Here is a 72,089-nt window from a genome sequence, read left to right on the forward strand (position 1 = left end):
AAAAGTGTTTTAGGTTATGTAAATCAAAGGAAATCTCATTTAAAATGCATCAAGATTTCAGGTTATAACAACAACTGTGAAAACATCCAAGGGAGGTGAGTATTTCCTATAGGCAGTGTATGAGGAATAAAACAAAACAAATAAATGTGTTTTTCATTAACCCTTTATGCTCCTGTGTACCACATACCCATGTCTAATATAGAGATAACACTTTTTTTTGTTTCTTTTAACAATGAAAACCAAAACGGTGCTAATAATGCTAATAATAACAATCAACAGTAATTATCAAGTAAAAATCAAAACGTGTGCGAGATCACGATGGCTTTGCAGGGGTGACATCAGACCAAAAATGCAAACTTCAAACAATTAGGAATGGTGGTGAATCTGCATCCAGAGTTTTATTAAATAATAATAATAAATCACAAACAAAAGCTTTTAAACAAAACACTTAAAACACACCCGTTCTCCACTCGCCAAAACACACAACCCAGTGTGAGTGAAAACATGCAGCATTTATGCAGCTGTACCGAGACTCGATTGCTAACACTATGTAACACAATTTTTGTAAATTTACAGTATAATCGTAAATCTCGAAAAACTACTCACTTCTAAATCTTTTGTAGTATTTTTTGTATTACTTTAGTATAAATACATGTTAATTTGGATTCAGATGTTGTTTTTTTCTGACTTTATGTGAACAAAGAGACACAAAAGCTCCCGTTTTCTCATTGGAAATAGTGATATTTCAAAATATCACTGTCCTGGTCACAAAAGCAAAGTTTGTGGGGAATAATAGCCATTTTCTATACTTTTGAGGCATAAGCAATTAGGAAATAACACTTACTACCCAGGTACAAAAAAAAAAAAAAAGTGTTACACGGTGTAATCAATCATTCAATTAGAGTCTCAGTACAACTGCACGTGAATTAATAAAGTGCAATTCCCCGTGCTCCCATATTATTTTACCTGCATGTGAAGTGCTGTGCAATCCTCATGCCTAAATACAAATATATAGTTTAAACCTTTGTGCTCGCAACCCATATTTATATCCCTTGTATAAACACCAACATTAACACTCTACATACAACATAAAACACTGATAAACATAAAAAGGGGCGGGACACTCCGACACATATGTCCCCCCTTGTGCGCAGCACACCAGGCCTCAATGGCCACCTCCCTCCTCAGTCCCAAAGTCCCGGTTTATAATCCCAGCCCAGGAACAGGGGTAGCAATGGGCCCAAGGTGGCGGACACAGTGGGAGGTCCTCCTCCCACCTCAACAGCTGTATCGGCCAGGCCGACTGTACACAGGCTGGCTTCTCCGGCCAAGGCAATCCTGGCCGCCGCCCTGCTGTCTGTGGGGGTGGTCTCCTGACCTCTCCCCCCTTCTTCATAGCCAGCAGCTCCCCCTTCTGGGGCTCCGGCCACCAAATTAAACACCAACATTAACACACTACATACAACATAAAACACTGATAAACATAAAGGGGCGGGACACTCCGCCACAGTGTGCCATCATAGACATGCTCTGTGCCATTTATTGAAATGTTCAATACAACAGAACCTGGGGTTGCCTTCACAACCACTGCACATTTTTCTGTGTCTTTATGCTTTCATTTTCGCAGCAGACCCTGCACCTTTTTTACGGTCTCTGCTACCCTTGTGTTGAAGGGGGTCACAGAAGCGTGTACACAACTACTTTGTACAGGCATTGTGATGGATCTGGCTGCCGCAGATGCCTACTTTATTGCCTTGTACCCAGTGCTGTATTTTGATAATATTTTGTCACAGCACTACCATTTCAAACCAAACAGACAGCTTCCCGTTTGCAGCTGGCTTACCTGTAAAGTAGCTGCATGCTCTTTTGTATAGTCAAAGTGATTAGCGTTTTGGGAACAAAAGCCAAAAGAGCACTCCAATGGAGAATGCAAACTGTCAAGTTCCACAGGTGGGTGCACATTTGTGTAAACAATTGCATAATCAAATGCTGGAGTACTGGCATCATCGTAGGGATCAGTAATAAACATCCAGTCCCCTGCTGTTCTAGGCTACGCATCCTCTTCATCACCATCACTAAGTGATAAATCAGCATCACTGTCGCTGGTATCGAAATCCTCCGAACCAACTTTGAAATCTTCATCACTCCCTTTTGCTAAAAACTATATAAAACTACAACTATACAAGTAAAACTAATAAAAACTAATCATATATATATATATATATATATATATATATATATATATATATATATATATATATATATATATATATATATATATAGCTCTGGAAAAAATTAAGAGACCACTGCAAAATTATCAGTTTCTCTGGTTTTACTATTTATAGGTATGTGTTTGGGTAAAATGAACATTTTTGTTTTATTCTATAAACTACTGACAACATTTCTCCCAAATTCCAAATAAAAATAGAGCATTTATTTGCAGAAAATGACAACTGGTCAAAATGACAAAAAAGATGCAGTGTTGTCAGACCTCGAATAATGCAAAGAAAATGAGTTCAGATTCATTTTTAAACAACACAATACTAATGTTTTAACTTAGGAAGAGTTCAGAAATCAATATTTGGTGGAATAACCCTGGTTTTCAATCACAGCTTTCATGCGTCTTGGCATGTTCTCCACCAGTCTTTCACATTGATGTTGGGTGACTTTATGCCACTCCTGGCGCAAAAATTCAAGCAGCTGGGCTTTGTTTGATGGCTTGTGACCATCCATCTTCCTCTTGATCACATTCCAGAGGTTTTCAATGGGGTTCAGGTCTGGAGATTGGGCTGGCCATGACAGGGTCTTGATCTGGTGGTCCTCCATCCACACCTTGATTGACCTGGCTGTGTGGCATGGAGCATTGTCCTGCTGGAAAAACCAATCCTCAGAGTTGGGGAACATTGTCAGAGCAGAAGGAAGCAAGTTTTCTTCCAGGACAACCTTGTACTTGGCTTGACTCATGCCAAAGCTGCCAAATTCCAGCCTTGCTGAAGCACCCCCAGATCATCACCGATCCTCCACCACATTTCACAGTGGGTGAGAGACACTGTGGCTTGTAGGCCTCTCCAGGTCTCCGTCTAACCATTAGATGACCAGGTGTTGGGCAAAGCTGAAAATTGGACTCATCAGAGAAGATGACCTTACTCCAGTCCTCTACGGTCCAATCCTTATGGTCTTTTGCAAACCTCAACCTTGACTCTTCTTTGCTTCTCATTGATGAAGGGCTTTTTTCTAGCTTTGCATGACTTCAGCCCTGCCCCTAGGAGCCTGTTTCGAACCGTCCTCGCCGTGCACTTCACCCCAGTTTTTTTTTTAGGATAGAAGCAACCCGACGCTCACTGTATTCCTCTGCCAGTAAAGCCAGAATTTAACCCTTCTTTTCTCACTCCAAACTTTCCTTTTCAACTCTTTGGGCATGGTCAATAGTTATTTTTTTATTCAAATTACTTTTGAGGTACTACTAGCACTGTTTTGCCATCCAGCTGGTCCTATTGCAAGAGGACAGTGATGACCCCAGGAGTGTTTTTTTGTACTTTTCCTCATTACATAAGATTTGGTTCAGGTGATCCCCTAATCAGTACCTCATTCAGTAGAATGAGGTGTGCCTGTGTTGGAATTCAACAGACACTGGAATGGAATGGCTGCCATACATGTAGAGATGCTGATTTAAGAAATTTGCAGTGGTCTCAATTTTTTCCAGAGCTATATATATATATATATATATATATATATATATATATATATATATATATATATATATATATATAGAGACACACACACACACACACACACACACACACACACACTTGTAAAAGTTGAACGACTTCCTGCAATATATCGCAGTCTTCTAAACTCCCACAGGTAAATGTCACTTGACCCTCCCCCAACTTTCATTGCACATTCCACAGTACTAGCACTGAAACGATAGACTGAGAAACCGATCCTAGACTAGAATGGGAAACTTGACGTACACACGTACTGAATGGTACTCTAAGTGGGTGTTGAAGTGGTTAACAGGTTTAGAAAACTCGAAGCTATCATGCAAAGTTGTTTTTTTTTTTAAATTTTTTTTTTAAATCTGCTTTGTCTGCTCGGTGCTTTTTTTGTCGTCTTGTTTCCAGCAGAAGTTTGTTACATTTTTAAAGATTGTATCAATAGCAAAGAGAGTTCCAATGTACATTTTAAAGAGTCGACTCAGTAGCTGGGCTGAATGTAAAAATATTTCAGCCTTGGTTTTTGGGTGATGTTCTTGATGTACTATCAATGATAACACATTTTAGGCAACTTACATCAGTAGAATATAATGTAAACAGAATTTTATTATTATTTAATAAAATGTTTAGGTCTTTTTTTTTTTTTTATTTTATTTTTTTAATTTTTTTTAAATTGTCATTCTTGAATTTCTTTTAAAAATACTGTGAATTTTCCAGGCCCCTATATGACTGCTGCCATAATGCTCTTTCCTATCAGCTGCGCCCAAATAAAACCAGTATGAAATCAGACTTATTTCTGAACCCTTTTAGAGCCGGTGCTGCTGTTCTGCCACTTCATAAATCTCATTTTAATACTACAGACCCCACTTAAAATTTGCTCATGCATACAATTAAGACTAGATATGTCTTAACCCTTTGCGGATCAGCTCCGACATTACAATTTTCCCTTTCTAGTCCGATGTCGGACCCTGTCCAACATCATCAAAAAGACCTAAAGCACAGGTCTCATGTCGTTTTTTCTCTGGAAAAATATGAGAAAACCTTTCAATGGCTGAGTGACACAGATAGGAGCTGAATGAAACTGAAAAATTAAAACATAAAAAAGGGGCGAATCTCATCGCCCCATGCACTACAGAGATAACACGGATAAAGGAGATAGCTGCTTCTGCATCCAGAGCTCAAAGAATATCACAGACATTTACAGAGCTTTGTTATACTTTGTTCTAGTAATAAAATAATGACTTGGATCGCATTATTGAGGAGTTTGGTAATAAAATCAGGAGAGGATTTATCAGTATGCATGTCTATAAAGAGGTATGTGAAAAATACAGCGAACAAGGAGTGGTGCTTGGCTGGAGATACAGTACTGTGTCCTTTTGTGATTCAATGCATTTTAAACCTGTTTTACGCTGAAAAAAAATTTAAACACTACATGTAAAATAAACGCGTGTGAAAATAAACTGGAACCAACGCGCCTGACAAGCGCTGAATAAATGGAGTGTAAAGGGTAAAGTTCATGGCTAATGAGCGGTGGTGTGCATTGCATGGTGGAGCGCATTTTGGAAGTGCTAGCACAGCCTTAACTTGCCAAAACTGTCATGACACATATGGGACAATTTTAGTTGCCCCATATGTATCACTTATAATTTTACGGCGCTATAGCTTCAATGCTGTCGTTAACGCTTGACACATGACTTCCTATGTCCTTTGGACATTCTTTGTAGTATCGTCTCCTAGAATGTTTTGTAGTTGGTATGGTCAAATCCTCCTAGTGCGCAGGGCTCAGATTACTTTTTTTCAAAAGGTACTATATCCAGGTGCACACTGACAAATATTACGCGCATATAATAAAAATAAATCTTCAAAAAGTACAGACACACACAATCTTAGAACAATAAAGTATCTATTACAAATTGAGTTCAACACTTTTAGCCACATGCCTTGCTCTTGGAGATCATTATAATAAAATCTGCTTATTCAAGTAGAGACGGGGGCACTTTACACCACCAACAATCAAATCAACCACACTGCTATTTGAGTTAATTGCTGCCGTTAACATTGCAACAGTGTGTGATAGATGCATGTTTGTTGTTATTATTATTGTTATTATTATAACAATTATTATAATTATTATTATTACTATTACTACACATTTATTTATTTAGAATGCAGTTCTATGAGATCCCAGCCAAAGATCAGTAACTTGGCACAACTGGGATTTGAACAAGCAAGCTCCTATTGTATAACCCACCCTACACTTCATGGGACACTGCCTGTGCTATTGTTTTTAAAGCCTTACGAACTGTACCTTTGTCCACTATGACTTTATCACTGCTTTACCTAAACCCTTGGCTGTTTCTCACAGCAAGGCACAAATACTCACATCAAGCACATACTCCTGAACCACAGCATGAAGGATGATGGCAATGAAAAAGTAGAAGAGCACGGTGACACAATCCCTCCACCCACACTGATAGAGCGATACCTCTCCATCTAGAGACAAGGGGACAAAAAACGAGGACTAGGAGTCAAAAGATTTAGTATACAAACCCTTCCTAGCTCAACACTCATGACACTGCGCAAGCTGGAGGAAATGTAGTGAGAATTCCTGAGCTGGAATTCTAGCTCAGCACTACACACTGTGACTGTAGGGTTTAGTGGTAATGTGAGGGAAATTTATGTATTCTAATACAATTCTATATTTTTCTTGCAGAGTTCTTCCTACATTCTTTCATCTCCCCTCACCCAACTTAAAATGCAATGCAAGTAGCCTGCAGATCTGCTAGCCAGGGCCAGGAAGAAATTAACAAGATTGTGCTGATTAGATAAGGATACCAGGCCAAGTGGCTCAAGAAAGTGTGTCTGTTTTTCTAAATGGTCAGACTCTGATAAAATGTGTCTCTAACCCAGGTGTTAAAATGTCTATTGAAATTTATGAGTAACTCTAAGTGGGTTAGAGAATGTCTTTGAATTAGCTTTGCCAGTCAGCAAACCTTTAAAATGTTTAGATAAGTTTCCTAAAACTTTCTAAATACAAGATTGACACTAACATTTTGTTCATAATTTTCTTAAACTAACAATACCAAACATTACACACATTGTGATGATTGTCGTATGTCTAACTGCATTTTGATAACTGTCGGTATAATTATTAAGAAAATATTTGTTTTGTGCCTTACAATGACATCTGGAGTTATTCATCTTTTTGTGAGCAACATGAATATGAAGGTTTTATAGAGACATGAAGGAGCACAGTGGAGTTTCATTTAAGTTACTTTTTAAGAAGATATTTGATGGAGATATTTGATATATAGAATCATCTATATATATCTGGAAGCTACAGAAGATGCCTTGAGGGAGAAAACCTTCAACTTAAGAACTTCAATCTGCCTTGGAACTAAACTTTGAATTGAACTGCAACCAAAAGACAATATCTTTGAAAAGGATTAACTGCAATTGACTGTCTACGTGGTGTTTTTAAAAGACTTCACACATTGTTCTTGGAAATCTAACAATTTGCAACCAAACTCCAGGACTCTGAAAAAAAGTTTTGCAATGGATTTTTTTTACAACTGGACTTGCAAAACTTCCTGCTCTTAAAACCTTTCTTCAAGCTCCACAAGGGTAAATACATAATTCTTAACTTATCAAGAGTTGCCTATAGCTATTAGATTTAGAATATCTATTATGTGTTGTCTTTGCTTATCCATGTGTGCTATATAACAAAACTAGTTAAAAATCATTATTTCTTAAATTGTCTGTGGTTTTTGTTTGAAACAAGGTGCACTTTTACAGAGTAAACATTCATGATTGAATCAATTAAATAAAGCCAGAACTGCAAATTACTATTGGAGTAATGTATTGCTGTAGTTTATAGCATAATTGGTGAACTATAGTGACCAAGTTCTTTAATAATAATTTGTGAGGAAACCACATTGTGATATGACCTAGATGTAAAAATGTAAATATACATGAGTAAGAGATGAGGACTGAGAGCCAGGAGGCAGGGCACTTGGGATTATTACGTCCACAGAGAATAATAGCAGATTGCCGTCAGACTGTAATTCCACTAAGGGGTCCCAATGGCCATGTAAAAATAAAAAGTGAAGGACAAGATGTATTGTACAGATGTACTGTATGTCTGTACTGCTCTTTACAGTACCTTAGTTTGTACCAACTGCCAGTCCAGTTTTAAAAGCTAGTAAAAAGCGACGTTTTACAATTGAGAGCTGTTTTGAGAATGTGTACTCATTTTTAATATTTTCAAAATAGGGCCACAATAGCAGCTACTGCTAGGTAACATTCAAAAGCAAAGGGTTGGCCATACTTTGGCTTTGCTAGCTCCTGCTCTGAAGTGGTCCTGGTGTCTCAGTTCCAGACTGGCTCCAGCAGCCCCTGCTCCAGCTCCAGCAGCACCTGCATCTCCACACTGCTGCTCCAGTTTCAGCTGCTTTTAGCTGCCTGGCTCCAGCCCCCGCTCCAGAGCCACTAAAACCTCTTCTCAGTAATGTACATTCTTGACTGTCATAGTAACATCATATTTAAGTTTTTTTTTTTTTTTTTTTTTTTAAACTGTTCAAATCAGGTTGAATCTGCTTTTAGCGACAAGAAAGTGAAATCTGTTTTTAAGATTCTCTTTATTTTCCTTTATCTTGAAACACATTTCCATGAATCTAGACTGCATTCTCCTTGTATATTGGTGTCCGCCAAAAATTTCAACATTTTCTGAAAGTCTAAAAAGAATGTGTTGGGTTGCAGGGGTCGAGGGCAGTGTATGTTTTTTTACATTTTTATATTATTTCCATGCCTTCCTGCAAAAGTACTATAGCCACCAGAGATGTTTTTTTTGTACAGAAGAGCTCTAGGGCCACGTGAGAAACTCAATTACAACTTTGAGCTGGGTCTGAAGAAAAGCCAAAGAACATACAGTGGCTGTCAAAAGTATTCACCCCCTTGAATTTTTCCCACATTTGATTGTGTTACAATATGGAATCAAAATGGATTTAATTAGGAGTTTTTGCCACTGATCAACACAAAAAAGTCCATAATGTCAAAGTGAAAAATAAAATCTACAAATGGTTCTAAACTAATTACAAATACAAAACAGAAAATAATGATTGCATAAGTATTCACCCCCTTGAGTCAATATTTGGTAGAGGCATCTTTGGCAGCAATTACAGCCATCAGTCTATTTGGATAAGTCTCTACTAGCTTTGCACACCTGGACACTGCAATTTTTGCCCATTCGTCTTTGCAAAATTGCTCAAGCTCTGTCAAGTTGGATGGGGACCTTTGGTGAACATCAATTTTCAATTCTTTCCACATATTCTTAATTAGATTGAGGTCTGGGCTTTGACTGGGCCACTCCAGGATATTGACCTTTTTGTTTTTAAGCCACTCCAGTATGGCTTTGGCTGTATGTTTGGGGTCATTGTCCTGCTGGAAGATGAATCTTCTCCCAAGTCCCAGGTTTCTTGCAGATTTCAGTAGGTGTTCCACCAGGATTTCTCTGTACTTTGCTGCATCCATTTTGCCCTCTATCCTCACAAGCTTTCAAGGCCCTGACGCAGAGGAGCATCCCCATAGCATGATGCTGCCGCCACCATGCTTCACCATGCTTGTGCTTAACACCTAGTGTTGAGGCCAAAAAGCTCTACTTTGGTCTCATCAGACCATAGAATCTTCTTCCACTTGGCCTGCTGGCAAACTCTAGCCGAGATCTGACATGAGTTTTTTCAACAGTGTCTTTCTTTTTAACACTCTCCCATAAAAGGCCAGTTTTGTGAAGCACCCGGGTTATTGTTGCCATATGCACAGTGTCTCCCAGCTAAGCCGCGGAAGACTGTAACTCAACTCCTTTAGAGTTGCCATAGGCCTCTTGGTGGTCTCCCTGACTAGTGCCCTTCTTGCCCAAATACTGAGGACGGCCTGTTCTAGACAGATTCACAGTTGTGCCATATTATCGCCATTTCTTAATAATGGACTTTACTGTCCTCCGGGGGATATTCAATGCCTCTGAAATGTTTTTATATCCTACCCCTGATTGGTGCTTTTGAAGAACCTTATTCCGGATTTGCTTTGAATTTTCCTTAGTCTTCATGATGTAGTTTTTGTTTGGAAATGAACTAACCGACTGTGGGACCTCCCAGAGACAGATGTATTTAACCTGAAAGCATGTGAAACACCTTCATTGCACACAGGTGGACTCCATTCAACTAATTATGTGACTGCTTAGGTGTGTCATAGCAAAGGGGGTGAATACTTATGCAATCAATTATTTTCCATTTTATATTTGTAATTCATTTAGAACAATTTGTAGATTTTATTTTTCACTTCGACATTATGGACTTTTTTGTGGCAAAAACTCCTAATTAAATCCATTCTGATTCCATGTTGTAACACAATAAAATGTGGAAAAGTCCAAGGGGGGTGAATACTTTTGAGAGCCACTGTATGTAAACTTATAGAAACTAAAATAAGATCCAAAATGGAAAATTACCTATATGGTAACAGTATCCTGGGAGACAGTCAACATGGTTTTAGGAAAGGGAGATCGTGTCTAACTAACCCGCTTGATTTTTTTTGAGGATGCAACATCGATAATGGATAATTGCAAAGCATATGACATGGTTTATTTAGATTTCCAGAAAGCTTTTGACAAATTCCTGCATAAAAGATTAATTCTCAAACTGAATGCAGTAGAGATTCAAGGAAATGCATACACATGGATTAGGGAGTGGTTAACATGTACAAAACAGAAAGTACAGATTAGAGAATGGTTCCTAAAGGAGAGACCTCAAAATGGATAGAAGTCAGGCTTAATGGTCTGTAGTTACCTGGTTCAGTTTTGTTTCCCTTTTTGTGGATCGGTATTACATTTGCAATTTTCCAGTCTGTTGGTACAACCCCTGTGTCAAGAGACTGTTGCATGATCTTGGTTAGCGGTTTGTAAATAACTTCTTTCATTTCTTTGAGTACTACTGGAGGATCTCATCTGGACCAGGGTATTTGTTTATTTTAAGAGCTCCTAGTCCCTCTAACTCTTCTGCCTCCGTTACAAATATGTTTAGTGTAAATTTTTTGTAGATTTACCTGTTTTTTGCGATGCTCTTGTAAAAATCAGAATATATATCTTTTTTTTTTTTTTTTTTTTTTATATCTCATGAATGCTGCAATTTACCGTTAAATTTCTTGCATCACACTCAGTTATTTCTGCCAATTTCTTCCACTTCGTGGCAGTTGTCAAATTCGGACATAGTTTGCCTGTTATAATTTGCTTTCTTTTATTATATTCCTCCATAAGTATTATGTTTTTCCTCCTCTGTCTAGTTTGGGTTTCTTTTTTTTCTTTTTATCAGCCATACTGTAGTTTTCCTTAACTGGAGACAGGATTTACAGAGTACAGTAAGCTACTTGCCTGTTGGTTGAAATCCTAAGTCCATGCATACTTTCCCCTTAGCTAAGGAGAGCTGTTAAGATGTTTTGTGAAACACCCTTAAGTTTTTCCCTTAGCTAAGTGAAATACTTAATAATAATATGTTTTATGCAACCGGGCACTGGCAAATAAGGCACAGGAGTTTTCCACTGCGTAAAACAAAAAAAATACATTACTCTCCCACTCCGGTAAGAAGGTTCGATATTCATCTCCAGATTTTCTTTTTAGCTATTTTTTCTGCATTTATGAACAAAACAGAAGCCAGTCCTGTTCAAAGTAAAGTTAACGGTTTCCAAACTTCTGTAACTCGAGTCCCGAATATACAGAAAAGTAAGGGTGGATATGATTTGCTAGTTAGTTGCTATGTAACAAAAAAGTATTGCTGCCACTCTGCTAATTGGCCAAGGTCAGAAATGGATTTGCTTTTGATGGGGGGGGGGATTGAAAAAATACAAATATAAAAAATGAATTAAAGAATTAAATAAATAAATCAACTTGTTCATTGTATAATGAAAAATATGGGAAGTTCAAAGAGCCGCAGTTTGACCACAAAAGAGCAGTATGCGGCTCGGGAGACGCCCGTGATCTAGACAATGTGGGGGAAGTTATAAAAAAGGCCAACATGATACACGGATATATTGGGAAAAGTGTTGAATTTAAATCAAGGGAAGTAATGTTAAAATTGTTGTAATACGGCAGGGAAGGGGTTAAGTTTCCCTGCCTAAAAAAACATGTGAGACTGTATATGTGTTAATTGTTTAATTATTAGTTATCCCCTACACCTGGTGTGTACTGTAAATTAGCCAGGTGCAGGGTATTTAGAACATAAGAAAGTTTACAAACGAGAGGAAGCCATTCGGCCCATCTTGCTCGTTTGGTTGTTAGTAGCTTATTGATTAATTGATCACTCTTCTTTGCACTCTTTCTAGAGCAGCAATATCTTTTTTATAGAGAGGTGACCAGTACTGAATACAGTATTCAAGAAGAGGTCTTACTAGTGCATTGTACAGTTTTAACATTACTTCCCTTGATTTAAATTCAACACTTTTCTCATTGTATCCGAGCATCTTGTTAGCCTTTTTTATAGCTTCCCCACATTGTCTAGATGAAGACATTTCAGAGTCAACAAAAACTCCTAGGTCTTTTTCATAGATTCCTTCTACAATTTCAGTATCTCCCATATGATATTTATAATGTACATTTTTATTTCCTGCATGCAGTACTTTAAAAGAGAGCAGCTAGTATGTTCTGGGCTGCTGTAGTGTGAAGAGCCCGGTTGTGAGTGTGTGCCTTTCAATGTTTTGTGTTTTGTGACAGGTAAACGGCTTAGCCGTCCTGCGTGTTAGTCAGGGACCTGTTAGTGTATAGTCAGAGCTCCAAAACTGAGTTAGGTTTTGTTTCAATTTTGTTTGTTTATTGGTTCGTGTTTATTAAAAAAATAGCGCGTCAGCGCTTTAAACTTCCATTTTCGTGTCCTGGGTCCTGCTTAAAAGGGGCAACGAACATGTGAGAGGTGAAATCATTTTACACTGTACAATGCATTAGTAAGACCTCATCTTAAATATTGTGTTCAGTTCCGGTCACCTCGCTATAAAAAAGATATTGCTGCTCTAGAAAGAGTGCAAAGAAGAGCGACCAGAATTATTCCGGGCTTAAAAGGCATGTTATATGCAGACAGGCTAAAAGAATTGAATCTGTTCAGTCTTGAACAAAGAAGACTACGTGGTGACCTAATTCAAGCATTCAAAATTCTAAAAGGTATTGACAGTGTCGACCCAAGGGACTTTTTCAGCCTGAAAAAAGAAACAAGGACCAGGGGTCACAAATGGAGTTTAGAAAAAGGGGCATTCAGAACAGAAAATAGGAGACACTTTTTTACACAGAGAATTGTGAGGGTCTGGAATCAACTCCCCAGTAATGTTGTTGAAGCTGACACCCTGGGATCCTTCAAGAAGCTGCTTGATGAGATTTTGGGATCAATAAGCTACTAACAACCAAACGAGCAAGATGGGCCGAATGGCCTCCTCTCGTTTGTAAACTTTCTTATGTTCTTATGTTCTTAAATAAATGTTGAAAAAGTATCATGTTTTTGTGTCATTTGTTTAATCAGGTTATCTTTATCTATTATTAGAACTTAGATTAAGACCTAATAACATTTTAGGTTTGAAATATGTGAAAATCCTACGGGGTTCACAAACTTTCTCGGCACTGTACGTGTCACACTACATTGTGAAAATAACTGCAGTGATTTTGTACCAATCTTCACCAAACTTATTTTATTATTCAATCCTAGAGTCTTTTGTACGTTTCGGACTGCATTGGACTATAATCTTTCACTCACTGTCCTCTTCTATGCAATTATGCGGACCCTCTCTATATATGCCTGCACTGGTTTTCACTAAAGGTAATGATTGCAGGTACGAGAATACATGATTCTAGTTGTTAATTCTGGACGATCCCTTATATCAACAAAAACAGTATGCTCACTAATCCTTTGTGGTCCTATGCCGGACATTACAATTTTCACAATTTTCCTTTTAATGGCCGAGTGAGACCGATAGGAGCCGAATGAAACCGAAAAAAAGGGGTTGTAATCTCATAGCACCATGCACTACAGAGATAACATAGACTTAACAAAAGGAAATAGCTGCTTCTGCATCCCACACAAAGAATATCACAGACATTTACAGAGCTTTTATTTGATGTTACAGTAATAAAATAATGACTTGGATCACATTGAGGAGTTTGGCGATAAAACAAGTGATCAGGAGTGGATTTGTCAGTATGCACGTCTGTAACTGCGTGTATTCAGTTTGTGATTAAACTGCAGAGCTGCGTGTGCTTCCAGCCACTGGCTAAATACAACACTGAAACGGGTAAGTGAATTCCAGTGCATTAAATGGTTAAATTGTTGATTCGTTAAGGTAAATTAGGCTGCACTTAAAAAGAGTAATTTAGATTTCCTTAGTGTGCTGGGCTGAGTTGAATTGAGAGGCTGATTAGAAAGGTGTGTTAAGTATACGTCTCCAGGCCAACAGGATAGTATAAATTGGCAATCGTGTCTTAGAACGCCAGCCGTTCTAGGGCAGTCTGAGCGAGGACAGGCAGCGTTAGGACCTTTTCCCAAACACTCCAGCTGGCTACTAGAGGCCTCATTCCTTCTTTGATACCTAACATCTGGTTCCCCTGGACAAAGCAGGCTCACTCGTTCTCCACTCCCAGAATGAACACTGGTAAGTACCTGCTCCACGTATTCTTACTAACTGCTTCTCCCCCTATGCTGCCTGCTATAAACTTGAAAATCTCCTTTTTCAACTGTCGCTCCCTGACTGACAAACCTCTGCTTCTCAGTGAACTTATAACTGATACCAATCAAACTTCTCTGTCTAGCTGAAACCTGCCACTCTGTAAACTACATGCACTCGCTGCATCTAGCCACCCCAAAGGGCTATTCCCTCTTTGACAAATCTCGCCTCACTGGCCGAGGTGGGGGCACTGCTGTTATTGAAAATTCTGTTCTTGCTTCATCAGTTCTTTCTTTGCCTTGAGCTTGAGCTAGTGGTTCCAACGATAGAGCAAATAGCAATGGGAAGAGAGGACATCCTTGACGTGTTCCCCGTTGAAGTTTAAAGGGGAGGATTGACAGCTACCAGTCATCACAGATGCCAAAGAATTGTTATATTGTACTTGCACCATATAAATAAAACCTGGACCAAATCCAAAGCATTCCAAGACTAACCAGAGGTATTGCCACTCAATTCGATCGAATGCCTTTTCCGCATCCAGGGAAAAAACAGCAAAGATTCAGAGTGGGAGGCAGCATCACAAATGACATGTAGTAATATTGTCAGAAGCTAGACGCCCTCTCACGAAGCCTGTCTGATCAAAGTGGATCAAACTACCAATATATTGTTCTAATCTAGAAGCCATGACCTTAGGCTAGAGTTCTGCATCCGTGCATATAATGGAAATTGGACGATAACTGGAACTTCATTTGGATCTTTATTTTTTTTCAATAACAGTGAGATTAAGGCTGTATTTTGGTCCCTATGAAAAGAGCCTGTTTCAATAGCATAAGTTTATAGAGTTCAGTATAAAGAGGACCAGCTATATCCCATATTGCTAGCAAGAACCCAGGGGGGAGGCCACCTAAGCCCGGAGACTTATGCTTTTGCATAGATTTAATTCCCTGTTTTAATTCTTCTAAGGTAACAGGTGCATCAATAAGTTTACTTTCATCAGGATCCAGTTTAGGTAGATTTAGTTCGCTTAGAAATTTTTTACAAGCAGTGTGCTCTGTAGTGGTCTCTGATGTATATAATTTGGAATAGTATTCTTGAAATGTTTTATTAATTTATTTAGGTTTTGTAACCAATACATTATTTACAGTTTTAATCGTGCTAATTGCTGCCAAACATTCATTATGCTTTAGTCTCAGAGCTAGTAATCTCCTCGGTCTTTCCCTGTGGCAATAATAATTTTGCTTGGTGTGATGAATGAGGAATTCTGCTCGCGACAACGTTAGGGCTTTAAATTCGGTTTTGAGAATATTTAATTGTTTTGCTCTATCATCAGAAAAAGCCTGCTTCTGTCCTTTCTCTAAAATTTGAATTTGAGTTTCAAGATTAAGAATTTGTTTGTTTCTAGAGGTGTGTATATGGGAAGAAAATGCAGTACAATTAGCTCTCAGAAAACTCTTAGTAACTTTTCAAAGAACCTGAGGATTCTTAGCAGAACTGAGATTAAACTTAATAAACTATTGTAGTTTATTATTAATTTGTGTAATAAACTCTGAATTTTGTAAAAGAGAAGTATTGAAAAACAGTAGAAATAGATATCAGACAGATATGGTAAGCAAAACGGTACAATATAATTGTAGGCAAGCACTGGCAAATAGAACAACAATAAAAGAACAAATTCGTAAAGAACAGATTCATAGAAAGTCAACACTGAGACATATTAACAATAAACACAAGGCAGTCAGCAGAGAGTAGAAATTACTCTTTTACCTGCCAAAAACATAAAACTTCACCGATTTGTGACCCCTCAACACAGCAAGGTAACGCTCTGATCGCCAAACCCCCGCACTGACTCCAAGTCAACCACAAGACAAAAAATATCTGTATATATCGGCTTATTATTTTTTAACCTTATACACCTAGACCCGAAGAGGAAAAAAGAAAAGTCTCTTCTGAACTGTGACATTGCTGTAATCCGGGAAAAAGCGAAGTGAACAGCCACCGTGCTGCAGGGTGGAGCTGCTCCTAACTCCAGCGAGAATGGCCTGACGGTCGTTGTAATGTAGCAGCTTGAAAATCAAGGTGCGCGGCCTATTTCTACGGCCTTCCTTTCCGCTGTAGATGCGATGGGCTCTTTCGATCTCAATAGATCTGCCCTCCAAAGCCGGAACCCATTTAGGAAGATTACGTTGAAGGAATCTGATAGGGTCATCCTTCTCTTTGCCCTCGTCTAACCCAACAAGCCTTAGATTATTTTGCCGCTGTTTGTCCTCGTACTGGACCAGTTTCTCCTGCAATCTATCAACAGTAAGTCTGGTTTCAGCTGACTCTTGTTTGACTGCCCAAACAGTTACCTGCATATTGTCAGACTTAGAAGTAAATGTTTTCAAATCCTTTTCCAAGGATTTGAGCCTCTCCGTTAAACCGTAAAGTTCTTCCCAAATCACTTGTCTCATTAGGATCTGCAAATCTGCAACCGTAGCACACAGTTGTGACTCGGGGAGGTCGGTACTCATATCCTTTAACTTTTTCTTTAATGGTGAGAAACTCATGTCTTTATCACGTTTCATTGCCATTTCCAATATTTAATAACTTTTATTGAATTAAGTGGCTAAAAAATGCCCGGATAAAGGAAAAAAAAATAACCGTAGGGTGGAAGGGAAAAGCAGACCCAGGCGTCCATTCCTGTCTGCAGGTCACGTGATCTCCGCATGCAGTCTGTTTTTATGCTGGACGCAGTGGTGTTGCAAACCCAGTCAGTTGTGGTGTCCCCCAAGGATCTGTTCTTGGGCCTCTTCTCCAATATCTACATGCTTACCTTGGGTCACCTCATCCACCAACACAACCTCATGCTTCACTCCTATGCTGATGACACCCAGCTTTACTTAAAACTTGACCCTGGTAGCCCATCTGCCATGGGCCGGCTCTCTGCCTGCATTCAAGACGTCGAGGCCTGGATGTCTGCCAATTTTCACTAACAAATCTGAACCCCTAGTAGGATCTAAAACTCAACTTAAGGACCTTAACGAAGCTGCCTTGAACATCGGAAACTGTCTGATGGTGCCTTCCCCACAGTACGAAGCCTTGGTGTACTTCTAGACAGTCTCCTTTGATGCCCACATCGCCTCTGTGGTCAAATCTTCCTTCTACCATCTTAGAAACATCTCAGAAGTTCATCCCTACCTTTCCCCACTGGATGCTGAGATACTTTGTCATGCGTTTGTCTCCTCTCGACTCGACTACTGCAACTCTTTATATAGTGCTCTCCCAGCACACACCATAAACCGACCGCAGCTAGTTCAGAACGCTGCAGCCAGGATCCTTACAAGATGTAAAAAATGTGATCACATTACCCCAGTCTTGCTCAGCTGCACTGGCTACATGTTCAAAACTCTACTGCTCACCTACAATGCCTTTCATCACACATGTCCTGATAAACTCCTCAACCTGCTGACCCGCTATGTCCCTACCCGCAAGTTGAGGTCCTCCGACTCTGGCCTGCTTGTTATCTGCAAGCAAAAGCACACCGCACTTGGACAATGCTCATTTAGCTTCATGGCGCCGACTCTCTGGAGCTCTCTCCCAGCTTTGGTTCATGATGCTCAGACTGTAACTCGCTTTAAATCAACTCTCAAAACCCACCTGTTCTCTCTTGCTTTCCATGCGCCTTAAGCCTAATATCTGTTGGACAACCTGTTTTTTTGGCTGCTTGCCCAACGGGCAATCCGATTTTTTTTACTCTATAACAAGATAACGTTCTGTGCTTTAATCAAACAGCGGTTTCCCAATCGAGATTCCGCTCACAGATGATCCTGGTAAAACATGTTTAGAGGGATCAATGTGTTTCTTTGATAATGCTTGAGTGATTTCCTGGGTGACGTACATGTACACATTGCTTGTGTACATTTACATCCTCAATCTATGGCCTTAATTATACGACTAAATACTGATTTTTAAATAAATAAATAAAACTGCCGCTGATGTTGGCTCGTACAGCTCTATGCAACCGGCACGGCAAAGCAACATTTTTTTTTTTTTTTTTTTTTTTTAAATAAGGAACCAAGATTTCAATTAACATTTGCAATTGAAACAAAACAAACAAACTTTATTGAGTGCTTTTTTTTGGGGGGGGGGGGGGGGGGGGGGGGTATACTGGGGTGTGTTCTTTAATCGGTCGTATATACCTGTGTTCTTCAATAAATATAGCCAGAATATTGGTTGCAGCATGCCACAAATAGGTACTGTACTTGTAGTTCTATTTTTATTCACAATCTCAATGCTATTTTATTATTATTATAGTAGTGACAAATACTGCAATAAAGAAAATAAAAAAATAAAACAATACTAATATTATTAGTAATTTAGCTAATGCCTTTATCCAAGGTGACTTCCTTAACTTACTCCAGCAGCTTATACTGTTAGTTTTGGATTGTCCTTTTACTATAGCAAACAAAAGGCTTTGGACCCAAACAGGGTTGTTATAGTGATGGTATACTGTATTAAGTATTTGACTTGTGTTTAATAGACAACACTTGCACATTTTAATATATGATGTGTGCACATTTGTTATTTCATTTTTGTTATTTTTCACCACCCAACATTTAACAGTGTGTGTAAAAAAGTTTGGATCAGGATCCAATATCATCACTTACAAAAAAGTAACATACTGCAAGTATACTTGTGCCAAAATTGTCCGGTTTTAGTATACTATTGGTACCATTATACTATCCTATTTTGGCACAAGTATACAACATTGTATATTCTTTTTGTAAATTATGCAACGTAGTTCCCAAATATTGGACAGTTGTTAGATTGTATCTTACTTCTCTTTTGCATACCTGCATTGTCTCGTGCTAGATATCCACCTCCAGATTCTGACAAATACTTTTAGAAAACCAGGAGCAACTTCTGCTCTGGATCAAAAAGCTATAATGCTCTGCGGCTGCCCATCAATTTGAATAACCATCAAAAAACTAGTAGAACTAACTAAAACACAAGCCTGGGAAAAACAAACGGAAATCTGGAAAAAGTTTGGAATTTATAAGTTTACAAACGAGAGGAGGCCATTCGGCTTATCTTGCTTGTTTGGTTGTTTGTAGTTTACTGATCCCAGAATCACATCAAGCAGCTTCTTGAAGGATCCCAGAGTGTCAGCTTCAACAACATTACTGGAGAGTTGGTTCCAGACCCTCACAATTCTGTGTGTAAAAAAGTGCCTCCTATTTTCTGTTCTAAATGCCCCTTTATCTAATCTCCATTAGTGACCCCTGGTCCTTGTTTCTTTTTTCAGGTCAATAAAGTCCCTTGGGTCGACACTGTCTAAACCTTTTAGAATTTTGAATGGTTGAATTAGGTTGCCGCGTAGTCTCCTTTGTTCAAGACTGAATAGATTCAATTCTTTTAGCCTGTCTGCATAGGACATGCCTTTTAAACCCGGAATAATTCTGGTCGCTCTTCTTTGCACTCTTTCTAGAGCAGCAATATCCTTTTTATAGAGAGGTGACCAGAACTGAACACAAATATTCAAGATGAGGACTTACTAATGCATTGTACAGTTTTAACATTACTTCCCTTGATTTCAATTCAACACTTTTCACAATATATTCTCCTAGTTTCGTGTTGTCTGCAAATTTAACAAATTTGCTTACTATACCACAATCTAAATCATTAATGTGGATTAGGAATAGCAGAGGACCTAATACTCCACTTGTTACCTCACTCCATTTTGAGGCTTCTCCTCTAATCAGTACTTTCTGTTTTCTACATGTTAACCACTCCTTAATCCATGTACATGCATTTGCTTGGAGTGAGATACCCTGAGATACTGTACCTATATTTAGTACAGTGCACTTTGTAGAAATCACAGTCCATAGGTCCATTATGGGCAAAAGTCGACAATAGACTGCCCAAAGCGCAAGTACCATTACTAAAATTGAGCCCTGTTCACGTATTGTTACTATCATGTATTCTGCACTTTCCACTTTATTGCACTATTTCATGTATTCTGCACTTTTCACTGTTTTAGTGTGCTATTTCATGTATTATGCTACTATATGTACTATGCACTTTCCACTGTATTCAGTGTACTATGTATTATGCTACTATCACGTATTATGTACTTTCCACTGTATATCATGTATTATGCATGTCTATTTGAAGTGTTATGGATTTTCTTGTAATTATTGCATCTTGTAAAGCTCATTGTGATGTGTTCCTCTATGAAAGGCGCTATATAAAAAAGATTGATTCATTGATAAAGAGGTATGTCAAAAATACAGCAAACAAGGGGTGGGGCTTGGCTGGAGATAAAGGACTGAGTGTCCTTTTGCGATTCAATGCCTTTTAAACGTGTTTTACTCAAAAAATATTTTAAAACAGCATGTGTAAAATAAACAGCTTGTGTAAAAAGCAATGGACCTGACGTGCCTGACAAGTGCTGAATAAATGGACCGCAGTTAGACATTTTATATAATTATTTTTGTTTTCAAATGTTTTAATTTAAATATTCAGGAAGGAATTTTTTTTTTTTTTTAAATGTGAAAGGAAGGAAATAGGGAGCTGCTCCAGTGACCCAGCTCCAGCTCTGGAACTCAGCTCACAAAACTGGAAAGCTCCGCTCCGGCTCAACAGCATGGCTAACCCTACCAAAGTAGTGTTCTAGAGTTTTAGTGTGTTAAGTCATCACAATAAATGCAAAAGTCAAATAACAGCACACATGGGTGTCACTATAGCATTGTACCTGGTGTATTTTCAAGGTTAACAATTTAAAATCTAAAAGAAGATACTAAATGTAACATAAGTCTTAAGAATTTATTCTGAAAGAAATACTAAACATGATAAACATTGTCAATTTTGAAACAAAATCAGGCTGTGGGGAGAAAAAAAAAATGCTACTCTGTCTTGGTATGTCAGCTATCATAATTTAAGTTTGCAAAACACCAAACATATTACAATACCGGAAAGTGCATGATCAATTCCTGATAGATTGGAGTGCAAATTTGTCATTGCATAAGTGTCAAGGGAGCATTGCATAAAGGTTACACCAACTGTTTGAGCGGGTTTTACATAAAAGGTTAAAAAAACAATACATCTTCAGCAACATATGGAATTGCAGCCTGATAAACCTGCACTCACTTAGACCAACAGTCTGTTTCCATGCCCTTCTCACCTGGTGTCAGAGTGCTGGTGTTGTACTGTGGGAGAATGAACAGGAAGGCTGTCTTTGCCGTCACCTAAAAGAGAACAGATGGGTTAGGGCCTATTCACACTTGGGACGTGATTTTTAATACCCAGTTTACAATAGCCACTTTTAAGCCGGCTTAGGTCTTTTCTTTGTAGTGTAAACACAGTGGTCCCAGGTCCAGCCATCCTAAAGGGGGGCTCTGCAACTGCCTTGGTCTGTTTTTTGCTTTACTGTGAGCGCATCGGTCCCTGAGACAGCTCACATTTGCTTACGTACACTGTCAGGGTCAAATATACAGACAACAGCAACAAGAAGTTGGGATTGTTACTTGGAAAACAGAAGAAAAAACATCTTTGACAGAATGGCGAGAGACAGTAGCAGAGGATTCCAAAATACAAACAGATTTTCTGATTTGTCCTATAATGTGAAGACATTAAATGTGTTTATTTCATGTGGGATAAATGTGAAACAAGCTCAGTTGCAACAAAACTGTCAGAAATATACATTTTTCACACATATCTACAAACATTCATATTTTGTGGGTACCTCCATCTAGAATTAAACAAATTACATTAAAGTCACCAAGAAAATGAAATGGTTTCTTTCACGAAAAGTAAAGCACTTTTAGACCTGCACACAGTGCTTATTTAATTAATTACAGGCATCACGGCACCAACAATTAGGTGCCTATAATATTTGAAAAATAAAACTGCAAGCTTGTGGAAGTTTAATCAATTTAAACGTATAGGCTTTATTTGTTAAATTGTATTATCGGAAGTGGCGTGATGTGAATATATGTGCAGGCACTCGCTTCCAGCACTATTTTTACACAAAGGACCGTATTTGCTTCTATAAGGAGATCATTTGATTTCTGAAAGGCTTTTTTTTTTTTTTTTATTCTATCATCGATAGTACCGTGATGCGTGGTTAGTTCTAAGGTTTCACTATCGAGATATTGTTCTCCAAAACACCCGATGCATCAACGTTATGAAAGCTTAAAAAAACGGAATACATGTGGAGCTGAGGATTACTGTGTAAAATTGGTATTAAAGCTTTAAAAACTAGTATCCACACTATATTGATTACACTGTTTTATGCATATACAGTAGTAATTACAGAGTAACAACCAATCAAGAGAAAAACTACACAGGACATTTTAATAAAACGCACAACAATAACAGCAGTGTGTTTCCAAAACACAGATGTAAAAGACAACATTCCCCTTTTCATCCCTATCCAGTAATTTTGTTTATACCACAAAGTAATTTTATTCAATGAAACATGTAAAAATGCTTCCACTGCTCCCTGCATCCTCAAACCAGAGGTCTCAAGGGCCGTTCAAACCGGACGCAGTGCGCCAATGTCATGCGGCAAAAGCAATGGTTATCAATGAAGGTGGTCACGCGCAGCGGCAGAGGGAAGCAGCACCCAAGCAGCGCACAGGAGATCAAATATTTTCAACTTTCACCAAAACACGTCATGATGTACACTACCAGCAACCTATCAGGGGAAAGTAGGAGGCTCCTTTGCGAGGAAGAAAAAACAAAAACAACAATGTACAATAGAGGGTTCTGATTTTGGATTTTCCAGAGCTGTATAATACAACACTAGGTTTGAAATCTGCCTTCATCTTTCCCCGTCGCGTTCGGTGTGAACAGTGGTCTGCAGCGACTGAAGAGCAACACACAAGGAGGCTGCACGTGCGCCGTGTCCAGTGTGAACAGCCCTTAAGGCTAAAATGCACTCATTTTTTGCAGTAACTGGCAACAACCTGCGCACTTCATTTACTAACTTTCACAAGTTATTATCATAAATAGACTGTCCAGGTAAACCTATTTGCATTCTTACAAAGCATTAACATAAGCATATTTGTGTCTGTCTTACAACTGATTCTCTGATTTCTCTCTGTAAAAATGCACGTCACATTCGTGCAGAACTCACTCAGGCACCAGCGAATTAACTAGTACAGGGTGGGTGATGCAGGCGTCTGGCGATTCTGCCTCTAGAGTGCTGCTCGGTGCTGCTCATGAACATACTAAAATCAGTGAAGCACATTCTTCCTGCATTACTTAGAAGTATAAGTACTTTGGTAAATATAAATACAAATCACAATACTTACACTTTGACAGTTTTTGTTTTATTTTCCTTTTTAAAAAATGATCATTTCAGAAATCAAGAGTTTTGAAACAGGTAAAAATATAAATCAGAACATTAGTCAAATACACATTTAAAAGTATAGTAATTGAAGAAGACATACCATGTCCATTATTATTATTCTTTTTTTTTTTTGCAAGCTTATTCATCATGTGACTCAACTCCATGTATCTGCTGAAACTACACACCACTTCTTTCATAAAGACATTCTGTCTGGAGACACACCTCTTTAAATCTTGCAAATAACACTGCAGAATTAGGAAAGAAACAATTGAGAGGATTAATTATGTGTTTAGATTAAAAGGGGCGCTACTTAAATTACAATCGGGTAATACATAGCAGTGAACATGTTTTAGAGCAACGAGTCAGTCAACACGCCTTTATCAGTGTTTCATATTTTATCCTGGTTATTATTATAATGCCAGTAAAATGCTAAACTTAATTTATGGAGTACTGTAGATAGGATTACTCTCACAAGACATTGCTGGACTGTTACTAAATTGTTTCATATTTCTATTGTTATTGTAAACACCAGCAATAAGCTAAAAAGGTCTTTTCAAAACAGCATTATTTGACTGAGCTAGTCGAACCCATTTACAACGTACCTGGGATATAACATACACACTGGATATAAAGAACTAGTATGATGGAACCAAATAAAATCGTATTAAATCCTGTTTAAATTCTCCTTTTAGTATATACTGTGATAGTGCACACTTCCTGTTATTACGCAGTGGTCTGTCCTGCGCATATTGCGTACTCGTAGGCCTACTTCTTGCTGTTTGAACTTGACCTTGCTCTCGTAATTTCTGCAGTATTATCATGGACAGCGCTAAACGGTCATCAATTTCACTTAAGGACAAACTGTACATTATTGGAGAAATCTTAAAGGGACGAAAGCAGGCAGAATTATGTTGTCAAAGAGCTCAAGTCTAAAAAGCAGTAGCCACTGACGCAGTCAAAGCCCCTGTCCACACTGGGGGGAAAAAAAAAAAAAAAAAAAAGAAATCCAAGTTCAAAACAGATATACCTGAACCCTAGCTCACCAGTGTTAGTGCGTCCAGATTGCCGTCATGAACTGGGTTCGTTTAACAGCTGTTAAAAAAAAAAAAAAAAAAAAACACACATGGATGACTATCCCACAAACCACTGTAATGTATACACATTCTCCCCCCCCCTTTTTCATTGAACACGGAGCAGAACAGAGGAGCTACGAGAAAGTGTCAAAGTAATCAAAAGGGGAATAATTCGCATGGGGGGGGGGGGGGGGGGAGCCTAAGTCAAGGCAAACAAATTAGATGGGCAACTGGTCAAAGGGAAATTCTGGGGCGGATAAGACGTTCTTTAAATTTAATTAAAGTCATAATACAGACCTTTAACTTGCTAATAACATACGTCCAGATTACAGTTAAACCAGTTTATGTAACCCAGTTATGCCGACAACCGAGTTTGAGACTACCTCCCGAGTAGGTTTTGGTTGTTGATCTCAGTTATGGTCCGTGTAGTGTAGATGCAAATCGATTTAAGCACTTTTAAACAGGTTTTGAACCCTTTAATCTGTTCTAAAACGCTAATGTGGACAGGGCCTAAAAGACTTAAAAAAGCATACAGGCAATGATTACTGTACTGTGCCTGAACTGTATGGTAGTGTTTATTGACCAGTTTTATTATTTCTAGAAATTATTACTGTACTTTATTAATTTATTTTACTAATTACAGTATTATTCAGTACATTACATGTTTTTTGTTATTTTTTCTAAATTTGTTTAGCTGACAAGCAACATAGAATTACTGTATTAAATTATTAAAATACAGAATGATACATACTGTATAGTAATGAACAGTATTAGTTACATTACATTGTTTTATATTATTTCTTCTGTAATAAACCATTATACTACATACACTGTATATGTACATTGATCCATTAGTACTGTACTAGGTTTTGATTTTTGTTCTGATTTGGCAGGTATGTGCATGTACCTGGTTATTACATACCTCACTTATAACATACTGTTTTTACAGTCCCAAGGCAGTACTTTGTATAAGAGTTTCACTGTACTGTGTTAGTGGAAGACTAAATATGATTCTCACAACTGTGCTGGACATTTGGTTTTCAGAACTGTTGTAATATAATTCTTAGGTTTTCCTACTTATTTTAATGCCAGCAATGAGCCAAGTGATGATAATAAACATTATGATAGGTTTGAAGTGTCTTCAGGTGCTTTACTTACTATTACAGCAACAAGAGTCTGATTAATAAAAATTACCACAATTGATTTTTTTTTCAGATTTACTTAACTAGCAACATTATATTTATGTTCAAATGCCATATTTAATTGTTAATACATTGACAGAAAGTGGGAACAAATGGAATTGAACATTTTTGAAAAACGGAATTTGGTATTCCCAAGAATGGAGCAATTAGTAGCCCTAAAGATGGTTACAATTGAAGGCAGTGCAGAATCCGGTGTTTTATGTAGTAGCATAAAGCAATTTTATGCAGGCCACCAGTTAAGCATGCAGGCTATATGTATGATAACAACTGAAAGTGCTACATAGGATTACAGGATGATACACAATCAGAGGCAGAGCCACAATAAATGTCTTGTTTAAATTTAAAGTAAATTGTAAAATTGTTGATACTTTATTGGAGTTCTGTTGCATAATTGTATAATGTAACAAAAATATATTAAAAAGGGTTAATGCAGGACTTCCGGTGACATGACCACTCTAACAGATGCTTTCTAGGGGAGCTTCCACTGTAGCTGAAGTTAATCTGCCCTCACCTAAGTAATAAACCCCAAATACATTAAATGTAAGAATAAACAACCTCAACAAAAGATGAGTCAAACTGCAAAAAAAAAAAAAAAAAAAGAGAAGCTTAAGAAGAACCTGGATGAGAAAACATGAGACACGAGTAAGAGCAACACACTTCCGGTGGAACCACGTGATTCACCCCCGTTAATAGAGACAGTTCTAGCTGAACTGAAAACTACGTAAAGATGTTTATATCAGTCTTGACAGAGTAGAAGGATCTGTGAAAGAAATAAAACAATCAATTTCAAGACTCGACAAAAAAAAAAAAAAAATTGGAGAACCCGAAAACAGAATCAGTGAAACTGAGGATAGTTCTATTAGGAGGTAAGAGAGTGTTAAACTATCTGCTTAACAGGGAAAGGCAGCTGGAGGAAAGATGTGAAGCAACAGAAAACCGAGGAAGATGAAACAATCTGCGAATTGAGCTCCTAAAACTGCCACCATATCTCAAATTAAGCATTGATCGCTACTGCCGCAACCAGCGGACCCAAACCCTCCACCAAGATCAATTGTATTGAAAGTTCTTAATTTTCAAACAGAACAACAAATTCTTTTCAAGGCATGGGGCAAGAAAGAGCTCAGATACCAATGAAAACAAATCTCAATGGACCAGGACTTTTCGGCAGGATTACAACACAGAAATCAAAACATTAAGTCCTAGGCTCCCTGCCCAGCCAGATTAAAGGTGTTCCTGGACAGCTGCACAGAAATATTCTACTCTGCTTGGGAAGCGATTGAAGACCTACAACATCTGGGGATCACAGCAAAACATTACTTTTGTAAACTAAAACCTTCAACTGATCGTTCAAGCCAGGAAAGGATTAAGATCCCCCTTTCTTAATTAAATGCTACTCTATCAATGTGATGTGTGTGTGTGTGTGTGTGTGTATATATACACACGCACACACACACACACACACACCACACACACACGGAACAAAAACATAAATGCAACATGCAACAATTTCAAAGATTTTACTGAGCTAGTTCATATAAGGAAATCAGTCAATTGAAATTAATTAATTAGGCCCTAATCTATGGATTTCACATGACTGGGAATACAGATATGCATCTGTTGGTCACAGATGCCTTAAAAAAAAAAAATTGCCTCACGACAGTGGGCCTCAGGATCTTGTCACGGTATCTCTGTGCATTCAAATTGCCATCGATAAAATGCAATTGTATTCGTTGTTTGTAGGTTATGTCTGCCCATACCATAACCCCACCGCCACCATGGGGCTTTCTGTTCACAACGTTGACATCAGCAAACTGCTCGCCCACACGACGCCATACATGCTGTCTGCCATCTGCCCTGCACAGCCGAACCGCAGTCAGGTCAAGACCCTGGTGAGGACGACGAGCATGCAGATAAGCTTCCCCGAGCCTTTTATTGTCCCCAGCACAAGTGTACCTGTGTAATGATCATGCTGTTTAATCAGCTTCTTCCCAGCGACAGCGAGTGGGAGAAGTACAGGCGTGGAAAAGTACTGAGCAGTTTAGAAGCAGTAAGGAGAAATTGCATCTTTAATTGCTTTAACCAGAAAACACAGGACATTGAGCTGCTGCTGTGTTTCCCCAAAGTCAAACAGCCGCGTGTGTTTTTCTGATAACAAACAAGCTGAAACTCGGAGCAGCTGATTCAAATTCAGCGCAGTTCTGAGACACGGGCGAGGGGAGGAGCCAACAGCACAGCAGAACAATGCAGTTAAATGAGGCAGTCTTCCCAGCGACAGCGAGTGGAAGCGACAGCGAGTGGGAGAAGTACAGGCGTGGAAAAGTACAGAGCAGTTTAGAAGCAGTTTGAAAGCAGGTTGACGGCTGCAGAAGAAACTAAACTTCAAAAAAAAAAACCTCAACATGGTCTTCAAGCCAGTAATCTGTGACACCTGCTTGATGTGGGAAATCCGAGAAAACCCAGCCGAGCTAAACCAAGTGTGCGTAAAGTGCCGCGCGATCCAGGATTTGCATAAACTAGTAAGTATGCTAGAAATGGAGCTGGAAGAAGTGCGACAGCAGCAGGATCTTGAGGAACTGGCACACCCACAATTCATGGAAGTCTGCATCACCCCTAACAAACTGAAAGTCACCAGGGAGATAGAAGGTCAGAACAGCTGGGTTCAGGTAGGCAGAAGCAGGGAAAAAAAGAAACTTCGTCAAACACAACCACCAGAAATCAAAACAACCAACAAATTTGAGTCACTTCAGAATTTTGATGAGCAGAACCAACAACAAGAGAATGAAAGGAACAACATCCAGGACCCTACTGACAGTGGTGACCAGACAGCAAAAAGAAGGGAGGTCATAACTGTTGGGGACTCCACATTGAGAAACACAGCAAGTTCAATTTGCAGTTTGGACCCCCTTACTACGACAGTGTGCTGCCTTCCGAGAGCCTCGGTCAAGCACATCACTGAGAACGTGGACAGGCTCCTAGAACGAACAGGAGACGACCCGGTAGTAGTCGTCCACATCGGTACAAACAACATTGGAAGAGACAGACCAAAATCCCTGCAAAACAAATTCAGAGAGCTAGGAAGGAAATTAAAAGAGAAAACCAAAACTGTGGTATTTTCTGGTATACTACCGGCACCTTGCAAAGGACCATATGGACAGCTGGAAATAATTAATCAAAACGCATGGCTGAAGACGTGGTGCACAGGGAAGGCTTCACCTATCTTGATCACTGGACCACATTCTACAACGAGGACTATCTGTATAGACGGGACGGACTGCACTTAAATAACAAGGGAACCAGTCTACTTGGAGAAAAGATCCTCGAGCAGGTTCAGAAGCATTTAAACTAGAAAGGAAGGGGGGAGAAATCAACAAAAAAACAGAAGGGAGACCGCATCAAAACAAGAACAACAACTCAGGTAAGACAACCATTAAATGTATTTATCTAAATGCTAGAAGTATCAGAAACAAAATTCTAGAACTTGAAGCTACTGCACTAACAAGTAACTATGATGTGATAGGTGTTACTGAAACTTGGTTGTCTGAGAGTGATGGGGACGAATATAATATTTGTGGGTATACACTGTATAGGAAAGACAGGCAGGACAGAAGAGGAGGAGGGGTAGCGCTATACATAAGAAACAGTCTTGAAGCCCAGGTGTTAAACCTGGACAAAGAAAATAAAGCCGAATCAATATGGGTCAGAATAACGGACAAAAATTCAAAGGGCATAATAATAGGAGCATGCTATAGACCGCCAGATTCAGACGGTGAGCAAAATAATCTGTTATACAATGACATTAGAAATGCGTGTAGCAAAGGAGAAGCCATACTAATGGGGGATTTCAACTTCCCCCATATAAAATGGGAAAACCCGGTGGGTAGCACGAAGGATGAAATAGAAATGGTGGAAATGACAAATGACTGCTTCCTAACACAATTTGTCAAGGCACCCACTAGAGGGGAGGCATGCCTTGATTTAGTCTTTTCAAATAACGAAGATAGAATAACTAAAACAGAGGTCAGAGAACCACTGGCAAACTCAGACCACAACATGGTCTCATTTGAAGTGTTTTTTAAAACCCCAAAAGTAATGACTAAAGCTAAGGTTTACAATTTTAGAAAAGCAAACTATGAAGGTATGAAACAGAGACTAACAGAAGTAGATTGGAGTAAAATAGAGAAAACACCCACAGAAGAAGGATGGTTGTTCTTCAAAAATGTAGTACTAGAGGCGCAAAACAATTACATCCCTAAAGTAGACAAATCTAAATGTAAAACTAAATTGCCAAAATGGTTTAATAGATCAATTAAAAAAAATATTCAGTGAAAAAAGTCACTTTATAAAGCATTAAAAAAGGACCAAAAAGAAAGTACGCAGAAAGAGTACACGGAACTGCAAACGCAAGTCAAAAAGTTAGAAAGGCCAAGAGAGAAATAGAAATGAACATTGCTAAGGGAGCTAAAACCAATTCCAAAATGTTTTTCCAATATTACAACAGCAAGAGAACATTCAAAGAGGAGATTAAATGTTTAAGAGATACAAATGGCAAAATCGTAGATGAAGAAAAAAAAATAGCAAATATATTAAATGATTACTTTTCACAAGTTTTTACAAAGGAAGATACTGACAACATGCCCCACATGTCATCATGTTCCTATCCAGTTTTAAATAACTTTAACATAACTGAGGCAGAGGTGTTAAAGGGACTAGGAGCTCTTAAAATAAACAAATCCCCTGGGCCGGACGAGATCCTCCCAGTAGTACTCAAAGAAACGAAAGAAGTAATTTACAAACCGCTAACCAAGATCATGCAGCAGTCTCTTGACACAGGGGTGGTACCGACAGACTGGAAAATTGCAAACGTAATACCGATCCACAAAAAGGGAAACAAAACTGAACCAGGTAACTACAGACCAGTAAGCCTGACTTCTATTATATGCAAACTTATGAAAACTATAATAAGATCCAGAATGGAAAATTACCTATATGGTAACAGGGTCCTGTGAGACAGTCAACATGGTTTTAGGAAAGGGAGATCGTGTCTAACTAACTTGCTTGATATTTTTGAGGATGCAACATCGATAATGGATAATTGCAAAGCATATGACATGGTTTATTTAGATTTCCAGAAAGCTTTTGACAAAGTCCCGCACAAAAGATTAATTCTCAAACTGAACGCAGTTGGGATTCAAGGAAACACATGTACATGGATTAGGGAGTGGTTAACATGTAGAAAACAGAAAGTACTGATTAGAGGAAAAACCTCAGAATGGAATGTGGTAACCAGTGGTGTACCACAGGGATCAGTATTAGGTCCTCTGCTATTCCTAATCTACATTAATGATTTAGATTCTGGTATAGTAAGCAAACTTGTTAAATTTGCAGACAACACAAAAGTAGGAGGAGTGGCAAACACTGTTGCAGCAGCAAAGGTCATTCAAAATGATCTAGACAAGATTCAGAACTGGGCAGACACATGGCAAATGACATTTAATAGAGAAAAGTATAAGGTACTGCACGCAGGAAATAAAAATGTACATTATAAATATCATATGGGAGATACTGAAATTGGAGAAGGAATCTATGAAAAAGACCTAGGAGTTTTTGTTGACTCAGAAATGTCTTCATCTAGACAATGTGGGGAAGCTATAAAAAAGGCTAACAAGATGCTCGGATACATTGTGAAAAGTGTTGAATTTAAATCAAGGGAAGTAATGTTAAAACTGTACAATGCACTAGTAAGACCTCATCTTGAATATTGTGTGCAGTTCTGGTCACCTCGCTATAAAAAAGATATTGCTGTCTAGAAAGAGTGCAAAGAAGAGCGACCAGAATTATTCCAGGCTTAAAAGGCATGTCATATGCAGACAGGCTAAAAGAATTGAATCTGTTCAGTCTTGAACAAAGACTACACGGTGACCTAATTCAAGCATTCAAAATTCTAAAAGGTATTGACAATGTCAACCCAAGGGACTTTTTCGACCTGAAAAAAGAAACAAGGACCAGGGGTCACAAATGGAGATTAGACAAAGGGGCATTCAGAACAGAAAATAGGAGGCACTTTTTTACAGAGAATTGTGAGGGTCTGGAATCAACTCCCCAGTAATTTTGTTGAAGCTGACACCCTGGGATCCTTCAAGAAGCTGCTTGATGAGATTCTGGGATCAATAAGCTACTAACCAAACGAGCAAGATGGGCCGAATGGCTTCCTCTGGTTTGTAAACTTTCTTATGTTCTTAATTATTTGATTTTCTATGCCCAACATAACCTTTAATACTGATATTCATGCAGTGAGGGGATAAGGATGGCAAAGACAATCTTTAGCACCAAGAACATAATATGTAAGGTTTGCATGTATTAACTTATAATGTGAAAGGCCTGCATAGTTTCATTAAAAAGAAAAAGATACTCACTCAACTTAAACAAATGTACTGTGAAGTGGCCTTTACGCAAGAAACTCATCTATCTGATGCAGAGCATCGTAAATTATCCAAGTCTTGGGCCAACCAAGTGTTCTTTTCCTCCCATCACTCGGGTAGAAGACGATGAGCAGGGCACTTAAAAATAGCTCTACAGAGTTGGGTTTGACCGATGTTTGGAGGTACTCAAATCCAAGACGGCGTGATTTTTCTTTTTATTCCCATCCAATTCTTGCAAGTCACGTATAGATTATTTCTTTTTGTCAAAAGACAGAAGCCCACAGAATCTCAGACTGTAAAATTCTTAGTATTACATTGTCTGATCATGCCCCAGTGGTTTTAGACTGGGACTTGGGTAGGCAAACCACCTCCAGCCTCTGGCGCTTGACCACCACATTGCGTGACGCCACGTTTCGAGACTATCAATAGTGAGTTACAACAGTACCTAGAATTTAATGAATCCCCTGCGGTTTCTCCTGTGTATTGCGGGAGGGTGTAAAGGCTTTCTTGAGGGGATGTATAATTGTATACACATCTGCAAGTAAAAAAAGAAGGGAGGCTCTGCAAGTAGAATTAGAAAAAATATAGATATTGGAACTGCAACACAAACCACATCGATATCCTGAAATTTTAGCCCAACTTAAGGAAACTCGTAGATCATTCATTGAATACTTTAACTGAAAAGGTAGAAGGAAACTTTTTTTTGTTTTTTTTTTTTTTTTTTTTTTTTTAAATCAACGTTATTATGAGCATGGCTGCAGGCCTAGCCAGTTATTGGCTTTAACTTAGAAAACAACAAGCATCCACGGTAGTGCAAAAGCTTAAAGCTAAAGCCGGAGAATGCTTTTTTAACTAAACCAGACCAGATCTCTAAGGCCTTTGCATCCTTCTACAAGAAGCTTTACTCCAATACAGATACCTGTACTGATTTGTCAAGAATAGAGGCCTATTTACAACATATAAACATTCCGCAACTACCCATGACACTTTCCCAAATAATAGATAAGCCTATCACTGTAGCAGAAATAAGGAATGTGATTAACAACTTGAAAAACAACAAAAGTCCTGGGTCAGACAAATGAGTTTTATATATTCTGTAGTGATGCCGCTGTTGTTACATGCATACTCCGTACATTAGATGTGGGGGTGCTGCCATTCACCTGGAGGGATGCTATTATTACTGTCATTCACAAGGAAGGTAAAGACCCAATGGAGTGCAGGTCATACAGACCAAAATCCCTCCTTAATAAAGATCAAGATACTTACATTTATTCTAGCCAAAAGAGTGGAGAAAGTTACCAAGGATATTATACACCCAGACCAAACAGGATTTATTCTTGGACATCACTCAATATCATTAATATCATGTTATATACCCAGGGCAGGATGCAGGTAGTATAGCCTTAGCATTAGATGCTGAAAAAGCCTGGCAGGGTGTCATGGCCCTTTCTTTTTCAGGTTCTGGGTAAATTTGGATTTGGCCCTAATTTTATTAAATTAATTCAGAATCTGTATTCTACACCACAGGCCTCAGTACATGTGAATGGCAGCTTCTCTCTGTCATTTGGGCTGGACAGAGGGACATGACAGGGATGCCCAGTATAGAACAGTATAGAACCATTGTCATACATCTGAACTCAATACCTAATCTCATGAAATACATGGAGGAATTTGGACTCTTCTCAGGTTACAAAATAAATATGAATAAAACAGAAGCCCTGACCATGAATAAGATCCCTCATCAGATGAAAACGTTGTTCTCTTTTAAATGGCCAGTGGGGGGCATAAGATATTTAGGAATTAACATACCTTCTTTAGATACCTTGTATAAAGAGAACTATGTTAAACTAATTGATAGGATTAAGGGAGATTTAGACCGCTGGTCAGTTTTGCCTCTGTCCTTGATAGGGAGAGTAGAAACGATTAGAATGAACACACTCCTCAGGCTTTTATATCCCTTTTAGATGCTACCTACTCACGTTCCTATGTCCATATTTAATACACTAAACTGCCCGATTTCAAGATTTATTTGGCAAGGCAAACAGCCTTGAAAACGTTCTAAAGTGTTATATCTTCCAAAACGGTGGGCTGGGATTACCTAATTTAAGGTTGTATTATTGGGAAGCCCAATTACGGGCCATGACAATCTGGCTGACAGAACTCACAGCACTAGGTGGCTTAATATGGAGAATACTAAATGCACACTGGTCCCATTGTCAGTAATACCATTTGTGGGAGGGAAGAGGATAGGTGGCTCTGTGAGTTAATGGTCCCCATTTATGCTTCAGGTTTGAAACACAGTGCAACAGACTTACCATCTGCCCATGTTAATTTCTACACTACAAGTACTGCCCATGTTAATGATTTTGTGCCTTTGTCACTTGATGCAGGGTTTAGAAAATGGTCTCACTTAAAGTTGCACTTTGTGCACCAATTATTACAGGACAGTCAATTTAAATCTTTTTAAATCTTTTTTTTTTAGATACCTACAACCGAGACACTATCTACTTAAGCATAACGATTGGGGGAAAGTAACAAAAAACACTGAACAACACAATTAAAATCCAGAAAAGGGAATATAGCAGAAAGCAAACAGCTGGTATGTACCAAGCCCTAGCTTCTATGGTACCGAACAATACATATTGTATTAGAAGAAAATGGGAGGCCGAACTGCAACAGGAAATCACACTTAAAATGTGGGAAGACATATGCAGTGAGGCTCACAAAGTTATCAATGCAAATATATGGAATTTCAGTGGAAAGTTGTAAGTAGATATTTTAGGACCCTGCTGATAGTGACAAAGATTAACCCTGCTGTGTCTGGTTAATATTTGGAGGGGTTATGGAGAGGTGGGTACCACTTCCATATGTTATGAACCTGCCACAAATTGGATAGGTTTTGGGAATCTATTTTCCAGACCATTAATAAGGTTTTTGGAGCAATCCTCCCTAGAAGCCCCCAGATAACAGTATTGGGAGTAATAGCTGAGATTGTGGAGGGTAGAAGTCACATATACTTGCTCCAGATTTTCTTCAAGCTGGTATAAAAAGGATCACCCAACATATGGAGAATGGTTTAAGTAAAGTACAAGATGTTTGTTATGGAAAAAATAACATACTTGTTGAAACTGCAATTGGACAGATTTACAGAGAGATGGGCGCCACTTACTGCTATCCTAGAACTACAACTAATTCATGCCTACTGTATACATGATTGTGACATCCTGAGATTGCCTTTGAAATAAACAGTTTATAACCTTAAAATGAATGGGATACACTGACCAACCCTGTTTATGTTATTTAAATTTTATTTCTGTTTAATATACCATTGGTGAAGACTGCGGTGGAATTTTAAGTACTTACTGTATATCAAAAACGAATGTGATGGAAATGTAATGAACACTATGTATTTTTTGTTTTTGGTCTTTTGTCTTGAAAACAAATAAAAACCAAGTTGAAAAAAAAAAAAGGGCTAATGTGTGGCCGAGAGATTCTCACTGATAATTTACCCTCTCAGTCAAGACGGCAGGTTTCTCAGTATCTAAAAAGCTTAGACCCCTGGTCCTGCTCTGCGCAAAAAAAAAAAAAATTGATGATTCCAAATTGAATAAAAAAAATAAAAGCTTTCCTTTAGAACATAAGAAAGTTTACAAACGAGAGGAGACCATTCGGCCCATCTTGCTCGTTTGGTTGTTTGTAGCTTATTGATCCCAGAATCTCATCAAGCAGCTTCTTGAAGGATCCCAGGGTGTCAGCTTCAACAACATTATTGGGGAGTTGATTCCAGACCCTCACAATTCTCTGTGTAAAAAAGTGTCTCCTGTTTTCTGTTCTGAATGCCCCTTTGTCTAATCTCCATTTGTGACCCCTGGTCCTTGTTTCTTTTTTCAGGTCGAAAAAGTCCCTTGGGTCGACATTGTCAATACCTTTTAGAATTTTGAATGCTTGAATGAGATTGCGGCACAGTCTTCTTTGTTCAAGACTGAATAGATTAAATTCTTTTAGCCTGTCCGCACATGACATGCCTTTTTAACCCGGAATAATTCTGGTCGCTCTTCTTTGCACTCTTTCTAAAGCAGCAATAGCCTTTTTGTAGCGAGGTGACCAGAACTGAACACAATATTCAAGATGAGGTCTTACTAGTGCATTGTACAGTTTTAACATTACTTCCCTTGATTTAAATTCAACACTTTTCACAATGTATCCGAGCATCTTGTTAGCCTTTTTTATAGCTTCCCCACATTGTCTAGATGAAGACATTTCTGAGTCAACAAAAACTCCTAGGTCTTTTTCATAGATTCCTTCTCCAATTTCAATATCTCCCATATGATATTTATAATGTACATTTTTATTTCCTGCGTGCAGTACCTTACACTTTTCTCTATTAAATGTCATTTGCCATGTGTCTGCCCAGTTCTGAATCTTGTCTAGATCATTTTGAATGACCTTTGCTGCTGCAACAGTGTTTGCCACTCCTCCTATTTTTGTGTCGTCTGCAAATTTAACAAGTTTGCTTACTATACCAGAATCTAAATCATTAATGTAGATTAGGAATAGCAGAGGACCTAATACTGATCCCTGTGGTACACCGCTGGTTACCACACTCCATTCTGAGGTTTTTCCTCTAATCAGTACTTTCTGTTTTCTACATGTTAACCACTCCCTAATCCATGTACATGTGTTTCCTTGAATTCCAACTGCGTTCAGTTTGAGAATTAATCTTTTGTGCGGGACTTTGTCAAAAGCTTTCTGGAAATCTAAATAAACCATGTCATATGCTTTGCAATTATCCATTATCGATGTTGCATCCTCAAAAAATCAAGCAAGTTAGTTAGACACGATCTCCCTTTCCTAAAACCATGTTGACTGTCTCCCAGGACCCTGTTACCATATAGGTAATTTTCCATTTTGGATCTTATTATAGTTTCCATAAGTTTGCATATAATAGAAGTCAGGCTTACTGGTCTGTAGTTACCTGGTTCAGTTTTGTTTCCCTTTTTGTGGATCGGTATTACGTTTGCAATTTTCCAGTCTGTCGGTACCACCCCTGTGTCAAGAGACTGCTGCATGATCTTGGTTAGCGGTTTGTAAATTACTTCTTTCATTTCTTTGAGTACTACTGGGAGGATCTCATCCGGCCCAGGGGATTTGTTTATTTTAAGAGCTCCTAGTCCCTTTAACACTTCTGCCTCAGTTATGCTAAAGTTATTTAAAACTGGATAGGAACTGGATGACATGTGGGGCATGTTGTCAGTATCTTCCTTTGTAAAAACTTGTGAAAAGTAATCATTTAATATATTTGCTATTTTTTTTTCTTCCTCTACGATTTTGCCATTTGTATCTCTTAAACATTTAATCTCCTCTTTGAATGTTCTCTTGCTGTTGTAATATTGGAAAAACATTTTGGAATTGGTTTTAGCTCCCTTAGCAATGTTCATTTCTATTTCTCTCTTGGCCTTTCTAACTTCCTTTTTGACTTGCGTTTGCAGTTCTGTGTACTCTTTCTGCGTACTTTCTTTTTGGTCCTTTTTTAATGCTCTGTAAAGTGCCTTTTTTCGCTGAATATTTTTTTTAATTGATCTATTAAACCATTTTGGCAATTTAGTTTTACATTTAGATTTGTCTACTTTAGGGATGTAATTGTTTTGCGCCTCTAGTACTACATTTTTGAAGAACAACCATCCTTCTTCTGTGGGTGTTTTCTCTATTTTACTCCAATCTACTTCTGTTAGTCTCTGTTTCATGCCTTCATAGTTTGCTTTTCTAAAATTGTAAACCTTAACTTTAGTCTTTACTTTTGGGGATTTAAAAAACACTTCAAATGAGACCATGTTGTGGTCTGAGTTTGCCAGTGGTTCTCTGACCTCTGTTTTAGTTATTCTATCTTCGTTATTTGAAAAGACTAAATCAAGGCATGCCTCCCCTCTAGTGGGTGCCTTCACAAATTGTGTTAGGAAGCAGTCATTTGTCATTTCCACCATTTCTATTTCATCCTTCGCGCTACCCACCGGGTTTTCCCATTTTATTTGGGAGTATCATCATGGAGAGTATCATCATGGATACATTTCGGGCACCCCAAAGCTCTCCAAAAAGGCCACCTTTTGAATGAAATATTGGACAAATAAGTAAAAAAGAGGACTACAAAATCTAATTCATGTGGCAATGTATAGCATGTGAGGTGCCAGAAGGTAACCTCCCTTTTAGATCTTACTCAATAAACTAGTGTAGGACTGGCCATAAAGATTTACACAATATTCATTTTTGGAGCTGTTTGGAGAGGTTTGGGGACACTTGGGCCTTTTGTAAAAACTCATGTAGAATCTGATCCCTTTATTCAATCAGTTTCAAATCAAATCAGTTTTTACCCAGTGTAGCAGACATGTTGGGGAAGCACCGGAAGAAAATCTGGCTCTTTTCATGTGCTACATGGTGAAAAAATAACGATAGAATATAAACAAAGGAAAAGCGTTTCTTGTTTTTTATGTTTTTTTTGTTTTTTTTCTGGATATCTCCTTCCATTGTGGTACCGAGTAAGACTTATATCAAATCTGAGCCACGCCTGTGCTGTCTATACTTTAGAAGATAATGTGATTTATTTAAGGCCACAGCCCTCCAGGCAGAAATTGCCTGTGGGAGGCTGGGGGTTTAAGAGGTTAAAACAAACATATTCTCCTATACAGTTTACTTTAATTGCACTGAACTGAGATGCCCTCAGAATTCTGACAAATTAAAAAATTGTATTTATTTTTCTGGGTTTCTTAAATCATCCCCTGCCTTCAAGAGAAGTGTTTTGACAAAGATTCCCAGATCTACAGAGCAACTAGACAATAGCCTTGCAGGACTGATTTAAAAAAAAAAAAACTACCTTTGAATGAATCTTTGCTTTAAATCGACATTACTGGGGCAGTGGTCTCAGGGTCATACCACATGGTTACAAAAGGTTTGCTAGGGTAAAAACAAACTAATATCCAAAATGGTAGCCAGGCAACTGAGTCAACCGAGGGTTGAGCACTCAGCCAGTCTTGTATCACTCAATGCTGTAGATGGACAACCTGACTGCTGGATGAAGAAGGCTGGGCAGAAAAACAGTACTCCACCTCCCATACATAATTTATCTACAGACTATATATTGAAAACTGAAGACATACAATTCAGAACAGCACCACAACTTACTTAGCAGTGCTTCATACATAGTCATTTAATTCATAGCAGCAGAGCTATGGGATGGAAAGTCAACCAAATCATTATTCATTGTTGAGACAGGCAGTCAAAAATTCCAAGATAAACACATACTGGAGTGTGGGAGAATAAACAAATTAATATCAAAATCACAAAGGGCAAAGAGAATCTACCCCAGATTTCCGCTTTCTCAAATAGTTAACCTTTCCATGGTGATGGAAAAAAATATCCATCATTGTAAACAGACAACTGAAAGAAATTAAACTACTGAATTACACAGAAATATGTCTCAAATAATATTACCATGTGAGAAACAGATTAAAACATGGATGATTACTGCAGGGTTTACAAACTAAATAAAACTGCTAACAATTTGTATTGCAAAGTGATGCGATATTGGGATTCAAAGGAAAGATCTGGAAAAAAAAAATATGGTAACACCTGGAACCAACTCAGAGCATCTGGAAAAGCCTTGAAACATCAGGGACAGGATCAGTGTGAAGTCAAAGATAGGTTCAGTTAAATATCTTCCACATAAGAGTGTACCATTCACCTCTGACCTCTCAGACTACAGGAATGTCCCCCAGGCCTCTCAGACTACATACTACACCCCCCCCACCCCCACATTGTCTCCAGCTTCTCCCACAACGTACCCAACTGAGCAGGCAAACCAAATTCCTTGATACTAGGGGTTGTTTCTTGAGGTCCACAGTAAATGGCCTAGTATAATTGAGAATAACATTTTATCAGTGTTAAATACCATTTAACACTGATAAAACACTGGCGACTGGCTGGCTTTGTCCCTCTCTAAGAGTGTGCACCTCAATGGCCCTGATAAGATATCCTGTGCGGCTTGACAGTTCGTCTGTCAGTCATGTAAGATCTAAGCATCTCTTGCATATATTGAATATAACTATAATATATATATATATATATATATATATATATATATATATATATATATATATATATATATATATATATATATATATATATGGCAAAATATGTAAAAAACTGAATATTTTATTTCAGTATCAAAAATGTGTAAATTTGCCCTTTGCAAGAAAATAACTTGGAAAATGTGTTTTGTAATGCCTTATGCATGTTTTCACTGACCTAAATTGCATTAATCTTTGACTACCTAATAATGTTATTTTAGGTAGGGTAATCCAAGACTAGTGCCACTCAGAGTTTGTGAAAGCAGTTGTCAATGTTTAGTTATTAGAGACGGATACTGAAAGCTCCTGCTCTCAAATATCAGTTACATAACTGAAATCACTGTTTTCTACAAGAAGGTGGCAGCACTGTGCAATAGACTTGGCTAAGAAATAAATATTCAAATATCAAAGTACCAATACCCCAATTAGTTTCTTAAGCAACTGTTGAATTTTGTAGTTGCTTCTTTGTAAATTTCAGCAGATCTCAGAAAGGCACCCTCGAATGTTAGGGTTGAATGTTAACATTGAATGTTTCAATGTTATATCTCGGGTGACTATTCCAGAAATACCATTTATGGGCAATAGGGGAAGCCTGTCAGCCTGATCCAGTAGAACAGGGCTAAATTCAGAAGCTGAATGGTGTAACTTAAAATGTAAAGTCAAACCCTCATTATATCACACCTGTTAATATCACCCAATGCTTATTGTCAAGTCCTGACCAGTGTAATGGGAGGCAGCTGCTAATAATATCCCTTTGCTTATTATCACCATCTGGTTAATATCAAATCACATTTATCAAATTGTACGCCTGCTTTCTACCCCACTTAATTACACTTTGAGAAATAAAAGCATAAGATTAGAAAGTTAACATGCAAATGGCTGTACATTTGTTGAGATATAAAAGTGAAAATTATAGCATACAGAAAACTGTTTACATGTACAGCGTAGTAGAATGTACTTTTTGAAAAGAAAGCATATTTGCTTTCTGTGTTTTAATGCTTATTTTGCCATAGTATTAAACTCCTGATAAAGTTAAATCCTGTTATTGTCACTAATTTTTCTCAGCCCCTCAAGAGTTTGATTACATTTTAGCAATCCAGCACAAATTAGAGGAAACAAAATCACTGCCACACCTTGTTATACCCTATGGTGAAAGTTCCACATTCTCCTTGTAGCCTAGATAATAAATTATATTTTAAATAAACTTCAAACAACATCTTTGTCTTTTTTGGTGGTTAAACATTATTTCAGTAAAATACAGATATAAACCTGTCATATCTGTCAAACTTTTATCCAACAGTTGCTCATTTTAGAGAAGTCTATTAATTCATTTCTGAAACTGGCAGATGATCACAGCATCATTAAGTGATTGTGGTGGTTACACCAGCTGCCAGTGCAGATTTGCCTATCCAGTAGCAGGTTACTTGGGAGCGGGGGAATGCTGGCTAATGTCTAGCATCTTCTCATGTCACCCGGGCAGAAACAGAAATAGTGGAGGGAGGGAGGAAAAGACCCTTCCTCCATGGCAGCCAAGACAGTGAGACGTGGCAGTTCAAGAACCCAGCCATCGCATTGCAACTGAAAGAAAGCTGCAGTCATTCATTTTTTATATATATATATATATATATATATATATATATATATATATATATATATATATATATATATATAACACATCCTCTAAATCATACCCCTGGCAGGCATAAAAGTGGCAATTTCCAAGACTGCATTAAAATCAGATTACTGCATGCAGCGCTTCAGTGAAATCGACACATCTGTTCTATTACACAAATGATCGGGTAATATGTAACTTTACCAATGAACTACACAAGTAGGTTTACTGCCCGGAATTTCGTGAAAACACCCTCACAAAGCAACCAGTTACATAGTTGGCAAAACAAATACGGTGGACTTGCGGAGAAAAACTGTTGGTTAAATAAAATCTGAATGGTATGTGATTTAAGAATACTAGTTAACTTGTAGATTCAGATATTATATATATATATAAAATCTTCCAAAATACGTTTCTTTTTCAGATGTGTAAACATAACAAGTAAACACTGTGCTGTTTATTTTGTTGTTTTTATAACAATAATAATAATAATAATAAATAATAATAATAATAATAATAATAATAATAATAATAAATAAATAAATAAATACATAAATAAAACAATAAAGAAGAAACTACTGCAGGAATGCAGTCTACTGATCGGTCGAGACCAGCCCAGGAAAAAAAAAAATGGGAGAAAAAGTTTAATGAAAAAAAATGTACCCTGTGAAATTAAATATTGTTTTGAAATCATCTCACCTCGAACATCAAACCGATCAGAATGAAGACCACCAGACAGAAGACAATGTCTGCATGATTTTGGATAAGAAACTCCTGACTGAAGAATGGATAGCTCTTATTCCTCCTCCGAAAAGCCATTTCATTCTTTTTTTTTCCTGAAATCAGAAACTTTCTGCGAAGTTGACTAGTTGAAGTTTTGGTCTCGTTTTCTGCGCATGCGCGCCAATGATTAAAGGGGCATGGCTACAGAAAATTCCTTTTTAAAGGGGAGGTGTGGACCCCGACACAAATACCGTGGGGGAAGGTTTGAGAAATGCAAAACAGTTTTCAGAATTATTTTCAATAGATAGTCATTCATTCTGCATTTTAGTACATATTGAAACTGTAAATATTTGCTCACTTTGTTGTTTTAGTAAGCTCAGCAACTGTAATTGCAGGGGAAGTGGTAATTAATAGTTCTTTAGTAGATCCTCTTTTAACCAACCTGCTCTGTGGACATGGAAATGGTTTGTACCGGCGCTGGAATTAAATAAAGTTATGCCTAGCGGCAGAATACTACATGTGTTATAAATACACAGTGCTCTAGTGGGGCAGATTAACAAAATGTCGAATGATTTATTTATTTTATTTCATATATATATATATATATATAGAGAGAGAGAGAGAGAGAGAGAGAGAGAGAGAGAGAGAGAGGAGGTTTACAGAAAACATAATACACACAGCATAATAAAACATTAAAATAGCATAAAAAAAGATTATACTAAAAAGACTATTTTAAATAAAAGTAAATACATTTCCAATCATGTATATTTAAAAAAACAAACAGAAATAATAAAAAGACTATAATAAAAAGGCCTGTATATATAAAGTCTTCAATCTTGACTTAAAAATAGTAAGACTCCTAGCTTCTCTGACAAAAAAAGGCAGAGCGTTCCATAATGTAGGAGTCTGATAAGAAAAGGCCCTTCCTCCCATGCTATTTGTATTTACCCTTGGAATAACCAAGAGCCCTGCATCCTGAGATCTAAGATTCAGTTTAGGAATGTATGGGATCAACAGCTCTGGTAAATAACTGGGTGCTAATCCATTAAGGGCTTTATAAGTTAAAAATAAAATCTTAAAATCAATCCAGTGTAAGGAGGCCAAGACAGGAATAATATGTTCACCTTTTCTGGTTTTATTTAGAATTCTTGCAGCAGCATTCTGAATAAGCTACAAGCGAGACACCAAATACTTTGGAATCCCAGAAAAAAATACATTACAATACTCGATTCTCGATGAAACAAAGGCATGCATTAAACTCTCAGCCTCAGATACGAAATAATTGAACAAAGTTTAGCTAAATTTCTCAAATGATGAAAAGATGCTTTAGTAATTTTCTTAATGATTTCCATTACATGAGAGTAGATGTTAAAACTTCATGCTGATTTGAACTTGGGTCTCGCCAAGATCAGCACCAACTGAGACGTAGGTTTACAGTAAACTAATGTGATCCATCTGCATCTCCATCCATTTGAGTTGTTTTCCATCTGATGATGGATGTATCCTTCTTAGTGTTGAATGCTGAAGTGTAATGCTGGGTCCAGGGTTCAGTTCATTTTGCCTCCCCAGCGCATCAGCACACACAACCATCTGGATTGAGCTAAGTAGGGTACATCTCTGGGGTCTTCAAGTGGGCACATTCCATCCTCGGTGTTTCGTTGACTAGCCCATGACACCTCAAGAGCTCTCAACAGTGATTCTGGCCTCCCAGCATCACCTACCTCCATCCCCCACTCAGCTCAGCCCAGCTTACTTACCTGTACATCAGCATTGCTTTCTTTCTATTGCGCTTGAGATCCCCATCCAGAATCTTTCCGGCTCAACCACAGCCATTTACTGCTCCTTTCTGCTGCTTCAGATAAATTCTTTATTGTGCGATGCAACTCTTGGACACTGAACCCGACGTCTCTGAGAAACCGGGTTGTAGAGTGTGCCACAAATCCTCAACAACCAACCCCCACTGGGTAAACTTGGACTCTCCACCCTTGCTGTTCCACTTCAGCAGCTAGTTGAGCATACCAAAGTTTTTTCCTCTCATACGCCTCATCCATAGCATCCTCCCATGGCACTTTTAATCCACCAGATGAACAAGACATGCTGATCCAGACCACAAGACAATGTCTGGTCGAAGGTTAGTGGTGGCAATCTCAGGTGGAAAAATAAGCCGTTGACCAACATCTGCCAGCATCTTCCAGTCTCTAGCAGCTTCCAGTTGTCCTGGGCGAGGCTTGCTTTTAACACCTTTTCTTGGTTGTTGCTCTCCTGGATGGAGGAATATTGTCTTTTGTGTGTAATGCTTTGGTGGAACTGGTGGCAAGTTATTAGTCAGGTTACGCTTGTCCTCCAATGCTAAGGCCAAACATTGCAGCACCTGGTCATGGTGCCAAGTAACTAACACCAACCTTACATCCTGTCAAAATGTGCCTTATTGTTGCAGGTGATGAACACAAACGGCTTAAGGGATCCTCACCCACCCAGAGGTTTAGGTTCTGTGGTGATGGGAGATCTGATCTGATGAGGAAACTAAGCCTGCTCTGTTCCATTGTCCATAGGTCTTTCCAGCCGATCTTGCGTTGTTCCACATGCTCCCATTTCATCCATTCTCTCTGCCTGGCCTGGGAAATGGTCTTTACACACCTGATCCTCTCCTCCTGCTTTTGCCTCATTAGCACCTCATTGACTACCAGCTTCCTCCGTTAATTGAGGTTGTCTTATGCCATGTAAGAGGAGCTGAACTGAGGCCAAAACCTCCTTTTCCATGCTGAACTTTCCCCATAATATCTCTGATTCGAAGGGCAGCCTTAGCATCTTCTACAGCCTTCTTTGCCATCCATTTTCTTCCAGTTTTCAACACAGGTGCTGCCTCCCTTATGCATTTGTCACGTGAATCTACTAATGTTATTTCCAGTCGGACTTTGGCGCACTTAAACTCCTCGGTTAGAGCAGAGACTGGTAGCTGCAGTATTCCTTTACCATAAAGTCCCACTCTGCTGCGGCAGCATGGAACTCCCAACCATTTCCTGATGTTGATTGATTTATTGATTGGCAACAACTTTCTCCAAGACCTTGGCTAAAAATGGAAGATTGGAAATTGTCCTATAGTTGTTAATAACTGTAGGATCCAAATTTTTTTAAGTATGGGTTTAACCACTGCAACCTTAAGTGCAGAGGAAACTATACCAGATGAATATTATTCATTTATAATTTATTAAAATTAGCAACACTAAATACATCTTTTAACAGTTTAGTAGAAATAGGATCAAGGGTACAAGTGGTTGGTCTCATATGTCTAACTAACGCTGTCAGCTCTTGCAAAGTAACCAGCAAGAAAGCCTCCTAACTTTATCAGGTCTAGTGAACTCAAAGTAAAAGTAAAAGTCCATAATAAAAGGAGTCTGTAAGATCTGATCTCTAATGTCAAGAATTTTATTTTTAAAGAATTAAAAAAAAAAAAAACTATTAATGGTTGAAGTAATAGAAGGTGGGTTTATTAATTTATCTATAGATGCAAAATATTAATTTTTTTCAATCAGGTTAGAATAGTATAAAGATCTAGCCTGGGACAAAGCCTTCTTATATTTAACTTGGTGGCTTTTCCACGCAAGATAATGAACATGCAGTTTGGAATTCTTCCCTCTGCATTCCAATTTACGACCATCACATTTCAGTTTCTGAGTAAAATCATTAAACCATGGAGTGCTTCTTTTGGAAAACACCCTCTGTGTTTTAACTGGAGCTATAGTATCAAAAATGTTAGTCATGGATGTGTGTCACAAAGACGGCCGCAGTGGGTGACAACAGACCAGAAACAGGAACTGACTCAGAACACAGGTTTTGGAATGGAAGACAGAAAAAAAAAGGTTCGTAACAGAAACAGCACACGGCACGTGAGGCCAAAATAAATAGAAAAACAAAATGAATAGACATTGACAAAAACAGGGTGGATGAACGCTACACAAAACAATTGATATTTATAATTACGCTTCTATCTCTCTCTCTCTCTCTCTCTCTCTCTCTCTCTCTCTCTCTCTCTCTCTCTCTCTCTCTCTCTCACGGGTTCTCCACTCCCGAACACACAACCCCGAGTATGTGAAAACATGCTGCTTTTATGCAGCTGTACCAAGACTCGACCTCTAATCAACCATTCAATTGGAGTCGCAGTACAACTGCACATGAATTAATAAAGTGCAATTCCCCGTGATCACATATTACATTTCACTTGCACGTGAAGTGCTATGCAATCCTTGTGCGTAAATACAAATATACATTTTAAACACTCGTGTTACACAGACCCGTTTATATCCCGTGTACCAATGACTATACACCAACATTTAACACACCACAAGCAAAAAAAAAACATAACAGAAAATACACACAGGGGCGGGCACTTTGTCACAATGTGTTATAGGTGTCAACTAACTTATTTAATGATAAAGCCTGAACAACTGACAATAAATTAAAAGCCTCACAAAACTTTGTAGGTGTTAATGAGTTAACTATCCGAGTTTTAATCATACAAGCCTGGCTTTTTACAATTAAGGGTAGTTTAATCTCAAAATGAATTGCAAGATGATCAAAAATAGAAAGGTCAGAAGTTACTATATTTTAAACATCCAAACCACTAGATCTGAAGTATGCCCAAAATTATGAGTAGGACCTCTAACATGCTGTACGTAATTTAGAGACTCCAATAGCTTCAAAAATTCTGAACCATTAGAATCAGTATCAATCTCCACATGGATAATAAAGTCACCCAAAAAAAGAACCCTATCATAGTTAACAGACAGTATAGAAAAAAATCACCAAATTCAGTCAAAAAAAGTAAACTAGACTTGGGTGGTCGATATACATATAGCAGTGGGTAATGAACCCGGTTAGGTATTATAACTGATTCTTTTCTGTTTTGTTTCATAGCAGCCCTCTGTAAACAACCTCCACTCCCTAGTTCCTAGTTTAAATCATTTACTAAATGATTTTCAATATTAGCAGCTAATCTACATGCCCCTGATCTATTAAGGTGTAGTCCACCTTTCTTATTGTACTTAGATTTCAAATAAAAGCAGTCCCAGTTATTTATAAACCCCAACCCTTCTTTTGCACACCAGACAGCCAGCCAAGTATTTATAGCCTTAATATTACTAAAGCGTTCATCCCCCTTAACAATAACAGGTAATATACTCGACAGCATAATTTTGCTTCCCTATTCTTTCAGTTTCTTAGTTAGTGCTTTGTAATTCTCTTTCAATACCTCTGATTTTCTGTCCCATGTATCATTTGTTCCAGTGTGTGCAATTGCCATGATGGGTGGGCAACTCTTATCTGTTTTACCCTGCTCAGCCTAGAAGGGCTCTGTCTAGACTTGTTGGCCAACAGAGAGTCACTGGATCCACTGGGACCCCCTTTTTATTTTAGGGGCACAGGCATGGTTGTTTGGAAAACCACAGGGTGCCAGATAGAGAACAGTGTAACATATTATATCACTGAAAAAAAATAGGACCCTTGCTGGTATCCATACAGTTTAATACATATAACAAAGGTTTTACATGTTGCTTAACAATTATTATTAAAAATTCCAGGGGACCAATTTTCCATTGTATAGACTTCTATCCTTTCTCCCTGTCTTTTATGATACAAATCGCCACTGAGAAAATCTCACAGTCAATAAGCCAGGGAAAGATACATATGTCCAGAAATTCCTTAAATGACTTATAACGATAAAATGTGTGTTCCTTGTATTAGATTATGTTTGTGGTGTGTGACTCATACACTCAGCTATAGACTTGCATGTGCAGTGTTTTTAAAGAAAGTAAAACACTGGTAGTTTTAGTAAGTGCAACCATCACGTTGGCAATTGCTGACCATCCAAAAACTTTACACCTTTTTTTTATAAGATGCAAACCATTATAGAAGCGAGTAATTAAGAGCTGTATAAAAGCACACACCTGCAGTGACCTGAAATTGGCTTCAGGATGGCTGCTGTGGTACACTTCCTGATGCGGTGTTGAGGAGAAGCAGGACCCTTCATATTCAATCCCAGGGTCACTTTGGGATGCTGGAGGTTGCGCTGCTAAAGCGTTATCATCTCACTCCACAGGTATAGACCTAATAGCTTAATTGAGGGATAAGCTTGACCCCAGTGTCAGTCTAGGGACCACTATCCCTGCACTGTGAACGTGCTGTGCTGTCTGCACTACTTAGCCTCTGGTTCCTTTCAGAACTAGGCACATTTCTGGATGTCATGCTGAAAACGGCAAGCAAATATATTCCATTTCCTAAGGAAACTAGCAGAACTGAGGCTTTTCCAAACAACTCAGTTTCATGCTGAGATGGTGTGACAGAAATACAATGAGTTCTGGTGATAAATCTCCCTCCCGACCTATGAGGGCGCTAAAGAACAGGAGGAGAAGTATCTGGAAGGGCTGGCCTGACAGTTCATTTCCGTTTCGGTCAGCCTGGAAAGAAGCGAGACTCTGTTGTAAGACCATATTGACCTGAAAGGTAAACGAAGGGGAGCTGCAAGTAATACGGCACCTGCATCTGTTTACCTAGATGTCATTCGGGAGTACATATAGGGGCCAGGGTAACTCTGATCTTTTCCTTCATTTGGGTTAACGTTTGGAGAGAGAAGGATCGAGAGAGGAGCTCTCGTTTTGAAAGAGAAATTACATGTTGTGTCTGTTGTGTTTGTCTTTGTAACTGTCTGTGTTTTTCACCACCAGACATTAAAACACCACTCCAGAGCTGTCGCCAAGGGTCAGCACTGTCCGGAGCACCACTGCACACCACACTACCTGTGTTTGCACTGACCACCATCACGACTGCACTCACCCAGGACTGGTGACCGTGTGTTTGCTTTTTTCGAGGACTGTGTCCTGTTTTTGTTATCCCCGTTCTTTACACATTGTTGCGTATTGCCTGAGGATTTATTTATTTTATGATCACCAGACCTGGAATAGAAATAAAACACTTTTTCCCTGGATTACCGTTGTCTGCCTATCACTCCTGCACTGCATCACGGCTACACCTGTTCCCCCTTCACCAGCCACTTTGCCACGATGGCCAAACAAGATACAAGTGTATTTTTTTTAGGTAATTGACAACACCAGTGAACAGCTGTTTATAAGATTTGAAAATGTAGATAAACTTGAGTTTGTCCAGTTGCTGAATCCAAAAAGATTAAGAGTTCCAAACACATTTTCCAGTTGATGTTATGAAATCTCTGGAAATGATTCCTGCTTTAGACAGTACAGAACTGGGTGCTGTGCACAATAGATTAGTTGCACGTGAAAGGTGTGTTTGACCTGTATAGAACGAAGCATATGCTGGACGTACAAAACTTGCTTTTTTGAGGTCAACAAGCTGGCAGCATTAATTCCCTACTCTACGGCCACAGTGGAAAGATCTTTTTCAACTTTAAAGCGTTAAAGACATTCACATGGAACAACCAGGCCGGCGTACGGTGTCCATATCAGGACACCTTTGAGCATCAAACATACAACAGTCATTCTCGTCTCCATCCTCAGATCACTCCCTCCTCCATGCTCCCTCCTCCAAGATCCCTGCTCCATCTTCCCTAACTCCCTCCTCCCTGCTCCCTAACTTCCTCCTTCATGCTCCATCTTTCCTCCTCCAATTATGATCTTTCAGTTTGTATTTTTAATACATCATTTTTTTCTCAAAAAACTTTTTTCCCCTTAACAGTGTGGAGTATGGTGTGTAGATAAGTGGAAAAAAATCCTCATTTAAATGTGAAACTCTGAGGCACTTACACAACAAAATGTGAAAAAGGTCAAGGGGGTGTAGACATTCTATAGGCATTGTAAGGTGGATTCTCTACAGATGGAAGCTGTAGCAAATCCCCCAGAAGTAAGATGTTGATTTTTCCAAAGCAGCCATCATCTGTGTTAGCAGTCTAGAAAATCTCACACAGACAAAGATGGATGTACAATAAGGTGACATTGGAAATCATGGACACCTCATCAATAATGAGGTGGGTCATCTCTCATGTCTGTATGAAGGCATTGCAGTACCTCATCAGAGAGGTTACGACTGGTGTTTTTCCATGTTTTTCTGGAAGCATTAGTAGTTTGTGAATGGCCATCCCATTGATATTGTAAGCTGCAATCGACCAATCACCTGTTTGTACCTGGTTACTGAGCAAATACTGTACTGTGTGCTGAGAAACTGACACTGACAGCTGTGTCAGCTTGCCGACCATGAAGCCCTGTCTGAAATTGACACTGATGAACCAAATTAAATGTTTATTTTACAATAAAGTTTACAATAATGCTGGCTGGCTGGCTATGAATTACTATCTACAATAATGAATGTACTCACGTACACATGTGGTCCTCACTATAGTCTCAATTTAAGACAGTACGTTTCACTGTAGTCCTCAGGATGAAATTGTTAGCTAGGTGGCTATTTTTTTTTTTTTTTAATTAGTAGCGGGAGAAAACCACTTCTGCAAGTACAGTAGAATCTGCCAGAATTGACGGACGCTGTATCTACTATAGATACTAATGAGAGCAAAACAAATACAAAAGAAAAACAAGGGAAATGCAGATCTTTTCAAGAAAGTGGGAGACTTTGTATAAATGGATTTTATATTTTTAAATGCTGCAATAACAGTTCAATAATGCTGCAATAACGTACCCCATATCTCAACGATCCCTGGAGCAAGGAACTCGGGAGCACTCTATTCATGTGCACATGACTCTCAGCTAAAGAAAATCACCAGCCACGGGTTTGCTTACCCCCTCGCCACCAGATGGCTAGCGTTAACCCATTATTTTTTTTATAATGGGATTTTCTATAGACATTTTTCAGGGTGCTATATCTTGGGTTCCAGGGATCCACTTTGGGGCTCCTGTCAATCCCTCCAAGCGACGTGTCCCCAGCTTGAAAGGACCCCAATTTTTTTGCCAACCTGGAGCTCAAAAGCTGTTGGAAATCCAACCTTGACACGCCACAATGATGAAAATGTGAAAATGTGTCAAAAATGTAGCATGTAACAGGAAAATGTAACAGGTGGCTCCCTGTGAAAGAAGGCCCCCAGACTTGATTCCAGGAAGTATAACCCAGGTTCTAGCCCCCCGGGGTAATGGAGATATGACCCAGAAAAGGGTTGTGTTGGGACTTTTTTGACGGGGCTTATCAACATTTTAGGAGGTGGTTTGGGGCACTCCCCTGAGTCTATATCTCTTTGGTTATAAAATGAACGGTGATCCTACATGCTCGGCTTTGAGAGATATGACTGAAAATGTGCTTTTCAACACTATCAAAGACATGAATGGGGCTTAACACCCGAAAATAATTTTTTTGGAAAGAACTGCTACGAAACTAAAAGTAAATTAAAAGTACTTTAGGGTAGTTGGAACAAAAACCAGAAGGGACACAGGCCCTCCACGACCACAATTGATGACCCCTGCTAGCAGATTTATTGCTCCATATCACCAGATTTATATTGGTCCTATTTAATTCAAACACCTAATGAATCCCCCTATTTTATATTCTAATTCTGTCTTTTTTACGTGCTTCTCCAGGCAGATCAGGGTTCTCGTCAAGGCAGTTGAGCATAATGGGCCATTACATTGATACCTGGAAAAATGACGCTGTAATCAGGCCTCTACGCTGTGTTTTCAGTTTGCATAACAGCCAAAAAATTATAATAATCCTATGAACCATTGTTGATTATTCCTTTATGTGAGAAATTGGTTTGCTTAAAATAGTTGTTTCAGCTCTCAATACTCTTCAATGGGGTGGATGTGACAGCATGTTCATTAGTTTGGTGCGTGTAATGTATGTGATACAGAGACGAGATTGAACTTCACTGAACTTTATTAGCACATTTTCCCCCCTGTTGACAGATGATACTAGATCATTGGTGCACCCCTGATACACAGCTCTGTAACAACGAAAACAGTGTTGCAGTTCTTTATTATTATACCATAAATACGTTCCCTCTAAGACTTTCATTCAGTTAGCCACTGTGGCTAAAGTAACGTTAGTTTACCTACTGTAAACCTGGTTCCCTGAAAGAGAAGATGGCCACCAAACATCTTTTAGAGGATATACGCCTGCCTATTGGTAGGTATCACTAAGCTCTTACTATCAAAGCTGCCTATAGGCTCCCCTTCCCTCGATGAATTCCTCAGTCCCTCCTACCGAGGGAATAAAACCATCATGCAGGGAAGGATCAACCTCTTTCCGCGACAAAACCATGATGACGACTGACCATCTTCTCTTTCAGGAAACCAGGTTTACGGTAGGTAAACTCACGTTCCCTTTCAATTCTAAGATGGACACCAAATATCGTTTATGGGAAAACGAATACCAGAGCTGTCGCGGTGGAGGGAAGAACGGCAGCACACAAGGGACGCCTCAGCCCTGCCTGACCAAAGGTCAACGGTGCGATCGTGCAACCTCAAGGATCCTTGTGTCCATTGAAGGCAATGAGGCATCTATCACATTAAGAACCTGGCAAATGTATGCAACGTAACCCAGCTAGCCGCATTAAAAACCTCAGCCATGGAGGCACCCCTAAAGAGGACCCATGACGTAGCCACACCTCTCGTGGAATGTGCGGCTACCCGCCCAGGAAGGGGTAAGCCAGCACCAACATATGCAGTCGAGACTGTGTCCTCAATCCAATGTGACAGTTGCTGCTTCGAAAGGGGCTGTCCCGGGTCCAGGTCCCGTGGCAGACAAAGAGCTGGTTAGAATGACGCAATGCTCTTTTGACCTATCCACGTAGCATCTCAATGCCCAAACTGGGCAGAGGAAATTCAACTTCTTATCCTCTGCCAAAGTAAACGGTGGTGGATGAAAGGACTCCAGTTCCACAGACTGATTAATGTGAAAGGCTGTGACCACCTTGGGGAGGAAAGCAGGGCTTGCACGCAGTGACACTCTGCTACCATCCTCCCAAATACACATGCAGGAGTGTCACAAAGACGGCTGTAATGGGTGACGTCAGACCAGAAACAGGAACCAACACAGAACAGACAGAGACATGGAGTTTGGTGAAGATGAGCGCTTGCTTGCGCTCAACATTTAATAAATGAACAAACAGAAAATAAGAGGTTGAACAAAACAGCACACCACACTTGATGCCAAAATAAACCTCCAGCACTACGTATCAATTGATTATTTTAATTTACTTTACTTTTATCTCCATCTCTCCTGTTCTGTCGCCCTGAACACACAACCCAGAGTGAGTGAAAACATGCTGCTTTTACGCAGCTTTACCGAGACTCGATTGCTAATCAATCATTCAATTCTCGGTACAACTGCACGTGAATTAATCCCGTGCAATTTCCTGTGCTCACATATCATTAAGTTTTACCTGCATGTGAAGTGCTGTGCAATCCTCGTGCCTACATACAAATATACATTTTAAATCAATTGTGTTCATAATCCATATTATATCCCGTGTACCAACTACAATACACCAACATTAACACAATACATACAACATATAACACAAAAATATGCACAGGGGCAGGGCACACCTCCACATACCTCTGACCGGTGAGGCCAAGCAGAGCTGACGGCGACCCCTGGCGAAGCAGTTCCCGCAACCACAGGCGAAGGTAGCAGTGGAACCTCGGGAGGCGAACTCGGGAGGGTAGCCCCTGGCCATAGAGGCGGCAACAGGAGCTCCACTCATACCCTGCAACCGGTGGATCCACAGTCAATGCAGAGCAGAAGGTAGTCCCAGGCCATAAGGAGCATCAGGCAACCCCAGGTGATGTGGAGCAGCTGGCAACCCCAGGCAATCCGGAGCAGCAGGCCACCCCAGGCGATGAGGAGCAGCAGGTCACCCCAGTCGATGCCTTGGGCGAAGCGAGGCAGGCATCCTTGGGCGAAGCGAGGCAGGCATCCTTGGGCGAAGCGAGGCAGGCATCCTTGGACGAAGCAAGGCAGGCATCCTTAGGCGAAGCGAGGCAGGCATCCTTGGGAAATCCGAGACAGGCATCCCCAAGCGATGATTGAGGGTATCCTTGGGCGGTGTTGTGTAGGCATCCCCGAACGATGACAGAGTCGGGACCAGTCGTGGGGCTGTGGTTGCCAACTGTGGCAGTGGCTGCGGCGGGGCTAGTCCTCTTCGTGGCCGCTGTGACCGGGCTGTTTTCTGCCGTGCTCCCCTCAGTAGACTGTGCAGTGGCTGCTGAGGAATGCCAGCATCATGTCCTGGTCCTTCTTCTGGTGAAGGGAAAGGCAGCTCCTGCTCCTTTCCCCCTGGTGGTAATGGAGGCAGAGGCAGCTCCAGCTCCTCTCCTTGTGATGGTGGGAGAGGTGATACCAGCAGGCATTCACCCTCTGCTGATTGAAGTGGACCCAGCAGGCATTCTCCCTCTGCTGGTGGAAAGGGACCCAACAGGCATTCACCCTCTGCTGATGGAGGTGGCTGTCACATTAATGAGTTGACGCGAGGCACCAAGTCAAGTTAACTGCGTTTTATTTAGATATCTCAAGGCAACGTTACCGCTACTGCATGTGTTCTATGTGTGTTCTCCTTACGTTCTCTCCATAACCTCTGATCTTTAAGCTAGATCACTTCCACTAGTGGTTACGTACTGTTAAAGGCACAGTAAACAATTATAAAAATTACATGACATCTTATCTTTTTTTTTTTTTTTACAAATCTAAAGGAATCACTGATCAAACTACATGGCCAGTAACTGTACGTCTATCTCGGGATGTAGGAGTCATGGTAACCTTGTTAGGGTAACAGTCCCAGGTGAAACAGGCTCTGGCGTACCAGGCTCTAGACTCACGACAGGGTTGTCATCATCCGGAACTGGGAGGTGACGCAAACATTCCCCTAGCAACCAATGTCTGCAACAGCCAATGTCTTTCCAGGTGCTGTAGGCATGAGCAGTCTCTGACATCTTAGCAGAACATTGTCCAGATCTTTACTATGTATTAATGGCACAAGAGGCTTGTGATCAGTCACTAACTTGAAGTCTTCCAAGCCGTAGAGGTATTTGTCAAACCTCTCACATGCCCACACACTCGCAAGGTATTCCTTCTCAATTTGACCATACCTGGTCTCAGCTTCTATAAGTCGTCTGGAACAATACACTACTGGTTTCCAGTCCTCTCCGTGCTGCTGAAGTAGTACTCCACCAATCCCATAACTGCTGGCATCTGCAGACACGACTGTGTGCTTTATCACATCCTAGAATATTAGCACTGGCAAGGTGATTAACTGCTGTTTTAGATGTTGGAAGGCCTGTTCTTGTGCATGATCCCAGGTCCATACTGTATCCGATTTCAAGAGTTCATAGAGTGGCTGACCAACAGTTGCTATGTTGGGAATATACTTACCCAAGTAACTAATCATGCCGATAACTCGTTTCAGCTCTTGAACACTTTCTGGTGGAGGCAACTATGCTTGACCTTCTCTGGGTCAGGTCTGACCCCTTTCTCATCAATCAGATGTCCCAGAAAGCGAAGTTGTTGTTGTCTCATCACACACTTCTCTCGATTCAGTTTCAGTCCTGCTGACTCAATGACTTCTAAGGCTCTGTCAAGTCTTTTGTCATATATTTCTATAGAGCTTCCATAAACAAGAATGTCGTCCATGTCTACAGCAACTCCCTGTAAGCCATGTAGTGTCTCAGTCATTTTCCTCTGAAAGATCTCTGGGGCACTTGTAATGCCAAAGGGCAAGCGACGGAAGCAGTATCTCTCAAAGGGGGTTATAAATGTAGTCAGTCTACTACTATCACAGTGCAGGGGAACTTGCCAAAATCCACTAGCAGCATACAATGAATAGAAGAAGACTGCCACTCCTGACAGCATGAAAATTATCTCTTCTAAGGTAGGTAATATGAACCTCTCCCTCTTGACTGCTTTATTTAGCTTTTTGAGATCCACACAAATGCGGACCTTTCCATTCTTTTTCATAACTGGCACCATGGGGGCACACCACTCTGCTGGTTCACTTATTTTCTCAATTATGCCATTTTCTTCCATTCGTTGTAGCTCTTCCTTAACTTTAGCTAACAAGGGTGCAGGCACTCTGCGGGCTGTGTGGACTGCATAGCGTTGTGAACCTTCTTTCAAGAAGATTTTAACTGGTTCATTTGCAAGCATGCCATTCTCCCCAAATACCCCACAAACTTCTTCTACACGTCTCACTAATCCCATTTCAGTTGCTGTGGAATGACTTAACAGGTTGTTTACACTCTTTCCCCGAATGACAAACTTGGAAATATTTGTTTTTATATATAGTACTTGCTTGAAACTGCCCTAAACAATTTTATTGACCTCCTGGGCTAGTCAGCACAATCTTTGTTTGTTGCAATTTTTGACTTGGTGAGAGTTTGGTGAAGGTCTCTTTACTCATCACAGTAGTGTCTGCTCCTGTATCAATTTTAAATTTTACTGGGGTGTTTCCTATTTGCATTTCCACTGTCTAGTAGTCTTCATTTCCATTTTCTATAGACTGTTTTACTTGCTGGGCAGAGCTCCTGGTTTTTATGTCATGTTTTGCCACATCTACTGCATTTTCTTTTGGAGTACTCTGGGTTAAGAGTTTTAGCGTGTTGCCATTTTCCTCTTCCTCTTGTGAAGGTTTTACGTGCTATTTCTTGCACCAAGCCTGCAGCGCCCTCTTGCTGACTAAATTGCATGGTAACCTCTTCTGACTGCTGCATCATCTGTACCGTTTGTTCTAACGTCAATTCACTCATTAACTGCAGCTTTCTGGAAAGTTCTTTGTCTAATATTCCCACAATGATTCGGTCCTGTATATGTTCATTTTTACTGTCGCTGAACTTGCAATGTTGTGTAAGCTTGTACAGGGCTCTGATAAAAACTTTGGTTTTTTCTCCCGGCTTCTGTATTCTCTGAGTGCTCTCATGAATGACATTCCATTTTGGAACAAAGTACTCATCAAACTTGTTTAGGACTATCACATAATCATCATCATTTCCTTCCTCTGTGAAAACGAAAGATATTCTCAGCTTCACTGCCCATAGCATAGATAAGTGAACTGACCTGCACGTCCCCAGTTTCTTTGTTGAGTTTTGTTTCTGCCCTGAATTTGGTGAATCGCTGTTTCCACTCTGGCCATTCTGTGGGTTTATTGAAACAAAAACTCTCCGGGGGGTTAAACTCAACATTTCTTTCACTCTTTTCATTGCTTCGGTTATAATTATTTTACTTTAGTCCGGCACTTCTGACAGCATGTCACGTTAATGAGTTGATGTCAGGCACCAAATCAATTTAACTGCATTTTATATAGATATCTCAAGGCAACATTACAGTTACTGTTGTTTTAACATGTGTTCTCCTTACATTCTCTCCATAACCTCTGACCTTTAAGCTAGCTCACTTCCACTACTGGATAAGTACTGTTAAAGGCACAGTAAACAATTATAACTAATACATGACAGTGGCGGAGGCAGAGGCAGCTCCTGCTGCTCTGCTCCTGCCGGTGGAAGTGGCGGAGGCAGAGGCAGCTCCTGCTGCTCTGTTCATGGCGTTGGAAGTGCTGGAGGTGGGAGCAGTGTGTAGTCTCCTGGCGACAAAGGTGGGAGCAGCATGTAGTCTACCCTTGTTACAGGGGACTGGTGCGGCTCTCCCTCACTTGCAGGGGACTGGTGCGGCTCTCCCTCACTTGCAGGGGACTGGTGCGGTTCTCCCTCACTTGCAGGGAACAGCAGAACTTCTCCCTTTCGGTCTGTAGACAGTGGTGGGACCTCTCCCTCTGGTGCTGGAGGCAAAACCAGCAGGATTTCTTCCTCTGATGGGGGAAATGGGGACAGTCGGCATTCTTTCTCTGCTTGTGGAGATGGGGACAGCAGGGTTTCTTCCTCTGCTGGTGGAGATGGGAGCGGCCAGCAGTCCTCCTCCCTTTTTGGCTGTGGATGCACCACCTCCTCCCGCTTGGGCTGTGGATGTTTGGCCTCCTCCCTTTTAGGCTGTGGATGCACAGACTCCTCCCTCTTGGGCTGTGTACATACAGACTCCTCCCTCTTGGGCTGTGTACATACAGACTCCTCCCTCTTGGGCTGTGGGCCTTCAGGTGAAGCCACTCCTCCGCATCCTCCACCTCTCCCAGATCGAGGGCCTTCAAAAAGATAGTACAGTGTTTCTTTTTAGAATGGGGTCTCCCCCTCTGCCCCTGTGTTGTGTTGTATTTGTATTATGATTTATTTTTATTATGTATGCATTTGTTTTGTTATTGTTTTGTTTTTATTTAGATGTGTTCTGGCAGAGACGGGACTGGCAGCTCGTCCTTTGCCAGTTGCTAATTTTAAATCTTGTGCAGAAATTGGCTGAGGGGTAATGAGAGAATTTAACCCCTCGACCATAGTAAATAAAAGCCTCCAGCTCTCTGCACCCTGGGTGGGTGTACAGAGGAGAACGGGAGAGTGAGAGGAGAGAGAAAATAAATTTAAAACTGAGTATAGGATCAGTGAAGGCGATTGCCCAGCCTGACCTGTATGGGTTTTGTTTTGTTTTGTGTTTGTGATTTGTTTTTGTTAAACCTTTTTATTTGGGCTCTGTGAGCAAGTGTTTTTTGTTTAAATATTTTATTTATTTTTGTTGTAAATAAAACGGTGCACCAAGCGTCTTTTGAACTGCAGTTACCTGTTTGTGTTTCCTCCTTCTGGCCTGCCATCACCGCAACACCATTTCCTGCCACACATTATGTCGCTGTGGGATCGACCACAGCCTCCGACTCAGGCCAGGGAAGAAAGGGTACTGCAATTTAAAAAAAAACATTTTTCTTGTTTTATTACTTGTGGAGTAAGAGAGAGGATTGGAGGAAAAAGGAGGAGAGGGAAGAAGCAGCAGCAACAGCTGCAGCAAGTCTGCCTCACCTGTCTGTGGTGGGAGGAGTGGTGTTTCAGCTTGGGGAGCCCTGGCATGTATCCCCTGGCACCTTCCCCATGTGGCAGGGGGAAGAAACCAAACAGGAGAGAGGTCAGAGGAGGAGGCAGAGAGGAAGGAAGGTGTGGGAGGAAGAGTGGTGCACCAACTGCATGCGCTACGGGCATGAAGAGGACCACTACACTGCAGCCAGAAGGGGAGAAGCAGGAGCTGCCTTTCCCTTCATCATTGGAGGGACCAGGGCAGGATGATGACGGTCCTCAACAGCCCCTGCATAGGTTGCTGGGAGCATGGGGGAAAACTGCCGAAGAAGGCTAACCCCAGCACCACCTCTACTCCTGGCTCTCCTCCTGCAGTCGCCTCCTGAGGTTCCACTGCTGGCGTCGCCTCCCGAGGGTCCACTGGCGCTGTCACCTCCCTGTCTGCATATGACATGCCTTTTAAACCAGGCATAATTCTAGTCGCTCTTCTTTGCACTCTTTCTAGAGCAGCAATATCCTTTTTGTAGCGAGGTGACCAGAACTGAACACAATATTCAAGATGAGGTCTTACTAATGCATTGTACAGTTTTAATATTACTTCCCTTGATTTAAATTCAGCACTTTTCACAATGTATCTGAGCATCGTGTTGGCCTTTTTTATAGCTTCCACACATTGTTTAGATTGTCAAAAACTCCAAGGTCTTTTTCATAGATTCCTTCTCCAATTTCAGTATCTGCCATATGATATTTATAATGCACATTTTTATTTCAGTTTGTATAAGTTGAAGTCCAAACACCATGTCTTTACAGGTAGGCTGACAGATATGTTTAATATGATGTTCGTTTGGTTATTTATATGTTTTAAAGTGTTTCTAGTATAAACCTACTGTGAAAATGTGTTGATACAAGTCAATGGGAAAATTCAAAGCCTTGAGACAAAAGTTTTATAAGGGCTTAAATATGCACAAATTTCATTTTATTCTGTAAGGCTACCATAAATGTGATTTCAGGAAGATGTTAATATTTATGAGAGATCTCAGTTGTACGTTCTACCGTTTATTTTAATTAAGTTGTATTGATAGGGCTGTGTTTAAAGAGAAATCGGGTCTGATTTAACACTGCTATGGAACTGAAGTGAACTTGTATACTGTACTGACAAAAATACTAAGATATGGCATATATATATATATATATATATATATATATATATATATATATATATATATATATATATATATATATATATATATACTTTTTTTTTTTTTAACTACAGTGATAGTTATAATTAGGGATCTACCTAAATCGCGATTTCGTGGAAATCGTGAAATTGAGGGGTCACCGCGAATTTCACCTCTTTTAGGAGCCGATGCATACAAACAAGTACGGAGTGGGAAAAAAGAAACCGGGTTTAAATGAACTGCTGCTGCACAACGCAAGCGGCGAAAACTACGTGTCTTCCTTCTCTAGAAGCCCTTTTTATTTATTCGCTGACCTGTGTGCATTTCACTGAAGCAAACAAACAAACTAAAAACGTCCACAAATAACATTAAAAAAAAAAAAAAAAAAAAATTCTCCAAAGCGGTTAACGTTGTTGTCTACTATAAATGACAACGAAGTTTTAATCAACCTATCTTTTCTGTGACCTCTACCATGCAGCAGGGGGTGGAATCGAAAGTTGGTGCTGCACTGTTTTGATTTAAGTTGCTAAAAATCTAGTTTTCAGCATTGGAGGTAAAATAATATAAATGGGTGACAAAAAAGCAAAGTATATTTTGTCTTATGATCGTTTCAAGATATTTCCTAAATAAACTGTACATGCAGACTGAGGTAATTGTTTTGCATATCTTAATGTGTCAGAGAAAATGCGATCGATCGCTATTTAGCCTCAGAATCACACATTAAACAAGGCTACTACAGAGGCTGCTGAACAGAACGTAAAATAAACAGCTTTCAGAAACCAAACTTGAAAATCAGCCCAGACAAAAAGTATTCCTGCTGCAAGTTAAATCAGTACTGAAACGATCAAGCACAGCCACCTCGCCTGAACCTGCTGCTTACTTTTACGCAGTTGGAATTTTAGACCCGGATAGCTACGTTTTCTTTGTTTTGACTCAGTACTAGTAAAATAAATTATTGGATGGGACAAATAACATGACAACGAACGTGCTGCATACATTGCCTTTATTAAAGTATGCAGATGCCCTTGGGTAAACGAGTTTTGGGTCTGTTTCTTATCGTAACGTAACTTGGCAAAACATTACCTTAACTTCCAACCAATCAGTGGATGCAGAACGTGTAGTCTCAATGTATGGGCAAGTCAACTGCAGGGGCATGCTGCATGCTTGCCTTTAACAAATGACAGCACTCTGTTTTAGAAAGGAAGCAAGCACCACTATTTTTAGGCTTTATAGTGTTTTGAATACTGTCTACTTAGGTTTATTTAATGTTTAAACATCTCTGCGAAATCCTAATTTTATTCTGCAACCTACCAATGAAAAATATATAAATGTACCGCGATTTAAGTAGACCCCTGGTTATAATTATTATTTTCTTATGTAATTTAATGTAGAGGACTATGGGACGTTGTGCCGTGGTCAATATGGTGGCCTTTGGTCACATGGTGTGGCAGCCATTTTGGATTTACTGAAAATTTTGGACAATTTTCAAAAGACGTCTTCTCATGAACGATAAATAGTACAGCTGTGATTTTTTTTACATAGTTCACTCATAAACAAGATTCATTCTTAATAAGGATTTTTTTTAGGTCGCATGGTGTGGCTTCTATGTTGGATTTAGCGTAAAACACTTAAACAACAACTCCCCATGAACCCTTTGGCTGATTGACATGATTTTTGGGTATATGTAGGGTCCTTAGACTAGATCCAACCCCCCCCCCCCCCCCCCAAAGTATTTTTTGCTTGGGTTATTATAGTGAGTAGTCCTGTGGAGGAAAGTAACCTGAAAGTCTTATCTAATAATATAAGGTAGTTATGACGGCCTCCAGTCACTAGGGAGCAACAGCAGGTAGGTTGAGTTGTACATTAGACCTGATAACACCATGTAACAATTTTTTTTTTTTTTTTTTTTTTTTTGTTCCTGGGTAGTAGGTGTTATTTCCTAATTGCTTATGCCTCAAAAGTATAGAAAATGGCTATTATTCCCCACAAACTTTGCTTTTGTGACCAGGACAGTGATATTTCAAAATATCACTGTTTCTAATGGGAAAACGGGCAAATGTGTGTCTTTTCGTTCACATAAAGTCAGAAAAACCCAACATATGAATCCAAATTAACATGTATTTATACTAAAGTAATACAAAAATGACTACAAAAGATTTAGAAGGGAGTAGTTATTCGAGATTTACGATTATACTGTATTTACTCACTCAATAACACCTACTCCGCATCGCCTGGGGTTGCCTGCTGCTCCGCATCGCCTGGGGTTGCCTGCTGCTCCGCATCGCTTGGGACTGCTGGTGTCTCCTTTTTGTTTTCTAGGGTCGCCTCCCGAGGGTCTGAGGTCGCCGCCTCTGCCACCAGAGAGAGCCGGGCCGTCATCGCCGCCTCCGCCACCAGAGGGAGCTGGGCCGTCGTCACCGCCTCCGCCACCAGAGAGAGCAGGGCCGTCATCGCCGCCTCCGCCACCAGAGGGAGCCGGACCACCGTCGCCATACTACCTTGGAGATCCGGAGCCCCCTCAACCAAAGAAGTCTTGGGGGCTCAACATCAACCCCGCCCACCACCACCCACCAAAACAGCCCACCCAAGGGACATAATTGGACTCTTGTGGGGAGGGGAGGTGGAGGGAAGGGGGGAGTTGGCCGATTGCGGCCGGTCTACGTTGTACATGGGGGGAGATGTGTGGCAGAGCAAAGCTCTGCCGTTTAGAAATTGGCAGGGATGGGGTTAATTTCCCCATACTTGCCTGGGTTTATTATGTTCAGGTGGCTGGGGTTGATTAGTTGATTAAATGATTAACTTAATTAATGATCAATCAGCGCCCAGCCACCTGACATAAAAGGAGGCCTCTACTTCTCATTTGGGAGGAGGGAGCTGAGGAAGCAGGTTGGTGGTTTTTTGGTTGTTTGTATTTTTGAAATTTTGCTAAATCCAGTGAAGGCATTGCCCAGCCTGGAAACCTTTATTTTTGTGAGTTTTGTTTTTGCTTTATTTGTGTTTGAATATCTGTTATTTTGCCCTTGTGCACTTTTATTTTGTGTTAATTTATAATAAAATCGTTATTTTTTTTAACTGCAGTCTGTCTCTGGGCCTCTATCCACTCGCCAGCCTGCCACAGATGGATTTGTTTGTCATGTTACCCGCGAGTCACTTCCAGCAAAAGCCACACATGTGTCATCGATGGGCAGTGCATGAAGCTCACTTGCTCATCTGGGAGATGTAATGTATTAAAAATGACACTTTTAATGAAACAGGGTGCAGTTGGGATCCCACTTGGGAACCATACTTTTCTTGGGAGGGCAAAGCCTCCAAGCCCCTTTAAGAAACTGCACTTCCAGGAAATGTGCCCCAGGGGACACCGAGTCAATTTTGTCATGGCACACTGATATTGCTGCCAGGTATACCTTCAAAGTGGACGCTGATTTTCCTGCGTCAAACAGGTGTTGTAGAAGGTTAATATCATCTCAATCGGGCAAGTCACCGGATCGTGACCTTCGGCAAGGCACCAGTCCTGGAAAACTTTCCATTTATAAGAGTACTGGGCTTTAGTGTTCGGCGCCCTAGCAGACTATAGTGTTTCTACTACTGCATCTGGCAAACCTTGTCTAAATAGATGGCTCCGTTCAACGGCCAGACCCACAGTTGGAGCTGGGCTGGGTTCGGGTGCCATAATAGCCCCTCCGCTTGGCTCAGGAGGTCCTTGCGCAGCAGGAGCTGCCACGGCTGATCCAACACCATGTCGGAGAGGAGAGCAAACCAGGGGCATCTTGGCCATCTGGGTGCAACCAGCAGAACCTGTGCTCTCTCCACCCTGATTCTCTCTAGTGTCAGGGGTATTAATGGTAGCAGAGGGAACGCATACAAGAGCCCCTGTGGCCAGGGGTGAGCTAGCACATCTACTCCCAGGAGACCCCTGTCTCTCTCCATGGAGAATCATAGGTGGCAAAGAGGTCGACTTGTGCTGGCCGAAACATCTCACAAATCTTTCCACCACTTGAGGATGCAGCCTCCAGTTGCTCTTTTGTTGATGTATTGAGAGCCCCAACTTCGCCACATGATCTATGACCTGTTTTGTGTGCGGCTCTGCGTGAGCTTTTGACTGCGCGCAAATCAACCAATTGTCCGTATAGTTTAGTCCGAATACCCCGCAGCCTGAGTGGAGCCAGTGCTGCATCCATGCACTTTGAAAATGTGCAGGGCGCCAGCAAGAGGCCAAATGGCAGCATGCAGAATTCATACGCGTTGCCTTGAAAGGTGAAGCGCAGATATTTTCTGTGCTTGGGACAGATCGGGGCTTCTTGCAGGTCGATTGATGTGAACCAGTCGCCCGGTTGGACGGACTGGAGGATACGCTGTGCTGTCAACATGTTGAACTTCCTCTGTTTGAGGAACAAGTTGAGGACCCTGAGGTCCATAATTGGTCTAAAACCACCATTCCTTTTGGGCACCAGGAAGTACCTGGAGTAAAAGCCGCTGAGGGCATCTCTTGGACTTACCAAGTGTACAGCGTTCTTCCTTTGAAGATTGCTGATCTCCTGTTGAAGGAGTATCTCCCTCGCTGGTTCGATGGTGGTGATTAGCACACCCTTGAAGGGTGGCGGACCTATCTGGAATTGTAGAGCGTATCCATGTCTCATAGTCGATAGCACCCAGGAGCCCAGGGTGCAGCCCTGCCATGGGTCATTGCTGTTGGTCAATCCGGTTGTGGGAGGGTTTGATGGCAGCTGGGGCCCCTCAGGGGTGGTCTCCCTTGGGCTTGGGAAGGGGAAGGTCTTTCTTAGGCCCCGGGCTTGGTCTCCAGCCAGAGAACTGGTTACTCCTGGCCTGCGGTGGTCCCCTACTGCTTGCCCTGCCTCTGCCTTTGCCTGATTGTCTACTCTGGGGTGGAGGGTGATGTTCATACCCTCAGCAGGAACAGGATGTCCTGTGCATGCCACCTTGGGCGCTGGCTGTAAGCTGGAAGGCGCGAGAACTTTGAGCCGACCTCTGTGGCCTTGTGGGACCTCTCAAGGCTCACATCAACAGTCGCCCCGAAAGTCTGCCCCTGTGTAATGGGGGCATCCAGCAGCGCCACCTTCTCAGTCTCCAGAGATTGATAGTCAGAGATGCTCTTTCCCATTCATTAATTGTTGTCATTCAAATTGAAAGGGAAATTATTATTCTCTGTTTCAGAAATTAAAGATGGATAATTGAACAACAGTGGTACCGTGCTCTGTGTCTTAGTTTTAAGCATTGGGAAGAAACTCACAGCAGACTGCCATTCAAGTAAACATCCAAATCAACTATATATGTAACATAAACTTGCCCAGCCCATCAAGTGTGTTACATATTCGTTATCTATGTTCTATCTTCTAAAAACATGTTCAGGAAAAGTTGTTACATGAAACATTATGGTCACCATGAGCCAATCGATATGGATGACATGCCAGTTTTGTCCATTTTTACATTCTAATGACACATTTTCACAACTGTATACATGCAATTACACATTCCAACCACCGGGGACAGCAATGCCATTGAAAACAGTAAAAAAGAAATCTTTAAATCTGCCATTGTTCGTGGCTAGCTAAGCTAACTAGCTAACACAGTAATGGTTGGCTGGCTAAGCTAACACAGTAATTACAGTGGAAACAGTGATATTATTTTACAGTAACACACAGTACACAAAGACAACTAGCCTACTTTAAAGTGACATTTTTTTTTTTTTTTGGGAAGCTTTATGAAAAGCAAGCACTAGTTCATTCTACTCTGGTCAACAGTGTTATGCTCAGTTTTCTTTTTAGTAATAGTATATTAGTACTTAACTGCAACTTAGGTATTTATTATATTACTTTTTTCTGAAGAAACAAGTAACAAGTAATAAGTTCCTTTTGTTCAATAAAGTGCCCAACTCTGTCTTGCACTTCATTGCATGCGGTAGCTAGAGAAATTATAGGACAACTTGTAGTCTGTGTGGGAATTACCAGAAACGTGACCAATAAGTCTGGATTTTCCATTAAAATAAATAAATAAATAAATAAATACATAAAGGTACAGATGCAGCCACTGACTTACAATGTGTGTTTGTAACTGGTGAATAAGCGACTTGATGCTTGATTCTGGATTCTGTTTTGGGTCTGGCCTCAACCTAAGCTACCAATTTCCCTATCTGTCCACCACATTTTTGGAAGGTAAATCTATATAATAAATACAATATTCTGTGTTCGGGATGCTTTATATTGCTATAGCAAGGTGAATACACTATTATTGTTTCTTTAGAACTATACAGTATATGCAAGCAGTCCTTTTATAAGTACTGTATATACTGCAGCACTGGAATTGATGCACAGCACAGCCATATTGTTTGTGGTCAATAAAGAAAATAAGAATAATTGTTTTTGTTTTTATTGTAAAACCAAGTTTTGTATAGTAGTTCAAAGTAACTTAAACTAACACAATTTAAGCAACTCCAAAGTAAATTAACAGAATTGTGCTTTGATGTGCATATTTGATCTGTCTGCAAAAATTCATTCTTTCGTCTTAGAAATATTGTTTGTGTTCGTTCATACTTGGACACAGCTTCAGAAGAATCCTTAATCTGTGCTTTTGTTACATCAAGACTGGATTACTGCAATGCTCCAAAAACTGCTATAGCCAAGCATCAATTGATTCAAAACTCTGCAGCTAGAATCTTGACACGTACTAGGATGTCATATCACATAACCTCTGATCTGTTAGGCCTCCATTGGCTCCCTGTAACTCAAAAAATGACGTACAAGGTAATTCTGCTTACTTATAAGGTTCTGCATGGCCTGTCACCTTCCTGAGAGTGATGGGGATGAATATAATATTTGTGGGTATACACTGTATAGGAAAGACAGGCAGGACAGAAGAGGAGGAGGGGTAGCGCTATACATAAGAAACAATCTTGAAGCCCAGGTGTTAAACCTGGACAAAGAAAATAAAACCGAATCAATATGGGTCAGAATAACGGACAAAAATTAAAAGGGCATAATAATAGGAGCATGCTATAGACCGCCAGATTCAGACGGTGAGCAAAATAATCTGTTATACAATGACATTAGAAATGCGTGTAGCAAAGAAGAAGCCATACTAATGGGGGATTTCAACTTCCCCCAAATAAAATGGGAAAACCCGATGGGTAGCGCGAAGGATGAAATAGAAATGGTGGAAATGACAAATGACTGCTTCCTAACACAATTTGTCAAGGCACCGACTAGAGGGGAGGCATGCCTTGATTTAGTCTTTTCAAATAACGAAGATAGAATAACTAAAACAGAGGTGCGAGAACCACTGGCAAACTCAGACCACAACGTCTCATTTGAAGTGTTTTTTAAAACCCCAAAAGTAATGACTAAAGCTAAGGTTTACAATTTTAGAAAAGCAAACTATGAAGGTATGAAACAGAGACTAACAGAAGTAGATTGGAGTAAAATAGAGAAAACACCCACAGAAGAAGGATGGTTGTTCTTCAAAAATGTAGTACTAGATGTGCAAAACAATTATATCCCTAAAGTAGACAAATCTAAATGTAAAACTAAATTGCCAAAATGGTTTAATAGATCAATTAAAAAAAATATTCAATGAAAAAAGACACTTTACGGAGCATTAAAAAAGGACCAAAAAGAAAGTACGCAGAAAGAGTACACAGAAATGCAAACGCAAGTCAAAAAGGAAGTTAGAAAGGCCAAGAGAGAAATAGAAATGAACATTGCTAAGGGAGCTAAAACCAATTCCAAAATGTTTTTCCAATATTACAACAGCAAGCGAACATTCAAAGAGGAGATTAAATGTTTAAGAGATACAAATGGCAAAATCGTAGATGAAGAAAAAAAAATAGCAAATATATTAAATGATTACTTTTCACAAGTTTTTACAAAGGAAGATACTGACAACATGCCCCACATGTCATCCAGTTCCTATCCAGTTTTAAATAACTTTAGCATAACTGAGGCAGAAGTGTTAAAGGGACTAGGAGCTCTTAAAATAAACAAATCCCCTGGGCCGGATGAGATCCTCCCAGTAGTACTCAAAGAAACGAAAGAAGTAATTTACAAACCGCTAACCAAGATCATGCAGCAGTCTCTTGACAAAGGGGTGGTACCGACAGACTGGAAAATTGCTAACGCAATACCCATCCACAAAAAGGGAAACAAAACTGAACCAGGTAACTACAGACCAATAAGCCTGACTTCTATTATATGCAAACTTATGGAAACTGTAATAAGATCCAAAATGGAAAATTACCTATATGGTAACAGTATCCTGGGAGACAGTCAGCATAGTTTTAGGAAAGGGAGATCGTGCCTAACTAACTTGCTTGATTTTTTTGAGGATGCAACATCGATAATGGATAATTGCAAAGCATATGACATGGTTTATTTAGATTTCCAGAAAGCTTTTGACAAAGTCCCGCACAAAAGATTAATTCTCAAACTGAACGCAGTTGGGATTCAAGGAAACGCATGTACATGGATTAGGGAGTGGTTAACACAGAAAGTACTGATTAGAGGAAAAACCTCAGAATGGAGTGTGGTAACCAGCGGTGTACCACAGGGATCAGTATTAGGTCCTCTGCTATTCCTAATCTACATTAATGATTTAGATTCTGGTATAGTAAGCAAACTTATTAAATTTGCAGACGACACAAAAGTAGGAGGAGTGGCAAACACTGTTGCAGCAGCAAAGGTTATTCAAAATGATCTAGACAAGATTCAGAACTGGGCAGACACATGGCAAATGACATTTAATAGAGAAAAGTGTAAGGTACTGCACGCAGGAAATAAAAATGTGCATTATAAATATCATATGGGAGATACTGAAATTGGAGAAGGAATCTATGAAAACGACCTAGGAGTTTTTGTTGACTCAGAAATGTCTTCATCTAGACAATGTGGGGAAGCTATAAAAAAGGCTAACAAGATGCTCGGATACATTGTGAAAAGTGTTGAATTTAAATCAAGGGAAGTAATGTTAAAACTGTACAATGCACTAGTAAGACCTCATCTTGAATATTTTGGCAGTTCTGGTCACCTCGCTATAAAAAAGATATTGCTGCTGTAGAAAGAGTGCAAAGAAGAGCGACCAGAATTATTCCGGGTTTAAAAGGCATGTCATGTGCGGACAGGCTAAAAGAATTTAATCTATTCAGTCTTGAACAATGAAGACTGTGCCGCAATCTCATTCAAGCATTCACAATTCTAAAAGGTATTGACAGTGTCGACCCAAGGGACTTTTTCAGCCTGAAAAAAGAAACAAGAACCAGGGGTCACAAATGGAGTTTAGACAAAGGGGCATTCAGAACAGAAAATAGGAGGCACTTTTTTACACAGAGAATTGTGAGGGTCTGGAATCAACTTCCCAGTAATGTTATTGAAGCTGACACTCTGGGATCCTTCAAGAAGCTGCTTGATGAGATTTTGGGATCAATAAGCTACTAACAACCAAACGAGCAAGATGGGCCGAATGGCCTCCTCTCGTTTGTAAACTTAATTATGTTCTTATGTTATTATTTGTCTGAAGATGTACAGCATTATGTCCCAAATCGAGCACTGCGCTACTTTTTGTACCTTCTTTCCGGACAGCTGCTTTTTGTGTCCCTTGTCTCGCTCCTAAACTTTTGAACTCTTCCCAGAGACACCAGGAGTGCTCCCCAATCTCTTTGTTAAAAATTAGACTGAAGACTTTTTTGTTCGACCGGACTTATAATTAGATATTTTCTTATTTGTAAGTAGATTTTGTGAAGTGCCTTGAGAAATTTTATTATGTATATGGGATGCTATTGAAAAAAATATATATGATCCATTGATTTAAACTTCAAGGTAATGTTGCATTTTACTTATATAGTGTCTAAATTGGGGGGTAAGTTACTTATTTTCACTTTTTTCATAACAATACCACAAATGCTGGTTCTGAGGAGTTATAAGAACCCAACTTATGTGGTATGTACAGTAACAAATATAATATGCAGTACATTAAAATGGAAACACACTTCCTGTTTGGTTTCAAGCCCAAGTTATGGAAACTGAAGAGTATATAATGCTTTAGTTTATTTCTACATATGCTATAATTGTCAAGTAAAATACATTATCTTTCAACTCTTAAAGAAAATGCAAGCCCTAAAACTGCTGCTGTTTCTGCTGTAATGTTTCTGTAAAATGCAATTTGTTACATAACCACCAAAAGGTGCCCTTATGCTTCAGAAAAACACATGAGAGATGCTTTGGTCCTTTGACCACATGATTGCACTGTTGTGCTGTAAGAAAAGCTGTACATTTCATAGTTGCAGTTCAAATCACATTTGTCCAATTATAAGTAATTATATATTTTTGAACCATGACAAGTGTTTTTCATTCAAAATATGTTACCCAAATGTTTCTATAGTTTGGAAAGTAGTTCTAGTGGTGTGTATAGTAAAGTATCTGAACGTGATGTTCTTTGATGCCCATGATTAGTACAGTACACATGTTTCTTCCACAGACTGGTTAACAAAAAAAGGTTAATTTCCATCCCATCTGCAGACTGTTGTTGCACTTCTCCGAATCTTGCTGCACAAAATAATGGCAGCAACAACCTTGGAATACAATGTTAAGGTAATTATTGTTAACAAAATAATTCCATAAATATTACCCATTTTAGAACATAAGAACATAAGAAAGTTTACAAACGAGAGGAGGCCATTCGGCCCATCTTGCTCGTTTGGTTGTTAGTAGCTTATTGATCCCAAAATCTCATCAAGCAGCTTCTTGAAGGATCCCAGGGTGTCAGCTTCAACAACATTACTGGGGAGTTGATTCCAGACCCTCACAATTCTCTGTGTAAAAAAGTGTCTCCTATTTTCTGTTCTGAATGCCCCTTTTTCTAAACTCCATTTGTGACCCCTGGTCCTTGTTTCTTTTTTCAGGCTGAAAAAGTCCCTTGCGTCCACACTGTCAATACCTTTTAGAATTTTGAATGCTTGAATTAGGTCGCCACGTAGTCTTCTTTGTTCAAGACTGAACAGATTCAATTCTTTTAGCCTGTCTGCATATGACATGCCTTTTAAGCCCGGAATAATTCTGGTCGCTCTTCTTTGCACTCTTTCTAGAGCAGCAATATCTTTTTTATAGCGAGGTGACCAGAACTGCACACAATATTCAAGATGAGGTCTTACAAGTGCATTGTACAGTTTTAACATTACTTCCCTTGATTTAAATTCAAC

At 39.7% G+C, this 72,089-nt stretch overlaps 1 protein-coding gene across 1 annotated transcript; it reads right to left on the minus strand.

Annotated features, from left to right (window-relative positions):
• Positions 1-5,141: 5,141 nt before the first annotated feature.
• LOC121315993 (translocating chain-associated membrane protein 2-like) lies at positions 5,142-43,033 on the minus strand. The gene is made up of 3 exons (XM_041250655.1): positions 42,853-43,033; positions 21,559-21,622; positions 5,142-6,209 (listed from the first exon to the last, which is right to left on the minus strand). Exons 1-3 carry the CDS (start codon positions 42,970-42,972, stop codon positions 6,076-6,078), a joined length of 318 nt encoding a protein of 105 aa, XP_041106589.1. The 5' UTR covers positions 42,973-43,033; the 3' UTR covers positions 5,142-6,075.
• Between the last annotated feature and the right edge of the window lie 29,056 nt (positions 43,034-72,089).

This window comes from Polyodon spathula, chromosome 5, assembly GCF_017654505.1.
Source record: "Polyodon spathula isolate WHYD16114869_AA chromosome 5, ASM1765450v1, whole genome shotgun sequence".
NCBI lineage: Eukaryota > Metazoa > Chordata > Actinopteri > Acipenseriformes > Polyodontidae > Polyodon > Polyodon spathula.

Bases quoted from the DNA above. Each gene is read 5' to 3' on its own strand.
- LOC121315993 (XM_041250655.1), bottom strand. From the start codon at position 42,972: ATGGCTTTTCGGAGGAGGAATAAGAGCTATCCATTCTTCAGTCAGGAG. The intron at 21,623-42,852 runs GTGAGATGATTT...GTTCTCTTTTAG, and splicing joins TGATCGGTTTGATGTTCGAG to GTGACGGCAAAGACAGCCTT. The intron at 6,210-21,558 runs GTGAGAAGGGCA...CCTTGTCTCTAG, and splicing joins CACCAGCACTCTGACACCAG to ATGGAGAGGTATCGCTCTAT.